This window comes from Oncorhynchus mykiss, chromosome 13 (assembly GCF_013265735.2).
Source record: "Oncorhynchus mykiss isolate Arlee chromosome 13, USDA_OmykA_1.1, whole genome shotgun sequence".
Classification (NCBI taxonomy): Eukaryota; Metazoa; Chordata; class Actinopteri; order Salmoniformes; family Salmonidae; genus Oncorhynchus; species Oncorhynchus mykiss.
In genome coordinates this window covers 15351876-15420927 of record NC_048577.1, presented here as the reverse complement: position 1 = coordinate 15420927, position 69052 = coordinate 15351876, and the positions used below count along the sequence as shown (strand labels likewise).

General features: G+C 42.6%; 9 protein-coding genes across 10 annotated transcripts; 5 read left to right on the top strand and 4 right to left on the bottom strand.

Moving 5' to 3' along the window:
• Nucleotides 1-718: 718 nt before the first annotated feature.
• LOC110485747 (calcium homeostasis modulator protein 1) lies at nucleotides 719-3860 on the bottom strand. Of its 2 annotated transcripts, XM_036940403.1 has the most exons (3): nucleotides 2997-3860; nucleotides 1911-2506; nucleotides 719-1705 (listed from the first exon to the last, which is right to left on the bottom strand). In XM_036940403.1, exons 2-3 carry the CDS (start codon nucleotides 2460-2462, stop codon nucleotides 1178-1180), a joined length of 1080 nt encoding a protein of 359 aa, XP_036796298.1. In that variant the 5' UTR covers nucleotides 2463-2506; nucleotides 2997-3860; the 3' UTR covers nucleotides 719-1177. The 2 variants fall into 2 exon arrangements, with proteins under 2 accessions (XP_036796298.1, XP_021412579.1); XM_021556904.2 differs by lacking the exon at nucleotides 2997-3860 and having other exon boundaries at nucleotides 1911-2716.
• Nucleotides 3861-10271: 6411 nt separating this feature from the next.
• Nucleotides 10272-14258, top strand: LOC118938219 (inositol 1,4,5-trisphosphate receptor-interacting protein-like). Its single transcript, XM_036940402.1, has 2 exons — nucleotides 10272-10479; nucleotides 10896-14258. The coding sequence occupies exon 2, from the start codon at nucleotides 10910-10912 to the stop codon at nucleotides 13262-13264; it is 2355 nt and encodes a 784-aa protein (XP_036796297.1). The 5' UTR covers nucleotides 10272-10479; nucleotides 10896-10909; the 3' UTR covers nucleotides 13265-14258.
• Nucleotides 14259-14331: 73 nt separating this feature from the next.
• Nucleotides 14332-18177, bottom strand: LOC110485746 (zona pellucida sperm-binding protein 3). Its single transcript, XM_021556902.2, has 9 exons — nucleotides 17555-18177; nucleotides 17261-17373; nucleotides 17012-17112; nucleotides 16762-16930; nucleotides 15144-15255; nucleotides 14944-15032; nucleotides 14786-14865; nucleotides 14489-14593; nucleotides 14332-14396 (listed from the first exon to the last, which is right to left on the bottom strand). The coding sequence occupies exons 1-9, from the start codon at nucleotides 18098-18100 to the stop codon at nucleotides 14377-14379; spliced, it is 1335 nt and encodes a 444-aa protein (XP_021412577.2). The 5' UTR covers nucleotides 18101-18177; the 3' UTR covers nucleotides 14332-14376.
• Nucleotides 18178-21652: 3475 nt separating this feature from the next.
• Nucleotides 21653-25627, top strand: LOC110485745 (inositol 1,4,5-trisphosphate receptor-interacting protein). Its single transcript, XM_021556901.2, has 2 exons — nucleotides 21653-21845; nucleotides 22262-25627. The coding sequence occupies exon 2, from the start codon at nucleotides 22276-22278 to the stop codon at nucleotides 24631-24633; it is 2358 nt and encodes a 785-aa protein (XP_021412576.2). The 5' UTR covers nucleotides 21653-21845; nucleotides 22262-22275; the 3' UTR covers nucleotides 24634-25627.
• A 73-nt stretch (nucleotides 25628-25700) lies between these two features.
• On the bottom strand, nucleotides 25701-29546 carry LOC118938218 (zona pellucida sperm-binding protein 3-like). The gene is made up of 9 exons (XM_036940401.1): nucleotides 28924-29546; nucleotides 28630-28742; nucleotides 28381-28481; nucleotides 28131-28299; nucleotides 26513-26624; nucleotides 26313-26401; nucleotides 26155-26234; nucleotides 25858-25962; nucleotides 25701-25765 (listed from the first exon to the last, which is right to left on the bottom strand). Exons 1-9 carry the CDS (start codon nucleotides 29467-29469, stop codon nucleotides 25746-25748), a joined length of 1335 nt encoding a protein of 444 aa, XP_036796296.1. The 5' UTR covers nucleotides 29470-29546; the 3' UTR covers nucleotides 25701-25745.
• A 7468-nt stretch (nucleotides 29547-37014) lies between these two features.
• LOC110485744 (ras-related protein Rab-40C) lies at nucleotides 37015-44782 on the top strand. The gene is made up of 6 exons (XM_021556900.2): nucleotides 37015-37727; nucleotides 37916-37976; nucleotides 38068-38128; nucleotides 38261-38338; nucleotides 39918-40140; nucleotides 42021-44782. Exons 1-6 carry the CDS (start codon nucleotides 37574-37576, stop codon nucleotides 42326-42328), a joined length of 885 nt encoding a protein of 294 aa, XP_021412575.2. The 5' UTR covers nucleotides 37015-37573; the 3' UTR covers nucleotides 42329-44782.
• Nucleotides 44783-47386: 2604 nt separating this feature from the next.
• Nucleotides 47387-50538, top strand: LOC110485741 (WAP, Kazal, immunoglobulin, Kunitz and NTR domain-containing protein-like). The gene is made up of 2 exons (XM_021556898.2): nucleotides 47387-48334; nucleotides 48552-50538. Exons 1-2 carry the CDS (start codon nucleotides 48026-48028, stop codon nucleotides 50097-50099), a joined length of 1857 nt encoding a protein of 618 aa, XP_021412573.2. The 5' UTR covers nucleotides 47387-48025; the 3' UTR covers nucleotides 50100-50538.
• On the bottom strand, nucleotides 50537-52981 carry LOC110485742 (methyltransferase-like 26). The gene is made up of 6 exons (XM_021556899.2): nucleotides 52611-52981; nucleotides 52195-52357; nucleotides 51982-52041; nucleotides 51529-51596; nucleotides 51354-51432; nucleotides 50537-51120 (listed from the first exon to the last, which is right to left on the bottom strand). Exons 1-6 carry the CDS (start codon nucleotides 52802-52804, stop codon nucleotides 51064-51066), a joined length of 621 nt encoding a protein of 206 aa, XP_021412574.1. The 5' UTR covers nucleotides 52805-52981; the 3' UTR covers nucleotides 50537-51063.
• Nucleotides 52982-63162: 10181 nt separating this feature from the next.
• Nucleotides 63163-66262, top strand: LOC118938534. The gene is made up of 4 exons (XM_036942603.1): nucleotides 63163-63178; nucleotides 64126-64420; nucleotides 65150-65603; nucleotides 65741-66262. The coding sequence occupies exons 1-4, from the start codon at nucleotides 63163-63165 to the stop codon at nucleotides 65807-65809; spliced, it is 834 nt and encodes a 277-aa protein (XP_036798498.1). The 3' UTR covers nucleotides 65810-66262.
• Nucleotides 66263-69052: the final 2790 nt, after the last annotated feature.

The following is a 69052-nucleotide window of genomic DNA, read 5'->3' as shown; positions in this document are numbered from 1 at the left end:
CTTTGCTGCAGGAGGAACTGGTGCACTTCACAAAATAGATGGCATCATGAGGAGGAAAATTAATTGGATATCTTGAAGCAACATCTCAAGACATCAGTCAGGAAGTTAAAGCTTGGTCGCAAATGGGTCTTCCAAATGGACATTGACACCAAGCATACTTCCAAAGTTCTGGCAAAATGGCTTAAGGACAACATAGTCAAGGTATTGGAGTGGCCCTCACAAAGCCCTGACCTCAATCAAGAACTGAAAAAGTGTGTGCGAGCAAGGAGGCCTACAAACCTGACTCAGTTACACCAGCTCTGTCAGAAGGAATGGGCCAAAAGTCACCCAACTTAGTGTGGGAAGCTCCTGGAAGGCTACCCAAAACATTTGACCAAAGTTAAACAATTTCAAGGCAATTCAACCAAATACTATTTGAGTGTATGTAAACTTCTGACCCACTAGGAATGTGATAAAATAAATAAAATCTGAAATAAATCATTCTCTCTACTATTATTCTGACATTTCACATTCTTAAAGTAAAGTGGTGATCCTAACTGACCTACGACAGGGAATTTTTACTGGTATTAAATGTCAGGAATTGTGAGAAACTGAGTTGAAATGTATCTGGCTACGGTGTATGTAAACTTCTGACTTCAACTGTATTTCCTGGTAGGAAAACAAAATAAAATATTACAAACACGTTTTAGGGGGGGGGGGGGGGGGGGGGGGGGTTATGAATTTAGGCTTCCACAGTAGCGTTAGGCTAAAGGAAACATTTCATCGAGATTCTACAAGGAGCCATTTGATGTTTGGTTTAATTGATAAAGAATTTTCAAAAGTCTACACATAGCAGTAATAACAAGAAGCAGACTGTACATCCTCATGACATATCTGACACATTATGTACAACAACTCAAGTAAGGTTCCCCCCTTTGGGTACTCTAACAAAAAATACAGTTAACCACTCTGAAACCAAGGAGCAACAAAAGTGCCAATTTGGGAGTGTTTGATGTTGGATGCCAGGAATCATTTCCAACTAAGCCCTCCATCAAAATAAGATCACACCACAAAAAGGACTTCAATTCTATCTTTAAACCACAGTCTAAATCTTAAAGGACAATCAGTCTTATCAGTCTAAATAGTCAATCAAAAATATCCATGCCACAGTGAATGGTGCTTTTTCCTCTTGAAATGTTCAAACTTTGCTGTAGTATACCGCCCATTCCCTCTTAGGCAAATCGGGAGCGTGATGGTTAGTATATCCATTTGGCCCTCCGCTGACTCCATGGACGTCTCCATTTGGTATGAGCCCTTCATGGGATTCTCCATCCGGCTGTTCCTTCCTCAGTGCCAGAGGCGGCTTACACGTGTGCCAATTCCACAGAACTTTATTCATATCGTCCTGGTCGCGGATCCCGAGAAGCTTGTCCTCGTCGCTCTTCTTCTTGTCATCATCATCATCGTCGCTATCGTCTTTGCTTGACCGGTGCTTGTGGAAGCTGCGCATGTCGCCGCTGATGCTCTCAAAGTACTGCTGGATGCAGACCTTGGCGAAGGTCTTGGCGTGCTCCTTGCACGTCTCGTCGAAGAGCTTGCGTTCGATGTCGACGTAGTGAGACCAGTATTTGGTCTTGAGGAAGGCAGCTTGGGTGAAGCAGGGTCGGATGGCTCGTATCATGAAGGCTGCTAAGGTCATCAGCAGCAGGAATACCCAGCCAAACGCCTACAGGGAAACACATGATGATAATACGTAAACAAAGACCTTGCTTTACCACTACAACTAACTTACTTTGAACCAATGGCCCGGGTTTACACTTAGGTTGGGACAACTGATGTACAATGGATTGAACACAACAGTTATTTTGAAAGAGATTGTCTGCACCTAAATGTGAACTAGGTGAATATGGAAACTACCAACGACAACTTACCTGGGATATACACTTGATATATCTCGATGCCGCTTCTCTCGATATCACCTCGGGCTGATCGAAGATATTCTTGCATGGAATCTTCGCTAACATTTTAACAATCTCCACTTCCGTCATTCCCTCAATGAGGGTCGAATTCCCAAACTGACGAATGTCCAAGTTGACGCTGAACGCACACAGGAAGCTCTTCCCGTCCATAAGAGTCACAGATATCCACACCATGGGCGCGATCAAGGACCGCTGCGTGATCGAAACGAACATGTAACGAAGGATCGTCGGATCCTTCACCCTCTTCCCCGTCGGTCTTTTCCATTCCTCAGCTAACATCGAAACATTGTTATTCAACACGAACCCTAGTAGGAAGAACCATATAGGTGGGATAACCAGCAGTCCAATCCCGTAGGCGTAGTTGTACTCCGGGATACAAGGGCAGCTAAACTCGAAGGCTGAGTAGAGCTGGGCGCTAGCTAGGGCCATGATACCACAGATGCCATTCATGAAGGACTCCTGGTTGGATTGGAGGAACTGGAACATCATACGGAACTTATCCATCTCGAATGGTCTGCTGGTGGCGCCTTTTTTAAATGTACTGAGATCTGTAGAAAAAAAGATGGATCCAGTTGTTTGAAATCAATTTGATAGTGGTGCCTCTGAAGTATTCAAATCGGTGGGAAAACACAGAGGCAGATGTTAGAATTCAACAACAACAACAAAACATGTGACGGGGCCCAAAATGTGAAAGGCACTCAGTCATTTGATGTTGGAGAAATCGTGTAGCCCTGTGTCTGTGTAAATTTGCAACTCATAAAATGTAGACAAAGAAGTACATGAAGATGTTGTTTACAAGTAGTACTGACTAAACAATTGAATCAATCTCACACTGCTTTATAATGAAACATCAATGGTTTGAGCGTCTGAAGAGCTCACAAATCATTGAAGAATGACTTATTTATTGAACAACTGGTAAATCAATGTTCAGTTTCATTCCAGCAAGTCATAAATGGTTTGAGTGTCTGAAAAAGAGACTTAACAAAATAGACCGTCAGAAATCAATCATCTAAGTAACTGAAAAAAAGGCCTACTTACGTCACAATCGGCTTTTCTCCTCTCTCAAGTATGCAGGTGGTGAAATAATCTCAAATGATGATAAGGCAACAAATGGACGATCACAAATATGTCTTCAACTTCCCTTGAAACACTCCAGCGTTGCCAAACCTCTTGGTATACTAACTCTCCTCTTTCTAGTAGGCAGTCTTTGATTAAATCAAGTTCCAAGTTCAATGAGCTCAAATGATGATAAGGCTGAAAATGTATGGCAAATAGTTCTCCAGGTACTTTTGGAATATTGTTGATTCTGATGCTCACTCAACCCTTCAAGAACAGTCTATGGGGATGTGGAATGGTAGAAAGCAAAGGCAAGGTCACGTCATCTGCCATCAGCTAGGCCCCTCCCTGTGAAGGCACCTAAACTCCTTTCTCTGTTGTACTGATGTAACAGGTTTCCCATCTCCCCCTCTCCATTGTCCCAAGAGCAAACATGTTACAGGCCCTAAAAAACAATTGGGCTACGGGTACTGCTTTGCAGACGTTAGTCTGACATTAGACAGTAATGACTCATGACTTTCAAGAAGAGGTGAGAACCACCTCAAACTAGAGCAACTAATATTTATTGTATTGTTATTCTACTATATGTCGGTCTGTGAAATGCATTTTTTTGGTCTACCTTTATATGCGTATATTCATATAAAGAAGAGGTTTGATACGTCTACTTGCAGTTGTCTGGACAAGATGAGGTGGTTTTCTGTCTCTAACCAGAGTGACACAGCTGAAATTCCCACAGCTGAGATGCAAAAATAGTTTCAGCCCATTCAAATGATCTGGGTTATTCTCTCTGAAATATTTGTTCACAGATTAATGAGTCACTGTTTCCACTTGGGAATCACAGTGATGTGACTGGTATCTCTGTATTTAACAATATTATTTATACACCAAATCCATTACTTTATAATTAATTATACCAGTACACATACTGCTGTCATCTTATATACATACCCTTAGTCACGTGACTTTTATTTTACAAAGTCAGTTAAGAACAAATTATTATTTTCTAGGAACAGAACAGCCTTGTTCAGGGGCAGAACGACAGATTTGTACCTTGTCAGCTTGGGGATTTGAACTTGCACCTTTTCGGTCACTAGTCCACCACTCTAACCACTAGGCTACCCTGCCACCTCGTAAACCATATTACACAAGGTTTAGGCATCCTCTGTCCTGCCTTCCTGTGTTGAGTCTTACCTATACAATAGTAATGGGCTTTACGTGGCATCCAACTGCACCTAGGAGAATGAGGCACAGCCGGACAAACCAGTCAAAGCTAGCTAATACCAGTTCATACCCCACACGACCATATAAAAGCAAGTCATTTTCCATACATTGTTAGCTTTTGTTTGAACAGCATTGTTAATGTGAGGGTATGATCAAAAACATGGAATATTCTAGTATTCTACTCATGACATCACATAATGATATATTACTATTATCTGGTGTTGTCCTGCTATCCAGTAGTGTAAAGTACTTAAGTAAAATTACTTGAAAGTACTACTTAAGTAGTTTTTTGGGGTATCTGTACTGTACTATTTATATTTTTGCCAATTTTTACTTTACTACATACTTTACTACAAATAATGTACTTTTTACACCATACATTTTCCCTGACACCCAAAAGTACTCATAACATTTTGAAAGGAAAAACGGTCCAATTCGCACACATATCAAGAGAACAGAGGTCATCTATACTGCCTTTGATCTGGCTCTCTAAACACAAATGCTTCATTTGTAAATTATGTCTGAGCGTCCCCCTGGATATCCACCAATAAAAATAAAAATGGTGCTGTCTGGTTAGCTTAATAATATAAGACATTTGAAATGGTTTATACTTTTACTTTTGATAAAGTACATTTACTTTTGATACTTATGTATATTTAAAACCAAATACTTACTACTCGAGTAGTATTTTACTGGGTGACTTCACTTTTACTTGAGTCATTTTCTATTAAAGTATCTTTACTTCTACTCAAGTATGACATTTGAGTACTTTTCCCACCACTGCCAGTAGCTTTAGATGTATATCAGTAGTAGAATCTTTCTGTACAGAAGGCAAAGGAATTTACTCAAACGAAGTTCAGTTTACTCTGAATTTACTCTGATAGACACAGAAGGATGTAGCAGACTGTGTCTTCTCCCTGGCTTTTTAAATGATGGTTGTAATAAAATACAAATTAAAAGATACAATGATAACAGCGAATAACAATAAAAAGGACAATAGGCTAAACATGGTAACAATAACATGCTACAACCATTACGTCTCACTCAGAATAGCTACTGTGACGATAAGGCAGGAAGAACATTCGGTTTTAGAATACTGTAGTGCAGATGGTATAGCCACGTGTTCTACTGTGCACATTCTGTATGCACGAATGTGCATTGATAATTGAGCGTGTCATGTTGACGTTAGCCAGTTGTCTGGTTTTTCCACAGCTAGGTTTGCTCGCATGCGCATCGCACAGACGTCGATCTGTGCCCGAGCAAGAGCGCCTAGACATAAACTGGTGATAACACAGGCGAAGGACAAATCTACTGAATGCCAGTATCGTCATGTGAATTCCCATCATCATACCTGTATCATCTGCAGTGCCTAACTTGGGCAGGAGCTCACTGGAGTACCGGCACCTCACATGTTCTACTGCTTGAGCTCCTGTTCCTATCGTTTCCTACCTGAGATACGTCTTTAGTTGGCTCTGCTTCCTCATGTACATGAAGCTCAAGGTCAAAAGTACATACAAAGTGAAAGTTCTGTGAGGCAGTAGAGAAATACGTTTAGCAGAACCTACACCACTCCAGGTTTAAACAAACACATGGGGAGCTATGCCTAACACACATTCAGGTTCTTAAAGTTTGGGTTGAGTGGATAAATAAAGTCAAAGTGTTGTATTATTTTCTCCTTCACCGTTAGTCAAAACCTCAGACTATCTTTTAAGCCAGGTCAAAGAGTACACAGGGTAACACAGTGAAATATACAAACAAAAACAGGTTTTGGTGCAGGGTCAAGGGGATCACTACCTAAACTAATTCAATTTCAAATCAAGATGCATCAAATATATTCTCTAACAACTGAGTCAGTCAAACACTAAAATGCCACAAGGCAATTTCCACTTAACAGCACCTTTCCCCTATGCAGCCATACCTTAAAAAAAAGAGACACTATTTAAAGAAACAATCAACCACTGAAATTAAATCAAACTATATTTGTCTCATGCGCCGAATACAACAGGTGTAGTAGACCTTACAGTGAAATGCATACTTACAAGCCCTTAACCAACAATGCAGTTAAGAAAAATACCTAAAGAAATAAGAAATAAAGTAACAAATAATTAAAGAACAGCAGTAAAATGACAATAGCGAGGCTATAGACAGGGGGTACCGGTACAGTCAATGTGCTGGGGCACATTGAGGTAATATATACACACACGTGGGTTAAAGTGACTTATGCATAGATAATAACAGAAAGTAGCAGCAGCGTAAAAGGGGGGGGGGGGGGGGGGGGGCAATGCAAGTAGTCTGGGTAGCCATTTGATTAGATGTTCAGTAGTCTTATGTCTTGGGGGTAGAAGCTGTTCAGAAGCCTCTTGGAACTAGATTTGGCGCTCCGGTACCGCTTGCCGTGCGTAGGCAGAGAGAACAGTCTATGACTAGGGTGGCTGGTGTCTTTGACAATTTTTAGGGCCTTCCTCTGACACCGCCTGGTATAGAGGTCCTGGATGGCAGGAAGCTTGGCCCCAGTGATGGAACTGGACCATTCTAGTTTGTTGTTGATGTGGACACCAAGGAACTTGAAGCTCTCAACCTGCTTCACACAGCCCCGTCGATGAGAATGGGGGCGTGCTCGGTCCTCCTTTTCCTGTAGTCCACAATCATCTCCTTAGTCTTGATCATGTTGAGTGAGAGGTTGTTGTCCTGGCACCACACGACCAGGTCTCTGACCTCCTCCCTATATGCTGTCTCGTCGTTGCTGGTGATCAGACCTAACTTAATGATGGTGTTGGAGTCATGCCTGGTCATGCAGTCAGGAGTGAACAGGGGGTACAGGAGGGGACTGAGCACCCACCCCTGAGGGGCCCCAGTGTTAAGGATCAGCATGGCGGAATAATTGTTACCTACCCTTACCACCTGGGGGTGGCCGTCAGAAAGTCAAAGGGAAGTGTTTAGACCCAGGGTCCTTAGCTTAGTGATGAGCATTGAGGGTACTATGGTTTTGAACACTGAGCTGTAGGCAATGAATAGCATTCTCACATAGGTGTTCCTTTGGTCCATGTGTGAAAGGGCAGTGTGGAGTGCAATAAAGACTGCATCATCTGTGGATCTGTCAGGGTGGTATGAAAATTGGAGTGGGTCTGAGGTTTCTGAGATGATGGTGTTGATGTGAGCCATGACCAGCCTTTCAAAGTACTCCATGGCTACAGACGTGAGTGCTACGGGTCAGTAGTCATTCAGGCAGGTTACCTTAGTGTTCTTGGGCACAGGGACGATGGTGGTCTTCTTGAAACATGTTGGTATTACAGACTCAGACAGGGAGAGGTTGAAAATGTCAGTGAAGACACTTGCCAGTTGATCAGCGCATGCTCGGAGTACACGTCCTGGTAATCCGTCTGGCCCTGCGGCTTTGTGAATGTTGCCCTGTTTAAAGGTCTTACTCACATCGGCTGCGGAGAGTGTGATCACACAGTTGTTCGGAAAATATGGTGCTCTCATGCCTTGAAGTGAGCATAGAAGTATTTTAGCTCGTCTGGTAGGCAGGTGTCACTGGGCAGCTCTCAGCTGTGCTTCCCTTTGTAGTCTGTGATAGTTTGCAAGCCCTGCCACATCCGATGAGCGTCAGAGCCGGTGTAGTATGGTTCGATCTTAGTCCTGTGTTGACGCTTTGCCTGTTTGATGGTTCGTCGGAGGACATAGCAGGATTTCTTATACATTTCCAGATTTCCAGAGTCCCGCTCCTTGAAAGTGGCAGCTCTACTCTTTAGCTCAGTGTGGCTGTTGACTGTAATACCTAAACCAGAAGCGACATATGTTTGTACGGTCACTGTGGGGATGACGTCATCGAGGCACTTATTGATGAAGCTAGTGACTGATGTGGTGTACTCCTCAATGCCATAGGGAGAATCCCGGAACATATTCCAGTCTGTACTAGCAAAACAGTCCTGTAGCTTAGCATCTGCTTCATCTGACCACTTTCTTGTTGACAGAGTCACTGGTGCTTCCTGCTTTAATTTAGAATTATGGTCAGATTTGCCAAATGGGGGGCGAGGGAGAGCTTTGTACGTTTCTCTGTGTGTGGAGTAAAGGTGGTCTAGAGTTATTTTCCCGCTGGTTGCACATTTAACATGTTGATAGAAATTAGGTAAATCAAATGTAAGTTTTCCTGCATTAAAGTCCCCAGCCACTAGGAGTGCCACTTCTGGGTGAGTGGTTTCCTGTTTGGTCTTAGTGCCAGCATCGGTCTGTAGTGGTATTTTGACAGCTATGAAAAATGCAGATGAAAACTCTCTAGGTAGATAGTGTGGTCTACAGCTTATCATGAAATACTCTTCTATTCATGTCGTAGTTCAGCCACGACTCGGTGAAACATAAGATATCACAGTTATTAATGTCCAGTTGGTAGGATGTACGTGCTTTTAGCTCGTCCAATTTATTTTCCAGTAATACGGACGGCAAGGGCAGATTAGCCACTCGTCGGCGGATCCTCACAAGGCACCCCTAACTCTTTTCGCAATATCTTTGCCGCCTCTTCCTCGTGCGAATGATGGGGACGAGGGCCTGTTTGCGTGTCTGGAGTAAATCTTTCTCGTCCGACTCATTAAAGAGAAATTCTTCACCCAGTTCAAGGTGAGTAATCGCTGTTCTGATTTCCAGAAGTTATTTTCGGTCATAAGAGACGGTAGCAGCAACATTATGTACAAAATAAGTTATAAAAAATGCGAGAAAAAAAAAATAGCATGGTTGGTTAAGAGCCAATGAAACGGCAGCCATCCTCTCAATTCAATTAGCAATGTAGAAGCATTCATAATAATCAATTCAATTAGCAAGGTAGAAGCATTCATATTAATCCATTGAGGCTCATTATCACACCTGTGACAAGTTGAACCATTCTACCTTACAGTGAATGCCAAGTCAAAGTCTTCAGATTGTACTGTCAAAAAATTTTAAAATTAGATTACACAGGATTTTTTTCCTACCAATGTACACAATCTACTCCACAATCTATTTCCAAAGTGACATTTTGGGAGGGAGTACTGCATTTAAAAGCAAACTCATTATTTATTGTGATATCTCCCCTTTTGTGCATATTCAAATACTTTGCCGTCAACGGATAATATATGTATATAAAAATGATGTTGACACTAGCATATAAAAGCATGCTGATGTCATTGACATTGAGATAACGAGTCAGATCTGCCTCTGTGTGCCATTATATTTTCCATTTTTGTGTTGGCAGCATCATGTTATGTGTATGCTTGCCACCGGCAGGGGCTGGGGAGTTTGTCAGGATCAAAAGAAATATGAAAGGAGCAAAACCCAGGTAAAAAGTTAGAGGAATACACATCTCAGTCTTCTGAAAACCCTGGGATAGAGTTGTATCATTCAGTGGGGAAATTACACAATGTTCTATGCAAAAGACACGCCAGATTAGCTTTCCAAGAGGTGTTGAGTGTTCCAGCCTCAGTCCTGACTTACATTTCAGAGACAAGGTATGAATATTGCTGTCCATGAATGAATTACAACTAAATTTACTGAGCTGGAGCAATTTTGACAATGGATAAATGTTGCCCTAAGACAGCTTTTCCCAAACTCGGTCCCGGGGACCCCAAGGGGTGCACGTTTTGGGTTTTGTCTTAGCATTACACAGCTGATTCAAATAATCAACTTATCATCAAGCTTTGATTATTTGAAGCAGCTGTGTAGCGCTAGTGCAAAAACCCAAACGTGTACCCCTAGTTTGGGAAACACTGCCCTAGGAGTTGTTTAAAGTTGGTAGAATCTTATTCAAAACAATTCACAGCTGTAATGGCTGCCAAAAGTGCTTGGGGTGTTTAAAATATATATATAAATATATATATAATTATTTGGAAAATGTTCTGTAATTCAATTTTAAAATGTGGAGTAGGTTGTGTAGATTGCAAAATGTGAATCCTTCACAAGCGACTGTATGTACAGTACCTCTATATTTGTCCCCGCTGTGTTGTGTCTGATGACCCTGATTCTTATCTGAACAGTACAGGAAGTGTGCGCTATCCGGTTTGCTCTGTGTATTGCAGAGGAAAGTGTCGCACAGCCACAGCACATGGGCAGGGTACTCACTCAGGAAATAAGTCAACCTACAACTGCATCTAAAATAGGAAGAGATAGCAGTGTTGCTGTGCAAGGATCTCTTTTTCGTTTCCTCCTCTACGGTACGTCCATAACGACCATTGCCGGGTACAACTAAATGTACAACTAGACTACTTATTCCAGTCAGGTAAGTGTTATTATTGCAACTTTTATTTTGATTGAGAAATAATGCTGTTTTGTGTGCATACTGAAGGAATTGACCAAAAGTTAGATGCTTTCGAGCCAACAAGGAAGTCCCCATCTCGGTCTCTCATCCACTCCCTGTTCTTTATGCTTAGCATTGTCGTTTCTCAACTGATATGATACATCGTTATGGATTTCTGCTAAATCGGAATTTCACAGAACCTACCTGCACCTTTGATTTCATTGCACACACTGATGCACCCATCGAAGGTTTGGTATAATTTATCGTACTGTGTTTTAAAATCTCATATTGGACTTCACATGCGTTTTGAATGAGAAGGATGGGAAAATAGATATATATCAACATGGATATCATAGAATAGAAACCACATTTTTCAAATGTCTTATTCTACTCCACAGAGACAACGTTAAGGATGCAAGATACCATTCTTCGGGTGTTTGTGCTGGCAGTTAGTCTACTGTATCCCATCCCCAGAGAGGACAGAACAGGACAGGTTCAGGAGCAGGATGATCACATAATGGGCATGCAGGAGCGTGAAGATTGGCTGCTGAGGGAGAGGGCAAAGCTAGAACAGGAAGTGTCACCACTGGTAACCCAAGAGGAAGGGCCCATCGACCAAAAACCCTTACAACTTGAAGTACAACAGGCCGATCAAATTGACCAGAACCATTATCAAAAGGGCTTGGAAGAGACTCTCATCGAACAGAAACATTCTCAAGAGAACAAAGAGAAAGATGAAGAGAAAGAGGGATCTCACATTGACCATAAGCTTTCACAAGTACACCAAGATGTACCTAAGACAGAGCAAAACCAATCACCAGAGGACAAGGAACAGTCTACCGTTGACCTCAGCCTATCATTAACCCTTTCACAAGGAAACGACCAAGAGCAGCATGCTTCGGACACAGAGGCATTTCACAATGACAAGAAGCTGTACCACTTGGACAAGGACATGGCGAATGTCAATCAACAGTGGCCACAAGAGGTCCAGACTGGTAGTTGCAATAGTGACCAACAGACATCACCAGAGCGTCAGGAAGAGTCTCAGGTCGACCAGCAGCAATCTAAAACAGACCAGGAAGCAGAACAGGAGGTGTCACCTATCTTCAGTACATCATCAGAGGGGAACCAGCAAGAGCATCTCACAGACCAGCCGTCTAACACACATCAGGAAGTTAAAGTACCACCCAGCCTCAGAAAGTCAGACGACCAGCAACATCTCACAGAACAATATAACACAAACCAGGAAGAGACACCGATTCTCAGCGAAGCATCAAAGGATGACCAGCAGCAGGAGCATGTCACTAATATCATAGACTCGGAGAGCGACTACACCTGGTACCTATGGAACGCATACTCCCTCATCTCTTTTGTTCATTTCTCCATTAAATTCTTCAGAAGACGTTCACAGAAGAAGCCCCATCCAGGAGAGATCATTCAGGAGGATATGGAAGACATCTCTGTCGTGAAAAACCTCTCGGCTGACGTTCCTCTACCGGACCGTGACACACTCAACCGTTTTTACGACAAATGTGTCAAAGTCTCACCCAATGAGAGCTGGAGGGTGACTGAGTTTGTGGAGGGTTTTGCTAATGACCTATTAGAAGCCATGAGGAGCATGACTGATGTGGAGGTTGGCATGGTGATTGAAGACTTTGTGGTGGAGAGCAGGATCAGTTCCCTTGTGTGTGACATCATAGTCCCCATTGCCCCGTTAGAGCCATACAGTTTCCAGTTTCAACTCTGGTGTAACCAGGCTATTGATGATATGCCACCTGAAATGGAGGGCTGTGGTAGAGTCAAAATGGTGGATGGTGGTGTGAACCAAAATGGCTGCCCATGTCACACAGCTGCCATAGGAGATGATGATATGCTATGCCTGCTGTGTTGTGGCAATGAGAAAGTCAAAGTGGTGAAAGTCACTGATGTATTGGATAATGCCCTTTGCTCAAAACACACCCCTTACCTGGCCAAAACCCAGGTTACCAAATGGTTCCAGACCACGATTAGAAAAGCTTGGGGACAGATATCCCACAAATACGAATTTGAGCTGACATTTCGCAATATGGACGCCCCAGGAGCTCTGATGGTTCGATTCAGATCAGGGAAGGTGATAGCCTTCGATATGGCTCCCGTGGTGAAACTCAAAGACACTGAAGCTTATTTCACCATTTCTCCTTCCACCCCAACTACGAACAAATCCTTGGACACATACTGGAGCCTCTCGTTGACCACTTACGAGGACCACTTCCTGAAGTATCTGACCAATCACCTGCCTGAAAACTCCTGCCACATTCACTGCCTTGGAATTGTAGCGTTCCTTCACAAAAAGCAAACGGGCCTCACAGGCAGAAGTATCCTGACAGATCATCACTTCAAAACAGTGTTAATTCACTTGCTTTTGAGTAAAGAGCCTTCTGACTGGTACCCTGAACACTTGGCTAGCAGGTTACGTGATGCATTGAGCTTCCTAGAAAATAGCCTTCAGGGCAGGAAGTTGCTTCACAGCTTTATTGGAAAGCCTCTGGTTCCAAGTGAGATTGGACTCCCTGCTGTATTTAGTGATGCAGAGCCTGTAAACCTCTTCCGCCCTCTTGGGGTACAAAATGGCAGCTACACCAAGACTGTAAAGCACTTGCAAGAGATGCTCAGGAACTCTTCCATGCTGATACAGGAGTATTTGCCAAAGCCAAAGGAATGCAATGGTCTGGACAAAACTTCAACTGGCAGAGTGTTGAACAATTTAAGGTCTATACTGGACAATTAACTGTAAAGATGCCAAATCTAAAATGACATGAGGAAACAGTGATTTCATGTTATTGAAATGCAACTGAAAAGTTCCACCCCACCACCAAGACCCAAATAAATGCTTATTTGAAGTTACCCGAAATACTTTAGAATTTTTCCAACGTGGGCCAAAACTACATTTAAGTGATTTCCTATAGCCCAATTGAAAAAGTAAAAATATTTCCAAATACCAAACAGACCTGGGGTCAACTGCGTGGTAGTATATACACTGAACACAATAGTTAGATCATAGATCAGTAAATTGAAATACATTAGGCCCCAAGCTACATATTTCACAGGACTGGGCAGGAGCACAGCCATGGTGGGCATTCCCACACCCACCAACTTGGGAGCTAGGCAGAGCCAGGCCAAGCCAGTAGCAATGAGTTTCCCCCCCACAAGAGGGCTTCATTACACAGAAGTACGCCATTTATCAGCTGTCTGAGTGGCTGGTCTCCAATGACCCTACAGATGAAGAAGCTGGATGTTAAGGTCCCGGGCTGGTATAGTTACTCATGGTCTGCAGTTGTGAGGCCAGTTAGACAATGCCCAGTGTTCTAAAATGTGCGGTAGTTTATGGTAGTGAAATTAACAAAATTCTGGCAAACGCTCTGGACACAATTTAAACATTGTGGTCGTGTGACAACTGCATATTTATGAGTGTTTTTTTGTTCCCATCACAAGGTCCACCTGTGTGATGATCATGCCATTTAATCAGCTTCTTGATTTGCCACACCTGCCAGGGTGATGGAGTACCTTAGCAAAGGAGAAATGCTCAAACATGGATTTCAACAAATGTGAACACTTGAACTAAGCTTTATACGTATGGAACATTCCTGGGTTCTTTCATTTCAGCTCATGAAATTAAGTTCACATGTTGGATTTATATATTTGGGGATTTTAAAAATTATATACCAATAATTTCCAAATGCATTCCAATATTCAACTACTTCAAAATAAATCATCACCAAATATGTCTGAAAGTAATATTTGAACCCAGTTCTGCCTGGACCTCTGCAGCCATTTTGAATGAACTCAATACACATGATAGTTTAAAAAGTTTATTTTATCAAAAGCATTGTCCACTGCTCATCAAACCCTCCCAACAGCACCTGAAACCATGAGGGAAAAACACTATTACTTTCAGAAATGTTCTTATATTAACATGAAACATTCTTAAGAATTAAGCAGAGGGACTGAGTACCTTCAGTAGCCCCGTCGTTGAAGGTTTCCATGCTCCACGTTTTATTTTTAGCATGTTCGTCATGGGCCATCGTCATAAAATGACTGGTCACAGTTTGTGCGTGAGCTATGAGAGCATTATCAGATCAGTATTGCATTTCCAGATTACGGTCAAACAAACCAGAAAGTAAAATAACAGTGGTATGAATGCCCGGGTTAAGTCCTCAAAAATGGCTTCCCATTCCCTAATGTGCTCAGATGAAAGGGTTGGTGACAATGAGACAAGACATTACTGGTCATGAACCAGGCCTATGCTCACCGGAGGGTCGTAGAGAAGGAGAAGGACAAGAACCGACACAGCATGAGCAAACCGCAGCTTCACCATACAGTTCCACCCACCTAGGACAATCACAGCAAATATTAGTTAACCCTCATAGCAAGGAGTCCCTCAGAACTCAATCAATCAGGTGAACCTACTTTTTAGTCTTTGTGTCATAGTTGCAGGACTTGGAACTTGGAGTTGGAGTGACATTTCCCGTACTTATTTCACAGTGCAAGTGGAGTTTCTGGAAGAAAATAAAAGTATGTTCTCTTTAAGGTGCATTACTGTAGGACTATAGTATTAAAGAAGCAAACCATCATGATTAGTTGTTTGGAGATTCACACATGAGTCAGACCTGATTGTCCAGGCCCTGGAAGATGAAAGCTCCAACAGTGAACCTCAAAGCATTGTTGGTTGTGTGTGACAGGAACTTTGACTGGACAGTATTCTTGCCATCCACCATGCATCTAGTGAAGAGAAGATTATGCACTTAAATCTAATCCCTCCAATGTGGGACAAGGTTCACCCGCTGGTTCTTATTCTCACCTTGTAAACCAGGGACTGAGTTACAAAAGACACTAGGGCTGTGTTACACAGGCAGACAGTTCTGAGTTCTCTTGGTTGAGGTTTAACAGCCGTTGGCATCCAATATATTGCGTTACCACCCCCAACCGAATTATAGGTCCAGTACACTGATACAAAATGGGAACCAAAAACACTGATTACACAATTTTAACCTCATCTGAGCCTTCCCCAGGACAATGGGCTGAGAGGACAGGACACTACCATGCTACACGTGTCCCCGCCACCTTACTGAAGCACATGCAACTCAATGGCCTATCCCTCTGTGCTGTCGGACATCCCATTCACAGGAATCCTCAGATTTGCTCACCCTTGACCCATTCTCTACTTCACTCCCTCAGCATTCGACACCGCTCTGACTAGCCACCGAACACTTGAGCCCCAGCAACATGTGCACCCTACAGTTGACCACTTTATCCAACAAAACTACACTTATCTCCCTTGCCCTTCTGCACACTTCCACATCTTGGAATCTCCCTCCTACACACTGACAGGACCATAAATGTTGCAGCTGAAACAGCAGTGGATTTGCCACAAAAGCGCCAACAGGATAAGTGATACATCCTAACATGATCTTGTCAGGTAAAGACTGACAACTCAAAAGGACTGAGTGACACCGTGTCGCCCCCGGGTCTGCATCGCACCAAACTTCACAGGAATCGTCAACTTCCATTGCGCCACCTCTACACTAACCCAGAATTGACTCCCTTCAATGGTGCGCAAAGACAGACTATACTAGTTGTCGCACAGAGCGCCTGCTTCCTCTGATCTAAAGAAACACAATCACAAGTCCACTTGACCTACTCAAAAGCACACCCTCTTTCCCACCCATGGATCAGCCAAAAGACCTGGTTCCATCCTCTTAAAAAAATCTGTTCTACTGGACCAAAATGCATCTTTATCATAACCATGCCCTCAACACAAGGCTCATGCTCCTCACAAACCTTTACCCCTTCAATTTCACCTCCATAACTCGAACTGGCATCTGGCCCACTTTCAACTTGACAGTCTTCCTCAACATATCCCTTTCCCTGTTATTGCTAGAGTCTAATTCAAAACCATCCTCTGCCACCATTTGTCTTTAAAACCTTTCCTTCCAATCCTCTTCCCTTAACCAATTACCCGACTCCTGAAAATCCTACATTTTCCCAAGCTGAAATGTCTTCAGGCTTTGGGAGACATGCTAAGCTCTGTACTCCCACTGCAAACTTCAATTTCACCAATCAGATAAGTTCTGAAAAAGACATGTGATTGGTCTTTCAACCAAATTAGTGGACAAAATAGAGTTAGACTGCCTGTGTAAACTGCCCAGCTGTGGAATCTAGCCAATTAACAAGAAATTAACCACCAGGAACAAGATAAATTGTAGTTCTATTACAAAGAGGTTTTACCCATAGTTGTCGACCACAGTGTATTTGAGAGTGGAGTTGGGGCTAGCAGTCACGTAACAGTTGTTAATATACACCCGCCGATGCAAAGAAATAGTGGGAACTTTGGCCTCAAAGTACATTGGTTGTCCAATGATATAGGTTTTATTTCCAGCGAGCTTGTTCCATGATTCTGAAGAGAAAGAATAGAGTTAAAGTTTAACAATACTGCAAGTGTATTCTGATTTGGGTGACATCTGTCAAGTCAACTCACCATCATAAGATGTGAGGGTGACGCCAACCTTTGATTTAAGGACCTTGAAGACTTTCCCCAACAAACGAGGATGAAAGCCAAACTTGTAAGAGTGGTGGATCCTGTAGAAAAATGGCCGTTAGTGCAGTCAGACACTCAATAATATCCAGACTAGCATACTACCTAGTATGGAGCCATGTATAGGATATGCTAGTGTGGACATTGGAACGTAGCCACCAAATGTGAAATCATGATGAAGTGGTGGTTCACCGATTGTAGCGGCATTCGATGTGAACCGAGAATGGCAACTCCCTCACAATACCGCCTATGGCCTCTGGCTCGTACTTCAGCACGTTGGAGTAGGAAATATAATCAGCGGTACACTGGAATAGGAGGGGAAAAAAACAAACTCTAAAAACCACCAATACATTTAAACATACTCGATCACTACAGCCATGGAAATACAATCCCTTCAGACAGTCGCAATTTGACTGGATCACTCAGGGCATACATTTGATGTCTGAGTGACAGGGGATTGTATTTCTGATGGCATCGGTAGCCAACCTTTCTATGGAAGCTACAGCTTTTGATGTTGTAGAGCATGTAGTAGTGTTCCGCGGTGGATTTGTTGACTTTGCATTTGTGGAGTTTGAGGTACTTGCAGGCGTCGGGGTTGGTGAAGGCATCCTTTCTGATTCTCACATAAATCCTGTCGAGGTGGCACAGGACCTCAACCTTCTTAGAGTGAGCTGGAGGAGTGGTGGGAGGAGAGGCGGTGGGCAGCAGGATGTGCTTGACTGAGGGGGGCAGCGGCCTGAACTTCCCTTCAGGCTTGAAGACATTCGCTTGGTCCTCAGAAGCACGAATAGGGATGTATACTGGTAGCTTCAGATAGTCTGGCTTACGAGAATGCTCCAACATGGGACTGGCCACGATTTGGGAACGAGATCTGACCTTGGGTTCAGAGTCGTCATCAAACCTCAATCGCTCTGTCTCATCCCACAGAACTTCAGAGTCATTCCCATCATCAACAGCTAAAGGGAAGCCCTTACCTGACAAACAATACACAGAGGAGTAACTCAGGAGCAAAAGCACCAATTTCACCACCATCTTGCCCTTCACCACCAAATCTCTCTCTCAACTAATCCAGAACAGTGGCAAGGTGCATGAGAGAACCACCATTTGCTTGTGTGTTTTATATACTAGCTACAGCACCCAAGTAATTGCAACACCTGGTGCTGACTTTAATCAGTAGCAGAATCAACCAATTAGCAGTCACCAGAGCCCAGTTTTTCAAAAGTTGTATGATCATAGTTTCATTTTAAAGCAGCCATAAATCGCCTTGTGACGGGGAATGGACGTTTATTATGTTCAACAGGGAGGGGCAGTTGAAAGTAAGATTCACAATAAAAGGTTTTATTGTTGAAACCTTTCTAGCCTGTCTATCTATGGGTGACAGGGTTGACATCATGTTTGACCCACTGACGTTTCCACCACAAAATGGGCCAAAAGAGTAGAACCAGCCCACCTGCTTTTATACTATAGTTTGACTATAAGTTGTTAAATGTTTCTTATGAAATAAATATTTTAAAATAAATTGTTTCACTACGTTGAAACGAGAGCTCAGTTCAGAGTTGACCTTAAAATGAGGGACAGATGCATATTAAATCACATTAAATGAATAATAATCTTCAGAAATTAATTTGTCAAAGCAACAAAATAACAAAGCAACAAAATTACTAGGGCTTTCCAATGACGGTGGACTCTTGGAGAAATGTTGGTATTAAGTGGGAACCAACTGAAGCTAGGACAGCAGAGTCCCTACACATCTTCCGAAAACATCTGAAACCCTACCTCCTCAAACAATATCTTAAAATCTTTCATACAAGTCAGAGGGTGCACAGTCACATGTCAAAATTTGGAATTTTGGCACTTTAGCAAGTCATTATCCATATAAAAAAATCTGCTTATTAAATTATCCATGTGGTCTATATTAAAGGGCACTTCAATTAATAGAACAGGCTTTTAAAATTCAATATTGGTGCACAATTTTCACCCTACTTAAAATATCAAACGGAAGCAAATGGCACTCATTTCGTGGAATGACCCAAATGCTGGAAGAAGTAAATCGTCAACCTTGGCTTTATACCTGTACAGACCATAAACTCCAGGTGGCAGTGTGCACCCTTTCAGTTTGTTTACCAACTCAAAGAAGTAGTAGAAGAAGAAAATGGGCTACTTCAAAATGGAGATGAGATGGCCTCAATGGTGCCACAATGTTGCGTCACAGAGAGAACAAGGAGCCAGATGTTTCACCATAAAATCTTAAGCATCTGGTTGGAATTTCCGCTTGGTGGGGAGAGGAGGCCAAGTGGCCGGCAGTGGGAGCGAGATGGAACTGGGCCGACATTTGGCTGATTTTCTCATCGAAGAAAAGCCCGATCTCAATACAGTTTTCTGTTCCCAAAACTATGATCTGTTATGAACAGAGTACACTACGTTTTGTAGATGTGACCCTTTGCCAAAGTTTTAAAAAATTACATTGTTTACATCGAATTTAGTTATCTCACACTTCACAGAGAAGGCACTCTCTTCTTCTTTGTCTTCTTCTTCCGTGGGGTTTAATGGCGGTTGTCATCCAATATGTTTCATTACCGCCCCCAACTGGACTCTAGTAGAAGAAAAAATATATATAGAAATAGTGGCATGAGGTATAAATGCACAGTGAATAACAATAACGAGTAAAAATAACATGACTATATACAGGGAGTACCAGTACCTAATCGATGTGCAGGGGTACGAGGTAACTGAGGTAGCTATGTACAGTTGAAGTCAGAAGTTTACACATACCTTAGCCAAATACATTTAAACTCAGTTTCTCACAATTCCTGACATTTAATCCCTGTAAAAATGCCATGTTTTAGGTCAGTCAGGAACACCACTTAATTTTAAGAATGTGAAATGTCAGAATAATAGCGGAGAGAATGATTCATTTCAGATTTTATTTCTTTCATCACATTCCCAGTGGGTCAGAAGTTTACATACACTCAGTTAAAATTTGGTAGTATTGCCTTTAAATTGTTTAACTTCGGTCAAACGTTTCAGGTAGCCTTCCAGGAGCTTCCCACAATAAGTTGGGTGAATTCTGGAACATACCTCCTGACAGAGCTGGTGTAGAGCTGGTGTAACTGAGTCATTAAAGAGAAATTCTTCACCCAGTTCAAGGTGAGTAATCGCTGTTCTGATTTCCAGAAGTTATTTTCGGTCATAAGAGACGGTAGCAGCAACATTATGTACAAAATAAGTTATAAAAAATGCGAGAAAAAAAAAATAGCATGGTTGGTTAAGAGCCAATGAAACGGCAGCCATCCTCTCAATTCAATTAGCAATGTAGAAGCATTCATAATAATCAATTCAATTAGCAAGGTGGAAGCATTCATATTAATCCATTGAGGCTCATTATCACACCTGTGACAAGTTGAACCATTCTACCTTACAGTGAATGCCAAGTCAAAGTCTTCAGATTGTACTGTCAATTTTTTTTTAAATTAGATTACACAGGATTTTTTTCCTACCAATGTACACAATCTACTCCACAATCTATTTCCAAAGTGACATTTTGGGAGGGAGTACTGCATTTAAAAGCAAACTCATTATTTATTGTGATATCTCCCCTTTTGTGCATATTCAAATACTTTGCCGTCAACGGATAATATATGTATATAAAAATGATGTTGACACTAGCATATAAAAGCATGCTGATGTCATTGACATTGAGATAACGAGTCAGATCTGCCTCTGTGTGCCATTATATTTTCCATTTTTGTGTTGGCAGCATCATGTTATGTGTATGCTTGCCACCGGCAGGGGCTGGGGAGTTTGTCAGGATCAAAAGAAATATGAAAGGAGCAAAACCCAGGTAAAAAGTTAGAGGAATACACATCTCAGTCTTCTGAAAACCCTGGGATAGAGTTGTATCATTCAGTGGGGAAATTACACAATGTTCTATGCAAAAGACATGCCAGATTAGCTTTCCAAGAGGTGTTGAGTGTTCCAGCCTCAGTCCTGACTTACATTTCAGAGACAAGGTATGAATATTGCTGTCCATGAATGAATTACAACTAAATTTACTGAGCTGGAGCAATTTTGACAATGGATAAATGTTGCCCTAAGACAGCTTTTCCCAAACTCGGTCCCGGGGACCCCAAGGGGTGCACGTTTTGGGTTTTTTCTTAGCATTACACAGCTGATTCAAATAATCAACTTATCATCAAGCTTTGATTATTTGAAGCAGCTGTGTAGCGCTAGTGCAAAAACCCAAACGTGTACCCCTAGTTTGGGAAACACTGCCCTAGGAGTTGTTTAAAGTTGGTAGAATCTTCTTCAAAACAATTCACAGCTGTAATGGCTGCCAAAAGTGCTTGGGGTGTTTAAAAAATATATATAAATATATATATAACTATTTGGAAAATGTTCTGTAATTCAATTTGAAAATGTGGAGTAGGTTGTGTAGATTGCAAAATGTGAATCCTTCACAAGCGACTGTATGTACAGTACCTCTATATTTGTCCCCGCTGTGTTGTGTCTGATGACCCTGATTCTTATCTGAACAGTACAGGAAGTGTGCGCTATCCGGTTTGCTCTGTGTATTGCAGAGGAAAGTGTCGCACAGCCACAGCACATGGGCAGGGTACTCACTCAGGAAATAAGTCAACCTACAACTGCATCTAAAATAGGAAGAGATAGCAGTGTTGCTGTGCAAGGATCTCTTTTTCGTTTCCTCCTCTACGGTACGTCCATAACGACAATTGCCGGGTACAACTAAATGTACAACTAGACTACTTATTCCAGTCAGGTAAGTGTTATTATTGCAACTTTTATTTTGATTGAGAAATAATGCTGTTTTGTGTGCATACTGAAGGAATTGACCAAAAGTTAGATGCTTTCGAGCCAACAAGGAAGTCCCCATCTCGGTCTCTCATCCACTCACTGTTCTTTATGCTTAGCATTGTAGTTTCTCAACTGATATGATACATCGTTATGGATTTCTGCTAAATCGGAATTTCACAGAACCTACCTGCACCTTTGATTTCATTGCACACACTGATGCACCCATCGAAGGTTTGGTATAATTTATCGTACTGTGTGTTAAAATCTCATATTGGACTTCACATGCGTTTTGAATGAGAAGGATGGAAAAATAGATATATATCAACATGGATATCATAGAATAGAAACCACATTTTTCAAATGTCTTATTCTACTCCACAGAGACAACGTTAAGGATGCAAGATACCATTCTTCGGGTGTTTGTGCTGGCAGTTAGTCTACTGTATCCCATCCCCAGAGAGGACAGAACAGGACAGGTTCAGGAGCAGGATGATCACATAATGGGCATGCAGGAGCGTGAAGATTGGCTGCTGAGGGAGAGGGCAAAGCTAGAACAGGAAGTGTCACCACTGGTAACCCAAGAGGAAGGGCCCATCGACCAAAAACCCTTACAACTTGAAGTACAACAGGCCGATCAAATTGACCAGAACCATTATCAAAAGGGCTTGGAAGAGACTCTCATCGAACAGAAACATTCTCAAGAGAACAAAGAGAAAGATGAAGAGAAAGAGGAGGGATCTCACATTGACCATAAGCTTTCACAAGTACACCAAGATGTACTTAAGACAGAGCAAAACCAATCACCAGAGGACAAGAAACAGTCTACCGTTGGCCTCAACCTATCATTAACCCTTTCACAAGGACACGACCAAGAGCAGCATGCTTCGGACACAGAGGCATTTCACAATGACAAGAAGCTGTACCACTTGGACAAGGACATGGCGAATGTCAATCAACAGTGGCCACAAGAGGTCCAGACTGGTAGTTGCAATAGTGACCAACAGACATCACGAGAGCGTCAGGAAGAGTCTCAGGTCGACCAGCAGCAATCTAAAACAGACCAGGAAGCAGAACAGGAGGTGTCACCTATCTTCAGTACATCATCAGAGGGGAACCAGCAAGAGCATCTCACAGACCAGCCGTCTAACACACATCAGGAAGTAAAAGTACCACCCAGCCTCAGAAAGTCAGACGACCAGCAACATCTCACAGAACAATATAACACAAACCAGGAAGAGACACCGATTCTCAGCGAAGCATCAAAGGATGACCAGCAGCAGGAGCATGTCACTAATATCATAGACTCGGAGAGCGACTACACCTGGTACCTATGGAACGCATACTCCCTCATCTCTTTTGTTCATTTCTCCATTAAATTCTTCAGAAGACGTTCACAGAAGAAGCCCCATCCAGGAGAGATCATTCAGGAGGATATGGAAGACATCTCTGTCGTGAAAAACCTCTCGGCTGACGTTCCTCTACCGGACCGTGATACACTCAACCGTTTTTACGACAAATGTGTCAAAGTCTCACCCAATGAGAGCTGGAGGGTGACTGAGTTTGTGGAGGGTTTTGCTAATGACCTATTAGAAGCCATGAGGAGCATGAGTGATGTGGAGGTTGGCATGGTGATTGAAGACTTTGTGGTGGAGAGCAGGATCAGTTCCCTTGTGTGTGACATCATAGTCCCCATTGCCCCGTTAGAGCCATACAGTTTCCAGTTTCAACTCTGGTGTAACCAGGCTATTGATGATATGCCACCTGAAATGGAGGGCTGTGGTAGAGTCAAAATGGTGGATGGTGGTGTGAACCAAAATGGCTGCCCATGTCACACAGCTGCCATAGGAGATGATGATATGCTATGCCTGCTGTGTTGTGGCAATGAGAAAGTCAAAGTGGTGAAAGTCACTGATGTATTGGATAATGCTCTTTGCTCAAAACACACCCCTTACCTGGCCAAAACCCAGGTTACCAAATGGTTCCAGACCACGATTAGAAAAGCTTGGGGACAGATATCCCACAAATACGAATTTGAGCTGACATTTCGCAATATGGACGCCCCAGGAGCTCTGATGGTTCGATTCAGATCAGGGAAGGTGATAGCCTTCGATATGGCTCCCGTGGTGAAACTCAAAGACACTGAAGCTTATTTCACCATTTCTCCTTCCACCCCAACTACGAACAAATCCTTGGACACATACTGGAGCCTCTCGTTGACCACTTACGAGGACCACTTCCTTAAGTATCTGACCAATCACCTGCCTGAAAACTCCTGCCACATTCACTGCCTTGGAATTGTAGCGTTCCTTCACAAAAAGCAAACGGGCCTCACAGGCAGAAGTATCCTGACAGATCATCACTTCAAAACAGTGTTAATTCACTTGCTTTTGAGTAAAGAGCCTTCTGACTGGTACCCTGAACACTTGGCTAGCAGGTTACGTGATGCATTGAGCTTCCTAGAAAATAGCCTTCAGGGCAGGAAGTTGCTTCACAGCTTTATTGGAAAGCCTCTGGTTCCAAGTGAGATTGGACTCCCTGCTGTATTTAGTGATGCAGAGCCTGTAAACCTCTTCCGCCCTCTTGGGGTACAAAATGGCAGCTACACCAAGACTGTAAAGCACTTGCAAGAGATGCTCAGGAACTCTTCCATGCTGATACAGGAGTATTTGCCAAAGCCAAAGGAATGCAATGGTCTGGACAAAACTTCAACTGGCAGAGTGTTGAACAATTTAAGGTCTATACTGGACAATTAACTGTAAAGATGCCAAATCTAAAATGACATGAGGAAACAGTGATTTCATGTTATTGAAATGCAACTGAAAAGTTCCACCCCACCACCAAGACCCAAATAAATGCTTATTTGAAGTTACCCGAAATACTTTAGAATTTTTCCAACGTGGGCCAAAACTACATTTAAGTGATTTCCTATAGCCCAATTGAAAAAGTAAAAATATTTCCAAATACCAAACAGACCTGGGGTCAACTGCGTGGTAGTATATACACTGAACACAATAGTTAGATCATAGATCAGTAAATTGAAATACATTAGGCCCCAAGCTACATATTTCACAGGACTGGGCAGGAGCACAGCCATGGTGGGCATTCCCACACCCACCAACTTGGGAGCTAGGCAGAGCCAGGCCAAGCCAGTAGCAATGAGTTTCCCCCCCACAAGAGGGCTTCATTACACAGAAGTACGCCATTTATCAGCTGTCTGAGTGGCTGGTCTCCAATGACCCTACAGATGAAGAAGCTGGATGTTAAGGTCCCGGGCTGGTATAGTTACTCATGGTCTGCAGTTGTGAGGCCAGTTAGACAATGCCCAGTGTTCTAAAATGTGTGGTAGTTTATGGTAGTGAAATTAACAAAATTCTGGCAAACGCTCTGGACACAATTTAAACATTGTGGTCGTGTGACAACTGCATATTTATGAGTGTTTTTTTGTTCCCATCACAAGGTCCACCTGTGTGATGATCATGCCATTTAATCAGCTTCTTGATTTGCCACACCTGCCAGGGTGATGGAGTACCTTAGCAAAGGAGAAATGCTCAAACATGGATTTCAACAAATGTGAACACTTGAACTAAGCTTTATACGTATGGAACATTCCTGGGTTCTTTCATTTCAGCTCATGAAATTAAGTTCACATGTTGGATTTATATATTTGGGGATTTTAAAAATTATATACCAATAATTTCCAAATGCATTCCAATATTCAACTACTTCAAAATAAATCATCACCAAATATGTCTGAAAGTAATATTTGAACCCAGTTCTGCCTGGACCTCTGCAGCCATTTTGAATGAACTCAATACACATGATAGTTTAAAAAGTTTATTTTATCAAAAGCATTGTCCACTGCTCATCAAACCCTCCCAACAGCACCTGAAACCATGAGGGAAAAACACTATTACTTTCAGAAATGTTCTTATATTAACATGAAACATTCTTAAGAATTAAGCAGAGGGACTGAGTACCTTCAGTAGCCCCGTCGTTGAAGGTTTCCATGCTCCACGTTTTATTTTTAGCATGTTCGTCATGGGCCATCGTCATAAAATGACTGGTCACAGTTTGTGCGTGAGCTATGAGAGCATTATCAGATCAGTATTGCATTTCCAGATTACGGTCAAACAAACCAGAAAGTAAAATAACAGTGGTATGAATGCCCGGGTTAAGTCCTCAAAAATGGCTTCCCATTCCCTAATGTGCTCAGATGAAAGGGTTGGTGACAATGAGACAAGACATTACTGGTCATGAACCAGGCCTATGCTCACCGGAGGGTCGTAGAGAAGGAGAAGGACAAGAACCGACACAGCATGAGCAAACCGCAGCTTCACCATACAGTTCCACCCACCTAGGACAATCACAGCAAATATTAGTTAACCCTCATAGCAAGGAGTCCCTCAGAACTCAATCAATCAGGTGAACCTACTTTTTAGTCTTTGTGTCATAGTTGCAGGACTTGGAACTTGGAGTTGGAGTGACATTTCCCGTACTTATTTCACAGTGCAAGTGGAGTTTCTGGAAGAAAATAAAAGTATGTTCTCTTTAAGGTGCATTACTGTAGGACTATAGTATTAAAGAAGCAAACCATCATGATTAGTTGTTTGGAGATTCACACATGAGTCAGACCTGATTGTCCAGGCCCTGGAAGATGAAAGCTCCAACAGTGAACCTCAAAGCATTGTTGGTTGTGTGTGACAGGAACTTTGACTGGACAGTATTCTTGCCATCCACCATGCATCTAGTGAAGAGAAGATTATGCACTTAAATCTAATCCCTCCAATGTGGGACAAGGTTCACCCGCTGGTTCTTATTCTCACCTTGTAAACCAGGGACTGAGTTACAAAAGACACTAGGGCTGTGTTACACAGGCAGACAGTTCTGAGTTCTCTTGGTTGAGGTTTAACAGCCGTTGGCATCCAATATATTGCGTTACCACCCCCAACCGAATTATAGGTCCAGTACACTGATACAAAATGGGAACCAAAAACACTGATTACACAATTTTAACCTCATCTGAGCCTTCCCCAGGACAATGGGCTGAGAGGACAGGACACTACCATGCTACACGTGTCCCCGCCACCTTACTGAAGCACATGCAACTCAATGGCCTATCCCTCTGTGCTGTCGGACATCCCATTCACAGGAATCCTCAGATTTGCTCACCCTTGACCCATTCTCTACTTCACTCCCTCAGCATTCGACACCGCTCTGACTAGCCACCGAACACTTGAGCCCCAGCAACATGTGCACCCTACAGTTGACCACTTTATCCAACAAAACTACACTTATCTCCCTTGCCCTTCTGCACACTTCCACATCTTGGAATCTCCCTCCTACACACTGACAGGACCATAAATGTTGCAGCTGAAACAGCAGTGGATTTGCCACAAAAGCGCCAACAGGATAAGTGATACATCCTAACATGATCTTGTCAGGTAAAGACTGACAACTCAAAAGGACTGAGTGACACCGTGTCGCCCCCGGGTCTGCATCGCACCAAACTTCACAGGAATCGTCAACTTCCATTGCGCCACCTCTACACTAACCCAGAATTGACTCCCTTCAATGGTGCGCAAAGACAGACTATACTAGTTGTCGCACAGAGCGCCTGCTTCCTCTGATCTAAAGAAACACAATCACAAGTCCACTTGACCTACTCAAAAGCACACCCTCTTTCCCACCCATGGATCAGCCAAAAGACCTGGTTCCATCCTCTTAAAAAAATCTGTTCTACTGGACCAAAATGCATCTTTATCATAACCATGCCCTCAACACAAGGCTCATGCTCCTCACAAACCTTTACCCCTTCAATTTCACCTCCATAACTCGAACTGGCATCTGGCCCACTTTCAACTTGACAGTCTTCCTCAACATATCCCTTTCCCTGTTATTGCTAGAGTCTAATTCAAAACCATCCTCTGCCACCATTTGTCTTTAAAACCTTTCCTTCCAATCCTCTTCCCTTAACCAATTACCCGACTCCTGAAAATCCTACATTTTCCCAAGCTGAAATGTCTTCAGGCTTTGGGAGACATGCTAAGCTCTGTACTCCCACTGCAAACTTCAATTTCACCAATCAGATAAGTTCTGAAAAAGACATGTGATTGGTCTTTCAACCAAATTAGTGGACAAAATAGAGTTAGACTGCCTGTGTAAACTGCCCAGCTGTGGAATCTAGCCAATTAACAATAAATTAACCACCAGGAACAAGATAAATTGTAGTTCTATTACAAAGAGGTTTTACCCATAGTTGTCGACCACAGTGTATTTGAGAGTGGAGTTGGGGCTAGCAGTCACGTAACAGTTGTTAATATACACCCGCCGATGCAAAGAAATAGTGGGAACTTTGGCCTCAAAGTACATTGGTTGTCCAATGATATAGGTTTTATTTCCAGCGAGCTTGTTCCATGATTCTGAAGAGAAAGAATAGAGTTAAAGTTTAACAATACTGCAAGTGTATTCTGATTTGGGTGACATCTGTCAAGTCAACTCACCATCATAAGATGTGAGGGTGACGCCAACCTTTGATTTAAGGACCTTGAAGACTTTCCCCAACAAACGAGGATGAAAGCCAAACTTGTAAGAGTGGTGGATCCTGTAGAAAAATGGCCGTTAGTGCAGTCAGACACTCAATAATATCCAGACTAGCATACTACCTAGTATGGAGCCATGTATAGGATATGCTAGTGTGGACATTGGAACGTAGCCACCAAATGTGAAATCATGATGAAGTGGTGGTTCACCGATTGTAGCGGCATTCGATGTGAACCGAGAATGGCAACTCCCTCACAATACCGCCTATGGCCTCTGGCTCGTACTTCAGCACGTTGGAGTAGGAAATATAATCAGCGGTACACTGGAATAGGAGGGGAAAAAAACAAACTCTAAAAACCACCAATACATTTAAACATACTCGATCACTACAGCCATGGAAATACAATCCCTTCAGACAGTCGCAATTTGACTGGATCACTCAGGGCATACATTTGATGTCTGAGTGACAGGGGATTGTATTTCTGATGGCATCGGTAGCCAACCTTTCTATGGAAGCTACAGCTTTTGATGTTGTAGAGCATGTAGTAGTGTTCCGCGGTGGATTTGTTGACTTTGCATTTGTGGAGTTTGAGGTACTTGCAGGCGTCGGGGTTGGTGAAGGCATCCTTTCTGATTCTCACATAAATCCTGTCGAGGTGGCACAGGACCTCAACCTTCTTAGAGTGAGCTGGAGGAGTGGTGGGAGGAGAGGCGGTGGGCAGCAGGATGTGCTTGACTGAGGGGGGCAGCGGCCTGAACTTCCCTTCAGGCTTGAAGACATTCGCTTGGTCCTCAGAAGCACGAATAGGGATGTATACTGGTAGCTTCAGATAGTCTGGCTTACGAGAATGCTCCAACATGGGACTGGCCACGATTTGGGAACGAGATCTGACCTTGGGTTCAGAGTCGTCATCAAACCTCAATCGCTCTGTCTCATCCCACAGAACTTCAGAGTCATTCCCATCATCAACAGCTAAAGGGAAGCCCTTACCTGACAAACAATACACAGAGGAGTAACTCAGGAGCAAAAGCACCAATTTCACCACCATCTTGCCCTTCACCACCAAATCTCTCTCTCAACTAATCCAGAACAGTGGCAAGGTGCATGAGAGAACCACCATTTGCTTGTGTGTTTTATATACTAGCTACAGCACCCAAGTAATTGCAACACCTGGTGCTGACTTTAATCAGTAGCAGAATCAACCAATTAGCAGTCACCAGAGCCCAGTTTTTCAAAAGTTGTATGATCATAGTTTCATTTTAAAGCAGCCATAAATCGCCTTGTGACGGGGAATGGACGTTTATTATGTTCAACAGGGAGGGGCAGTTGAAAGTAAGATTCACAATAAAAGGTTTTATTGTTGAAACCTTTCTAGCCTGTCTATCTATGGGTGACAGGGTTGACATCATGTTTGACCCACTGACGTTTCCACCACAAAATGGGCCAAAAGAGTAGAACCAGCCCACCTGCTTTTATACTATAGTTTGACTATAAGTTGTTAAATGTTTCTTATGAAATAAATATTTTAAAATAAATTGTTTCACTACGTTGAAACGAGAGCTCAGTTCAGAGTTGACCTTAAAATGAGGGACAGATGCATATTAAATCACATTAAATGAATAATAATCTTCAGAAATTAATTTGTCAAAGCAACAAAATAACAAAGCAACAAAATTACTAGGGCTTTCCAATGACGGTGGACTCTTGGAGAAATGTTGGTATTAAGTGGGAACCAACTGAAGCTAGGACAGCAGAGTCCCTACACATCTTCCGAAAACATCTGAAACCCTACCTCCTCAAACGATATCTTAAAATCTTTCATACAAGTCAGAGGGTGCACAGTCACATGTCAAAATTAGGAATTTTGGCACTTTAGCAAGTCATTATCCATATAAAAAATCTGCTTATTAAATTATCCATGTGGTCTATATTAAAGGGCACTTCAATTAATAGAACAGGCTTTTAAAATTCAATATTGGTGCACAATTTTCACCCTACTTAAAATATCAAACGGAAGCAAATGGCACTCATTTCGTGGAATGACCCAACTGCTGGAAGAAGTAAATCGTCAACCTTGGCTTTATACCTGTACAGACCATAAACTCCAGGTGGCAGTGTGCACCCTTTCAGTTTGTTTACCAACTCAAAGAAGTAGTAGAAGAAGAAAATGGGCTACTTCAAAATGGAGATGAGATGGCCTCAATGGTGCCACAATGTTGCGTCACAGAGAGAACAAGGAGCCAGATGTTTCACCATAAAATCTTAAGCATCTGGTTGGAATTTCCGCTTGGTGGGGAGAGGAGGCCAAGTGGCCGGCAGTGGGAGCGAGATGGAACTGGGCCGACATTTGGCTGATTTTCTCATCGAAGAAAAGCCCGATCTCAATACAGTTTTCTGTTCCCAAAACTATGATCTGTTATGAACAGAGTACACTACGTTTTGTAGATGTGACCCTTTGCCAAAGTTTTAAAAAATTACATTGTTTACATCGAATTTAGTTATCGCACACTTCACAGAGAAGGCACTCTCTTCCTCTTCTTTGTCTTCTTCGGTGGGGTTTAATGGCGGTTGTCATCCAATATGTTGCATTACCGCCCCCAACTGGACTCCAGTAGAAGAAAAAAAAAATATAGAAATAGTGGCATGAGGTATAAATGCACAGTGAATAACAATAACGAGTAAAAATAACATGACTATATACAGGGAGTACCAGTACCTAATCGATGTGCAGGGGTACGAGGTAACTGAGGTAGCTATGTACAGTTGAAGTCAGAAGTTTACAAATACCTTAGCCAAATACATTTAAACTCAGTTTCTCACAATTCCTAACATTTAATCCTTGTAAAAATGCCATGTTTTAGGTCAGTCAGGAACACCACTTGATTTTAAGAATGTGAAATATACCTGATTTGTATTGCAATGGTGATCAATGGCACGGCTAAAGTGGAGGGAAAGTCCAGGAGGATGGACATTATTGTGGATGCTGGGACTAAAACATTTCTCAGGGAGACCCGGCCGGATTAATGGAGGGGTTTACTGGGACTGAATTACCAACATTTAACATTTTTCACATTTTAGTCATTTAGCAGATGCTCTTTTCCAGAGCGACTTACAGTTAGTGCATTCATCTTAACATACACAAGAAAAAGTATGTGAACTCTTTGGAATTACCTGGATTTCTGCATAAATTGATCATCAAATTTGAAGTGATCTTAATCACTTCTCTAAGTCACAACAATAGACAAACATAGTTTGCAAACACAGTTTGCTTAAACTAATAACAGATATCTATATTGAATACATAATTTAAACATTCACAGTGTAGGTTGGAAAAAGTATGTGAACCCCCTTAGGCTAATGGCTTCTTTAAAAGCTATTTCGAGTCAGGAGTCAGCTAACCTGGAGTCCAATCAATGAGACGAGATTGGAGATGTTGGTTAGAGCTGCCTTAACCTAGAAAAAAACACTCATAAAATGTGAGTTTTCTATTCACAAGAAGCATGGCCTGATGTGACTTGCATAAATCTGGAAAGGGTTAGCCTTGATGTTCATCAGTCCACTGTAAGACAAATCGTCTATAAATGGAGAATGTTCAGCACTGTTGCTACTCTCCCTAGGAGTGGCCGTCCTGCAAAGATGACTACAAGAGCACAGTGCAGAATGCTCAATGAGGTTAAGAAGAATCCTAGAGTGTCCGCTAAAGACTTACAGAAATCTCTGGAACATACTAATATCAGTCTAAACCTTTGCACATACGCTGCTGCTATCTAGTGGCCAAAATCTAAATAGCAACTTAACTGGAATAATACATTATGGCCTTTCTTTTGCATTTCAAAAATGACGGTACACAAAAAAATACAAAAGAATGGTTGGTTTTTTCTTTGTATTATCTTTTACCAGATCTATTGCGTTGTATTCACCTACATTCCTTTCACATTTCCACAAACTTCAAAGTGTTTCCTTTCAAATGGTATCAAGAATATGCATATCCTTGCTTCAGGACCTGAGCTACAGGCAGTTAGATTTGGGTATGATATTTTAGGTGAAAATTTAAAAAAAGGGGTGGATCCTTTTAAGATACTGTTTGAAGAGGTAGGGTTTCAGATGTTTTCAGGAGATGGGTAGGGACTCTGCTGTCCTAGCTTCAGTTGGTTCCACTATTCGGGGGTCAGGAAAAAAAAAGAGCTTGGACTGGTCTGAGCGTATACAGTGTATTCAGAAAGTATTCAGACCCCTTCACTTTTTCCACGTTTTGTGACGTTACAGCCTTATTCTAAAATGGATTAAGTTCTATTTTTTTCCTCATCAATCTACACACAATACCCCATAATAACAATTTTTGCTAATTTATGAAAATGTTTAAAACTGAAATATCAGTAGTTTACAGTAGTATTCAGACCCTTTATTCAGTACTTTGTTGAAGCACCTTTGGCAGTGATTACAGCCTCAAATTTTCTTGGGTATGACGTTACAAGCTTGGCACACCTATATTTGGGGAGTTTCTCCCATTCTTCTCTGCAGATCCTCTCAAACTCTGTCAGGTTGGATGGGGAGCGTTGCTGCACAGCTATTTTCAGGTCTCTCCAGAGAGTTTTGATGGGGTTCAAGTCCGGGCTCTGGCTGGGCCACTCAAGGACATTCAGAGACTTGTCCTGAAGCCACTCCTGTATTGTCTTGGCTGTGTGCTTAGGGACATTGTCCTGTTGGAAGCTAAACTTTTGCCCCAGTCTGAGGTCGTGAGCGCTCTGGAGCAGGTTTTCATCAAGGTTCTCTGTATTTTGCTTCATTCATCTTTCCCTCTATCCTGACTAGTCTCCCAGTCCTTGCCAATGAAAAACATCCCCACAGCATGATGCTGCCACCACCGTGCTTCACCATAAGGATGGTCCAGATGTGACGCTTGGCACTCATGCCAAATAGTTAAATCTTGATTTCATCTGACCAGAGAATCTTGTTTCTCGTGGTCAGAGTCTTTAGGTGCCTTTTGGCAAACTCCAAGCGGGTTTTGTGCCTTTTACTGAGGAGTGGCTTCCGTCTGGCTACTCTACCATAAAGGCCTGATTGGTGGAGTGCTGCAGAGATGATTGTCCTTCTGGAAGGTTCTCCCATCTCCACAGAGGAACTCTGGAGCTATGTCCTTCCCCAGATCTGTGCCTAGACACGATCCTGTCTCTGAGCTCTATGGACAACTCCTTCGACCTCATGGCTTGGTTTTTGCTATGACATGCACATCAACTATGGGACCTTATATCGACAGGTGTGTGCCTTTCCAAATCATGTCCAATCAATTGAGTTTACCACAGGTGGACTCCAATCAAGTTGTAGAAACATCTCAAGAATGATCCATGGAAACAGGATGCACCTGAGCTCAATTTCGAGTCTCACAGCAAAGGGTCTGAATACTTATGTAAATAAGGTATTTCTGTTTTTTGTTTTTTTATAAATTGGCAAAAATGGCAAAAAAAAAACAGTTTTTGCTTTGTCATTATGGGGTATTGTCTGTAAATTGTTGAGGGGGGAAAATAATTTGATCAATTTTAGAATAAGACTGTAACGTAACAAAATGTGGAAAAACTCAAGGGGTCTGAAAACTTTCAGAATGCACTGTATACGGCTTGTTGCATCGGGCTATAGACATATAATCCATAGAAGGGTTATGGAACCTCTTACCCTGGCAACTTGACTATTCATCTCATGGGTACACTAGCAATGGCTGCCAGTCCTGTCTTGAATGGGAACTGCCATCTGTGGATTATATTTCTATGGTTGGGTATAGCTGGTTGCCTTTTGCAAATTTAGAAATATAAAAAAACGTACAATTTGGAAAGCAAATGCCTACTTTTGACAAGAGAAGACTAACCTGTCTGTAGAACCAATAGTAAAAAATGTTTCTCAACAACTCCCGTTATTTTGCAAACAGCAGCACTGTTTTTCAAAGTAGGTGACCTCATCTTGAGACAGGCTATTCCCAAGACTCGTGTATCGGCCATCACCGTGAGTAGTAGCATATGGCTTCGTCTTCATTATTAGGTGAGTCAGTGTGCCATTGGAAATGTTATTTAGTAGCCTGCTGTAGCCTATAATGTTCCCCATGTGTGAAAATCCTAAAAACACCTCAGCTCAACTGTAGCCTACGCCACAACGCAAATGTTGTTATAGTTTTATTATAAAGGGGATATTTCTTCAACAGTAATTGTACTGCGCATCGAATTGCATCTTGGTGCATGGATTTATATACAGTACGAGAAGAAGAAGAAGAAGAAGTCTTGGCCAAAGCATCCATGGAATTGTTACATGAATTTGAAAGTGCGGCAAGTGAAGTGTGTGACAATGAGTGGAACATGGTGAAATCAAAGAATGGAAACAAAACGAGCTATTCAAATAAACTTGTATCTGTCACATACACATATTTAGCAGTTGTTATTGTGGGTGTAGCGAAATGATTGTGTTCCTAGCTCCAACAGTGCAGTAATATCTTACAATACAAGTACACGACAATAAACACAAATCTAAAAAGTTAAAGAATGGAATTAAGAAATATTTAAATATTAGGACTACCAATAAATATATGATGGGATGTATAAATATTATGGACAGTATATGAATAGAATATGTAGTATACCTGGGATAGAATAGTATATGTACAGCAATAGTTGAATAGGATAGAAAAGCAGGGTGATTTTGTTTATATTTTAAAAAATGTTGATAATTTGTATGATTTTTTTCACCCCACTTTGTTTCCTTTTAGGGATCCTTATTATCCACCCGCACAGTAGGTAGCTTTATGCAAATCAAATTGTTGCGAACGCCATTATACCAGAGAAGAAGAAGAAAAAAAAGAAGAAGAAGAAGAAGAAGAAAACCGGCAAACTGGATGTAAGGATATATAAGTATCCTGTAGGAACTTTTGTGCCGAATACATTACGTTGTTACAGGTGTCAAGCATATGGGCATGTGGCAGCAGTGTGTAGGAGGGAGGTTCCTAGGTGTGAGAAGTGACCAGAAGGGCATGAGACAAAGGAATGTGTAGCATTGGAGAAAGTAGTGGTACACTTGAAGTAGGAAGTTTACATACACTTAGGTTGGAGTAATTAAAACTTGTTTTTCAACCACTCCACAAATTTCTTGTTAACAAACTATAATTTTGGAAAGTCGGTTAGGACATCTACTTTGTGCATGACATAAGTCTTTTTTCCAACAATTGTTTACCAACAATTGTTTACAGTTATTTCAAAACTCACTGTATCACAATTCCAGTGGGTCAGAGGTTTACATACACTAAATTGACTGTGCCTTGGAAAATTCCAGAAAATGATGTCATGGCTTTAGAAGCTTCTGATTGGCAAATTGACATAATTTGAGTCAATAGGAGGTGTACCTGTGGATGAATTTCAAGGCCTACCTTCAAAACCAACTTATTGTGGGAAGCTCCTGGAAGGCTACCTGAAACATTTGACCCAAATTAAACAATTTAAAGGCAATGCTACCAAATTCTAATTTAGTGTATGTAAACTTCTGACCCACTGGGAATGTGATGAAATAAATAAACACTGAAATAAATCATTCTCTCAACTTATTCTGACATTTCACATTCTTAAAATAAAGTGGTGTTCCTAACTGACCTATAGCATTTTTACAAGGATTAAATGTCAGCAATTGTGAGAAACTGAGTTTAAATGTATTTGGCTAAGTTGTATGTAAACTTCCGACTTCAAATGTATGTGTTAATTGTAGTGGTGCCCATGGGGCTGGGGATCAGAAATGTCTTGTGCGAGGCAGGTTGAGGTTTCCAGGGTTAGAGTAATGCAGAAGTTGTCATATGCTGAGCTGGTGAAGAAAGTAGAGGAAGATGGGTCAAGAGGGAGGGATGCTGAGAGGAGTGCTGAGAGTAGTAGATCTGTACCAGTACAGTGGGATAGGCCAAAAAGTGATATATGTTTTAGTAAGATTGGATCTTTATCATTTATAGCAATGGTTATCAACTGTTCTGCAGGGATGGAACGTAAGTCGCAGAAAAATTTGGTTGTTGTGGCAGCTACAGAGAAGTATTTGGGTGTGCGAGACTTGACATCTGAAGAGTTACAGGGTGTGTTAAGTGGTGGTGTCCCATCCTTTCAGGTTGTTGGCCTGAGGTAGGACTAAATATATTTAAATAGTGGAGTAGGGTGGTGTCATGGCTAGGGCCATTCCCCCCAGAAATGTCTTGGAACGTACAGGTGCCTTGGTGGAAGAGTGGGGTAACATCTCACAGCAAGACCTGGCAAATCTGGTGCAGTCCATGAGGAGGAGATGCGCTGCAGTACTTAATGTAGCTGGTGGCCACATCAGATACTGACTGTTACTTTTGATTTTTACCCTCCCTTTGTTCAAGGACACATTATTCCATTAATGTCAGTCACATGTATGTGGAATTTGTTCGGTTTATGTCTCAGTTGTTGAATATTGTTATGTTCATACAAATATTTATTAAGTTTGCTGAAAATAAACGCAGTTGACAGTGAGAGGACGCTTTTTTTTTGCTGGAGTTGAACTCAGGTGGCGGTAATGCAACATATTTTGGATGCCAACCGCTATTAAACTTCATCAAAGAAGAAGAGGCACCGGCAAACCGGATGTTGATGCTGGCAAAAGCAAAATCTTGGGTGATGTTATTTGCATTGCTTAGCTGCTGACACGCACACGAAGGCAACTAATTGTTATTTATGGACTCTTAAATAAAGTACAATTTTCGTTTTGAATTAACATTTCAAAAACAATGTTTTACCTTGTAGAGGGCATTTGGTTTTGGAGGCAGAATGGCCCAGATTAATTAATGTTTTCGTAACCATGTTTAGGTAGCTAACGTTAGCACGGGGTATTTTTATTTCACATAAGTTACTAACGTTAGATAGCTAACTGACGTTAGCTAGGTAATGGATTTTCAAAGAAAACATGATGGAATTGGAGATAATTCGTTCTCAACGCTCATTGTATATTTTGTAGCTAGTTGTGTGCGACACTGCTAGCTAGTAACCTTCATTTCTCTGTGGCTAACAGTATCTTTAGCTAGTAAACAACGTCGTTCGCACCTAAGTGTTCGACAAGGCATTCCACACACAACTTATCCCACCCGCAGTCGAGAATCTCCAAAACTCGGTCTTAACTTGATACCAATGCGTGGGATGATGGCTACACAGGGCAGTCCTGTCAAGAGTTACGACTACCTCCTGAAATTCTTGCTGGTTGGAGACAGTGATGTGGGGAAAGGAGAGATCCTAGACAGTCTGCAGGACGGATCAGCAGAGTCTCCCTATCCCTACAGCAGTGGTGAGTGTATGTAACTAGTTAGAATACATCAAGTGTATACATTATATGAAGTATAAACATACTAGTCAGTGTTTATTTTTACTCTGGAATCAAACTGGCCATTTGCCATTGTACTCTCAAATCAATCCCATGTAGTTTGAGGTTAAGGTTGGGCTGGCTGTCTGCTATAATCATGTTTGTTTTCTCAGGGATTGACTACAAGACTACCACAATCCTGTTGGATGGGAGAAGAGTCAAGTTAGAGTTGTGGTACATGTAGAAAATACTTGTCTAATACTTGTAGAAAACTCATTGACAGAAAGCTAAATGGAATCTAACAGGGTCATTCTTTGTTCAACAGGGATACGTCTGGACAGGGACGATTCTGCACAATCTTCCGGTCATATTCACGTGGGGCACAGGTGGGTTAGACCCCTTAATTCCAAATGCTTCAGGTTCTAGGCTATATCATCTGTGTGTTCAGGGACAAGTGGGCTGTTTACTGATTAAAGATGTATTGCTTGTTCATGTCCCCCCACTCCCCCAACCCACAGGGAATCCTGCTAGTTTATGATATCACAAATGGCTGGTCGTTTGATGGCATTGACCGCTGGATCCGGGAGATCGATGAGGTAAGCTAGTTTGCTGACTCATCATTTAACACTGCATGTCTGACGATGTGACTCAAGTCTTCATTCTAAACAGCATATCTGCCTCATCATGCTGCAGTAACAGCTCAAATGAAATCCACCATACCGGTTTGTAGATGGTAGAATCACTAGCCATGTAGAGCTATTGCCAGGCAGGCAGGCTGTAGTCTGAGGATCTGCTGTTGTTATCAAGAGACTCCCCTCAGGCAAACAGTTTAGGTCAGTCACGACCAAAACCTCCCACAACCTGAATAGCTTTTCCCTCTGTGCTGTGTCCTTCACCAACTGGCCACTGGTAAACCTTTTATCTTCCCGCTCATAGACTTTACACTCTGCACTATTGTGGCAGCAGGTAGCCTAGTGGTTAGAGCGTTAGGCCAGTAACTGAAAGGTTGCCAGATCGAACCCCCGAGCTGACAAGGTAAAAATCTGTCGTACTGCTCCTGAACAAGGCAGTTAACCCACTGTTCCAAGGCCGTCATTGTAAATAATAATTTGTTCTTAACTGACTTGCCTAGTTAAATAAAGGATAAATACAAACAAACAAAATCTGCAAGGTTGCAAACTCATCACTTTTTGGAGATATTTGCCATTTTCACTTCAAAATAGGTTGTCCACGTGAATCGTGTATATCCGGAGAGGCCGAAAATATCTTCTCCCTGTGTGATCAGTAAATGATGGTGCGTTTCTCATTTAGAAACGAATGACTGAGCACAGAATGCTTCCCTACAAATAAAATATTAAACAGAGTTAAGAGTGTGACGTCATATCAGAATGAGTACTTCACCATATGTCACGTGCGACAGCTGTGAGCAGCAAGCCACATCCCCTAACCAGCCATTAGCTCCTCTCCATCTTCTTCATCAGTTTATAAATGTTATTAAGCCGTGATGGCGAGCTGGGGTGTGCAGACAGTGATGAAGTTTGTTGTTACATTTGTTTAGTTATTGGAGCGGCATGGTTTAATTTCTCCAGTAAGAACAAGCAGGGCCAGTCTGACTAGGCTTCTCTGTCACGCAGCCTCTTGAGTGCCACTGCCAGAGAGGAAAAACAGAGCGAAGTGACAGTCATGCTTGCGCCTTTACAACACTGAAAGCCACTCAAAAGTTATGCCCCATGTTACCGGAGCTACCTTCTCCCCTCTCTCCTGTGAATTGGTGCACATTTTTATATCATATTTTCAACCATTGTAGCCGGCCATTTTAAACTACTTGCGGCCGCAAGTTTTTGGTTTGATAACAAACAACCTTGTTTAGCCATGCTACCTGGCTGGCTAGCTAGCATCATGGTACCTTGTCTGTGCACACATTTGGATGGCACTGGAAAAAGGATAGATGCTTCAAAGGTAGCATGCATATGCCTGATAAATGTATTTACAGAATAAAGGTGATTTATGCTCTTCCTGTTTCCTTTCCTGCTTTGAGAAGGCCGGTGTGTTTCCTGTTCGAACAGGGTTTGTGTGTGATTTGATTCAAGGAATCGTAAACAAGATGGGAGTTGTTAACAAAACAACCCCTTCTCTCAATATCATCCCCCTATTGCTTTCTCTCCTTTCCCCCAGCATGCCCCGGGGGTGCCCCGCATCCTAGTAGGCAACCGGCTCCACCTGGCCTATAAGAGGCAGGTGCCCACGGAGCAGGCCCGCGCCTACGCCGAGAAGAACGGCATGACCTTCTTTGAGGTCAGCCCTCTGTGCAACTTCAACGTCATCGAGTCGTTCACGGAGCTGTCGCGCATCGTGCTGATGAGGCACGGCATGGAGAAGTTCTGGAGACCAAACCGAGGTGAGGAGTACAGGGAAGACTAAAGTTACAGCCATTGTAGGGTATTGGGTTGGTAAGTCTTAGGGTGTATTAAAAAAATGGGAAAGGTCAAAGGTTATTGTTGGTGTGAGGAAACTTGGGCTTATTTGTTATTTTATGTTGCTACCCTTCAATTCTTTGATTTGATTGATATATGGAATATATCTAAACTCAGCAAAAAAAGAAACGTCCCTGTCTTTCAAAGATAATTTGTAAAAATCCAAATAACTTCACAGATATTCATTGTAAAGGGTTTAAACACTATTTCCCATGTTTGTTCAATGAACCATAAACAATTAATGAACATGCACCTGTGGAATGGTCATTAAGACACTAACAGCTTACAGACGGTATGCAATTAAGGTCACAGTTATGAAAACGTAGGACACTAAAGAGGCCTTTCTACTGACTCTGAAAAACACCAAAAGTAAGATGCCCAGGGTCCCTGCTCATCTGCGTGAACGTGCCTTAGGCATGCTGCAAATGTAGGCATGAGGACTACAGATGTGGCCAGGGCAATAAATTGCAATGTCCGTACTGTGAGACTCCTAAGACAGCGCTACAGGGAGACAGGATGGACAGCTGATCGTCCTCGCAGTGGCAGACCACATGTAACAACACCTGAACGGGATCGGTACATCTGTACATCACACCTGCGGGACAGGTACAGGATGGCAACAACTGCCCGAGGTACACCAGGAACACACAATCCCTCCATCAGGGCTCAGACTGTCCGTAGTAGCGTGAGAGAGGTAGGACTGAGGGCTTGAAGGCCTGTTGTAAGGCAGTTCCTCACCAGACATCACCGGCAACAACGTCGCTTATGGACACAAACCCATCGTCACTGGCAGGACTGGCAAAAAGTGCTCTTCACTGATGAATTACGGTTTTGTCTCACCAGGGGTGATGGTCAGATTCGCTTTTAGTCGAAGGAATGAGCGTTACACTGAAACCTGTACTCTGGAGTGGGATCGATTTGGAGGTGGAGGGTCCGTCATGGACTGGGGCGGTGTGTCACAGCATCATCGGACTGAGCTTGTTGTCATTGCAGGCAATCTCAACGCTGTGCGTTACAGGGAAGACATCCTCCTCCCTCATGTCGTACCCTTCCTGCAGGCTCATCCTGAAATTACCCTCCAGCATGACAATGTCACCAGCCATACTGCTCGTTCTGTGCGTGAATCCTTGCAAGACAGGAATGTCAGTGTTCTGCCATTGCCAGCGAAAAGCCCGGATCTCAATCCCATTGAGCACGTCTGTGACCTGTTGGATCAGAGGGTGAGGGCTAGGGCCATTCCCCCCCAGAAATGTCAGGGAACTTGCAGGTGCCTTGGTGGAAGAGTTGGGTAACATCTCATAGCAAGAACGGGCAAATCTGGTGCAGTCCATGAGGAGGAGATGCACTGCAGTACTTAATGCAGCTGGTGGCCACACCAGATACTGACTGTTACTTTTGATTTTGACCCCCCCTTTGTTCAGGGACACATTATTCCATTTCTGTTAGTCACATATCTGTGGAACTTGTTCAGTTTGCGTGTCAGCTGTTGAATCTTGTTATGTTCATACAAATATTTACACATGTTAACTTTGCTGAAAATAAACGCAGTTGACAGTGAGAGGACGTTTCTTTTTTTGCTGAGTTTATTTGGAATAATGAAAGGGGGTTGTCTCTTGCTTGCTGGGTTCTCATTTGATGGGTCAAAGCGCACTGGGCTCTCCTCGTCATTGACGCAACAGCAGCTGTCCCACCTGCAAAATAAACCAGCAACACAACTAGATTGTTGTCATGTCCTATGCTATACAGTTATAGAATGTAATACAACTTGACTATGTCCTTCCCTGTCCATCCCCCTCCCCACCAGTGTTCAGCCTCCAGGACCTGTGTTGCCGCTCCATCGTCTCATGCACCCCCGTCCACCTCATTGACAAGCTGCCTCTCCCCATGGCCATCAAGTCCCACCTCAAGTCCTTCTCCATGGCCAACGGAATGAATGCTGTCATGATGCATGGACGCTCCTACTCCGTGGCCACCAATGCGGCGGGCGGCGGCGTGAGCGGCAACAACAGCAGCAGCAGCAAGGGAAACAGTCTCAAACGCTCCAAGTCCTTTAAACCGCCTCCGAGCCCCCCCAAGACTAGTAGCAGCAAAAGTAACTGTAACATCACCTAGTGAGGGGCAAAGGAGGAACTTCTGAGGCCTCCCATTGGGCTTAATGCTATCGCTGTATGGGGCGCTCAGGGTTCCCAATTTGGAGATGCATAAATGCACAACAGGAACTGTAAGAGCTGTGAGGGAGTCCAATATGGCTTTCACTCTTTCATAGCCCCCCATCGCCATCTTGTGGGTCGCTGTTAAAACCCATAGCTACCACCCACTGTGACCAGTAGAGCTCGCTAGCTTGTAGTCCTAAAACCCGGAAGTGAGTTACCTCTGGTTCGTTCAGCCTTTCCTATGGGGAAGGAATGGGGTTTTGGGATAACCTCTGACCTTATTTTCAGTGTTTAACACAGGCTTAGGAGATCTTATACAGTACACTTTGTTCTATGAGATAATATCAGTCAGTTAACATGACCTTTATTCATGTGCTTTTTTTATTACATAAATGCTTCAAAATTCACAAAGTGACATTAGCTGATGAAGATTAACTCCTAGAACAAAACAAACAAGATCTCCTAACCCTGTGTTTACCACAGACCTTATTTTCAGTGTTTATCTAAAAACGACAGTCATTTTCCCCATAGGCTTTGTTCATCGAACCGTGGCGGAGTTAGTGCCTACAAAAAGACACGACTATTTCTCCATACAGCCTCTTGGACTTCAAGCTGTGACTTCATCACTCACCTTACTGTCAACACTACAAGAGAGTATGAGGACTCTGAACAGATTCACTGGGTATATTTAAGTCAGGACTTATTGTACATACGTGGTAATAGGTCAGCTTGTTTTCCAGCGGATTTTTTTTGCACTGACCTCTTACGTGATTTGTCTTTAATGTTTTGGGAGTTTGTGTGGGATTGTGTTATTATGCCTGTCCGTTGACTTTGTCCCTCTCCAATACTTATAGCCTATGTCTGGGTTGTGTTCATTAGGGCATGCGATGGAAAACGTTTTGCAGCGGAAACCGAAAATTTGAGTTTTTTTTTTTTCTTGAACAAGCTCATGTTGTCCTTTCTTGTTTGTCTTTTTTATTTTTATTTGCTGCTTACTGAACATGACCCTGGTTTGATATGGCTCAGAAACACATTGAGTGATTATTATTTTCAAATCTCACACAGATTTGCCAACAAATGTAAAATATTGAAACTGCAGCTAATTTTTAACATTTTATTATTAGCTCTCTGCACTCTGGCAAAGTATTTGTGTGTCTGTTTTAATGATTTTATTAGGAAGGTTAGTTAAGAACAAAGTCTTATTTTCAATGACAGCCTAGGAACAGTGGGTTAACTGCCTTGTTCAGGGGTCGAACGACAGATTTGACCTTGACAGCTCGGGGATTCGATCTTGCAACCTTTCGGTTACTAGTCCAACGCTCTAACCACGCGGCTACCTGCCGATCATCCATCTGTTGGTCTTCTTCTGTGTGTTGCTCTGTCTGTTGACTTGGGTCCTTGTCCTGTTTGGCACCAGAATGTATAACACCAGTCTGGTCTGTGCTCATATGATTGATTTAAAAGCAAATGGGGTCAAGCTGTTATAGCAAAGAGTCATTGTAGATTACACTGGTTTCATTTCAGAATACCGTAAAGGGTGCAATATCAAACTGCTCTCCCTCACTTTGCAGTTTAAAGGTATACTCAGCAATATGACGTAGATGCAGAAAGTAAACCGCATGGGGGGGGGAACTTCCATAACAACTAAGCGTGAGGCTCTACTTCTATGCTGTTATTGTCCCGTGGCTACCAGGCTGTGAACAGTGTGAAGTGAAGTGTGAGAGTGAAGTCTTGCATCATGATCATCTCCATGTCTGCCGTGCTGCTCGTGGCAATGTCATTTAGCTGAGTCTACCTTTTAATGCTGATCAGAGAGCCAATGGTGTGTTGATCCAAGTCTGTTTGCTCATTCATGGCCCTTTGCCCTGAGTGACCCTATGAGTAACCAATAGGTGCCTGGCTTTTTACCGGTATCATGATTTATCTTGAAGTATCAGTAGGATTTTTGGGGGAATGCCGCAAAGGGCTAAAATATCTTTCATCTGAATCACTTTGATAAGTGGTTATGTTAACTTGTGACTTACTAACTTTGGACTCCAGTAAACTTTAAATGTATCCAGATAAAGCAAATTCCATACAGCCTTAATAAAAAAAAGTTCATATTCACAATTTTATTTATACCCATTTGTTTGTAAATAATATTCTGTTTTTTGTTGTCTTATATTTTTGTAAAGGACAAAATTCTTAGAATGTATTTACACAGACATTCCCTATGCTCACTGCAAGAGAGGAAAACCAATGCATGACATTTCTGTTTCTACACCATTTTATTAAATAAAAGGTCAAGGAAAATAATCATTATTCAGGGTATTATAAGCACTACCTGTATGTGGTATAAGCTGCTGAGTTGATTGTAAGGATGATGAACGGTTTTGCAAATAAATGTGGCTGCATAGTTGCCATGGAAATTAAACTGGTGTACCTTTTTTATTCAAAATGATTTATTACTGAATAACTGTATTGTATACTTTTGATTAGTTGATTAAGTTGTGTATATTTAGTACTTACCCTACTCTTCCTGGGAACCAAACAGGAAACAAACACAAAACACAACAAATAATATACACTGCTCAAAAAAATAAAGGGAACACTAAAATAACACGTCCTAGTTCTGAATGAATGAAATATTCTTATTAAATACTTTTCTTTACATAGTTGAATGTGCTGACAACAAAATCACACATTATCAAATGTATCACCCCATGGAGGTCTGGATTTGAAGTCACACTCAAATGCTCAATTGGATTCAGGTCTGGGGAACGGGCGGGCCAGTCCATAGCATCAATGCCTTCCTCTTGCAGGAACTGCTGACACACTCCAGCCACATGAGGTCTAGCATTGTCTTGCATTAGGAGGAACCCAGGGCCAACCACACCAGAATATGGTCTCATAAGGGGTCTGAGGATCTCATCTCGGTACCTAATGGCAGTCAGGCTACCTCTGGCGAGCACATGGAGGGCTGTGCGGCCCCCCAAAGAAAAGCCACTCCACACCATGACTGACCCACCGCCAAACCGGTCATGCTGGAGGATGTTGCAGGCAGCAGAACGTTCTCCACGGCGTCTCCAGACTGTCACGTCTGTCCCGTGCTCAGTGTGAACCTGCTTTCATCTGTGAATAGCACAGGGCGCCAGTGGCGAATTTGCCAATCTTGGTGTTCTCTGGCAAATGCCAAACGTCCTGCACGGTGTTGGGCTGTAAGCACAACCCCGACCTGTGGACGTCGGGCCCTCATACCACCCTCATGGAGTCTGTTTCTGACCGTTTGAGCAGACACATGCACATTTGTGGCCTGCTGGAGGTCATTTTGCAGGGCTCTGGCAGTGCTCCTCCTGCTCCTCCTTGCGCAAAGGTGTAGGTAGCGGTCCTGCTGCTAGGTTGTTGCCCTCCAGGGCCTCCTCCACGTCTCCTGATGTACTGGCCTGTCTCCTGGTAGCGCCTCCATGCTCTGGACACTACGCTGACAGACACAGCAAACCTTCTTGCCACAGCTCGCATTGATGTCCCATCCTGGATAAGCTGCACTACCTGAGCCACTTGTGTGGGTTGTAGACTCCGTCTCATGCTACCACTAGAGTGAAAGCACCGCCAGCATTCAAAAGTGACCAAAACATCAGCCAGGAAGCATAGGAACTGAGAAGTGGTCTGTGGTCACCACCTGCAGAACTACTCCTTTACTGAGGGTGACTTGCTAAATGCATATAATTTCCACCTGTTGTCTATTCCATTTGCACAACAGCATGTGAAATGTATTGTCAATCAGTGTTGCTTCCTAAGTGGACAGTTTGATTTGTGATTGACTTGGAGTTACATTGTGTTGTTTAAGTGTTCTGTTTATTTTTTTGAGCAGTGTACATAATACGATGTCACCTGTTTCTGCCTCATGCTTCAGTAAACAGGAGATGGCTCCTGCCCTATGAGCCGTTCTGGCTCCTGCCCCATAAGCCGTTCTGGCGCCTGCCCTATGAGCCGTTCTGGCTCGCACCAACATAATACCTACATACCTACATAATACTGTGCAAATTACAATACAAAATATATTAAAAAATGTCTCTCTTCACAGTCCCCGTTGTGCCATAATGTGATATTTTATCTGGTTTTATTGCTAGCTTGAGTTTTGGGGTGATATTATTGGCTATTCAAAGCTTTGGCAATGTCAGTGCGCGAGCGGTGGGAATTTTTTGTTTGTCTTTGTCCTCTCCGACCCCTTGGCTGTCGGTATCAAGCTCAAGTGAAGTAAAACGGTGGGGGGTCTGAATTGATTAGTCGCCCCGGGGTTATTGGCTCCGCAGCCCCTAGCTCGCGGCCTCTCCGCAGCGGCTCTGAATGCCGGCGGTCAAAAGTCACGCGAAGGTTGAAGGGTCACGTTCAATGAAAGCGAAGGGAGTTTGCTTCTCATAGCCCTTTGAGCCGTGTGGAGACAAAGATGAGTCACACACCATTGAAAATGTGTCGCTTTACGTCTTGCCACCTGACCGTGGCATCTCTGAGCTTTGTGTGAATGATGGGTGTAAACTGACCGACGCGTCTAGACTTCGACTTGAACACAACCAAACGTAAACAACATGTTTCTATGCATGCGCTATCAGTGTCAAGTTGCGCATATTTCTTGCCAGTTCTGCTGTGCGCGCCTCCTCAAAATGTGATTCTTTCTCATTCAAATAGCCTATCTAGTCTTATTAATCCCACATTTAAAAAGTTGTCTATGTTCATGACATATTCAATATTTAATATCAACATTTTACACGTTCTAGATAAACTAGAATTACACCATAGTCTACTCATTGCGTAAAAGTCGATTGCGTAAAAAACGGAATTAGACACTTATGTCAACTTATTTATCAGTGTGCATTTATTTTATTTGTTTTATTTCACCTTTATTTAACCAGATAGGCCAGTTGAGAACAAGTTCTCATTTACAACTGCGACCTGGCCAAGATAAAGCCAGTGCATGGGTTCACTAGCAAACAAGAAGTACCTCCTGTTAGGAAACTTCTCAATCAATGCCCATTTATATGAGCATTATGAGCAACACTTCTAGAGTTTTTGTCTGGACGCATGAAACATTGATGGATTTCTCACCGGAATGTTTGGCCCAGTGCGTACTGTTGTTGGGACAGCTTGACAACACCGCCCTATCAAGATTCCTTTGATGTCTTTACAATGTTTGTCCAGTTGCTTAGCGCATGGTGCTGCTTCATAAAAGTTTCAGACACTGGACAACCATGGGGGCGGTCAGAGGCGCTGCCCTTCCTACCTCTAGTCACACCAAAACCGATATTGCGACTCTCTCTCTCTATCTCTTTGTGTAGTGAGTTGACTCCGCACGCATTGGAAGTCAGCGTAGATATAGCCAGATTTTTTTGTTGTTGCAGTTTTCTGTTTTAGTCTAACGGTTTTGCGATTTTTATCACAGATGTTATTTTTGTCCTCTTATTCGAGGCTACTTGTTGAATCAATGTACAGCGCAGAGGGAGATCTTTTTGTTGGACAATGGTTTATTCATCTGAAATTTGAGAACCGTTTCTCTTGCGTGGCGAGCGACAAATTGGCACTTGTACCCAGATTGGTTACGCACAAACTGGATGGCTGCATTTGAACAAAATGGACGTATTTTCCTGAGGGGCTGCACGGAAGTTATGGAACTTGTTGATGGATGACTTTCATGAAAGTTCCTTTTAAAATGAATATATCTTCCCTCAGCTGTCGAGGGGTTGGGGGTGGAAAGAACGTGGACACAAACCAGCCAAAAGCACTTATATGCCCAAAAGGACTCTTATCAGGACGCGCTGGTTGGTCCTCTCTTGTGTTTTTGGTTTGCCTCTGCGTCTTCCCACAACAGACGTGGAGTGCAAGTCTAGCTGGTTCCAAAGTGGAACATCCAGGAGTTTGTCCCAACAAGCTGAATGCTAACCTTTGGGTTGATGCACAAAGCACCTGCGAACGGGAATGTGAAGTTGACGAGGTGAGGCATTTATATGTATTCAATATTTAATTTCACAATCCATTGTCTGTCATTTGTTTATGACGAACTTAAACAGTTGTAAGGAAATGTGTTATACTGTGTGACTACACATCCATTACATTTTATTTTTCTTTTATTAGGCCTACCACTTGGTGTTTGTTGTTTTTAAATATACTATGTATTTTTACCTCAGTAAATGCCTGTTGTTATTCTCCAGGACTGTGCTGGCTTTGAGAAATGCTGCACCAATGTGTGTGGACTCTTCAGCTGTGTGGCCGCCCGTTTCTCTGATGGCACCCCTGCTCAGCCGGATGGCCAGGGCGGAGGAGAGAAGGGCCCCGGGGGCCAGGGCTCCATCGCCACCTGCCAGGGCTTCATCTGCAGCCAACAGGGGGCCACCTGCGACATCTGGGAGGACCAGCCCATCTGCAAGTGCCAGGACCACTGCGAGAAGGATCCCAGCTTCACCTGTGCCTCCGACGGACTCACCTACTTCAACAAGTGTTACATGGATGCTGAGGCGTGTACACAGGGTGTGACACTAACTGTGGTGACCTGCCGGTTTCATCTATCTGGGCCTCAAACAAGTCCACTCCCCCAGGACACAACAGCCAATCCGACGCTGACGTCCTTCCTGGAAGACCCCATTCCCCCAACGCTCTTCTCCAACCCCAGCCACCAGTCGGTCTACATAGGCGGCACGGTGAGTTTCCACTGCGATGTAATGGGTGTCCCGCGGCCCGTCGTGACCTGGGAGAAGCAGAGCGAGCGCCACGAGAGCCTGGTAATGCGGCCCGACCGGATGTACGGCAACGTGGTCATCACCAACATTGGCCAGCTAGTCGTCTACAACGCCCAGGTGTGGGACACAGGCATCTACACTTGCGTCGCCCGAAATGCAGCTGGTGTCCTCCGTGCCGACTACCCTCTCTCTGTCATCCGTCGGACCGAGGACGACATCTTCTCAGAGGACCCCGAGATGGCGGGAATGCCCATGGGGCCCCCGTTTTCGCCCACCGACTGCCTGGCGGAGCTGGACCGGCGGGAGTGCTCTGCCGAGCGCTACGTTGACTGGTACTACGACGCCGAGCAAGGTACCTGCCTGGCCTTCTCCAACGGGGGCTGCGATGACAGCCGCAACCGCTTCGAAACCTACGAAGAGTGCCAGGCATCCTGCCAGAGGGAGGGGATGGGGATCTGTTCCTTACCTGCGGTCCAGGGCCCCTGCAAGAGCTGGGAGGCCCACTGGGCCTGGAACTCCCTCTTGAAACAATGCCAGGCCTTTGCTTATGGCGGTTGCCAGGGCAACAGCAATCGCTTTCGATCCAAGAAGGAGTGCGAGGCAAACTGTCCGCAGTCCAAACGACGAGTCTGCAAAACATGCCGGGTCAAAGGTAAAATCGTCCCGAGCCTGTGTCGGAGCGATTTTGCCATTGTCGGTCGATTGACGGAACTGATCGAGGACCTCGATTCTGGGATCGCCCGGTTCAGTCTAGAGAAGATCCTCCGCGACGAGAAGATGGGCTTGGCATTCTTTAACACCCGCCACCTGGAGGTGACCCTGGCTAAGATGGACTGGAGCTGCCCCTGCCCCAACATCACCATGGAGGAGGGCCCCCTATTGGTCATGGGGGATGTACAGGACGGCATGGCCGTGATACATCCCGACAGCTACGTCAGACCCATCTCCGATAAGAGGCTGAAGAGGATTCATGAAGTCTTGGAGAAGAGGACCTGTGAGATGCTGCAGAGGTTCCGGGACTAGGGGCTCTATTCGATTCGTATCTCGGAAGTTCAGCGTTGCAGTGCGATTTAAAGGCAATTATCCCGCATTAGAGGAGACTGCATTCACGGTAAACACTGCAAATGTCGGCTCAATAGGAAATTACCTTCACATTTCTATCACGCAATCTAATGCTTCAGCAAGACAGATTGAATAGAGCCCTAGAACTGATCACCCCAACTTGGGCTGTCATAGCAAGGCTAATATACAATGGCATAGCCCTACAATGACATTTTCTGAAATGGAACGCACCCTACAGGTTGTGAGTAACTCTTCGGTGGAGTTTGTGCCATGATGTCCTGTATCAAATTACAGTGCATTTCTTTCTGACACTGTTTTCATTGTCCAGAAAAATCAAGCACTGACTTTTCAAACAATGCCAATGTTGTACATAACACAATCACATTGAGATGTGTAAATACCATTATTCAAATAGGTTTATTCAAATGTAATGTTTCATGTGTAAGATAACTTGTATTCAGTGTAACGTGCCATACTGTTTTCTAGTGATAATTCTATGCTGAAGTGGTGTAATGTTTCTCCTTTTTTTGAAATCCCATAACTTCAATGCATACTTCTTAAAGGTAAATTAATACTCCAAGTTGATTGAAAAAAATGTTATACTTTTTTCCTACACTTTTCTGATGTGGGTGTCATGCAAAAGCACCTTCCTACAACAATCCTATTCATTTTAATCAATAAAAGCGAGCGCCATACATTTTGAAGTTACCAAACAAATCACCTATGAGGAAATGACTTGTGTAGATCGGAGTTGGAAGGTGAGGGAATTATTGGATTTGGCATTGATTCAAATAAGGTATCAGTTCAGGTTCATTTTCAACCAAGTGTTAAATATCCATTACTGGTAATGTTATACCCTGTACAGACAGGAGCGCGATGGTGCATTTGTGATGTTGGAATGGAACCCCAGAGAGGGCAGTGGACTTCACACCAGACTCTCCTTCCGGAACAGAAGGCACTTGTTGTTAGCTGGCATGTCAACCTAACGTTACAATGACAAGAGAAAGTGGTTATAAGCTGACATCACAAAATATTTCACACATTTTGAAGTAAGAAATGGGTCATGGATGTTTCAATGTGGCATCTTTTGCTATTAGAATACATTTGGTCTGACAGTTAATTTAACATGTTTGTGTTACTTACGCAGATCATTGGGTTTCATTCACATCGTTATGAAATTCCTAAATGACTGATATTTGGAGTATCGCTTCTTACCATTTTCTCCAGGAACAAGCCACTCCTCTCTGCCACAGACCTGAGCAGGGTGACGTCCCTTAGGCCCCACTCTGGATTTCTATAAGACATCAACAGTTTGAGTTATTTGCTTCGATAATGTGTGGTCAAATAGCAGATATATTCAGATTCCGGCATTATTGTAGTTCTCACTTACCTCGACCTTAGACTGAGGTCAAAGTCGATGTTGCTTTGTGGAGTGATTTGTCCATTTAACGCATAGGGCTAGAGAGACGACATTAGAAGACGTAAGACAAGTTCATGAGGGCAATTTTTCACAGTGAGTTCGAAATTGGACTCCCTAAAAACACACCACTTCGATACAAGTGGCTTTTAGTAGCAGTTTAGGAGAGCATTTTCCCCAATCCTTTCCCTAACCTTAACCTAATTCTCCTCACTTGCTACGTACATGTTTGAAACCTGCTGCGTAAGTTCTGCTAACCTGCAACGAAAAGGTATATCAAAGTTGCATATTTTTAGGGAGTCCCAGTTCTAAATATGGGAAATACACAAATATCGCTTCCAACATCCTTTCTTCTACATGCTTATTTACTGCCAACATCAGGTTGAGGATATAGTCAACACTGCTTGTAACACCATTATAATATACCCCGTATGTCAGCAGTACTCCTTGTGGTTTCAGGATGGTTCCCGCTCCTTTGAACAAACCCTGTGGGTAAAAACATAACATCACACGATAATGAGTAGTGTAATAATGACTAGTTTGCAATAAAAGTATCATGTATCATCGGTTAGTGGACCATTAACTGTGTATTTGTAAGAGCATCTGTATAGACAATATGTAGGCCAAGACAGTATTCACCTCAGTGCAGGCCATTGGGGAGATATGGATCATGTTGATGTTGAGTACCAGGTCCAAGGACTCGGGCTGGATCCCACCCCAGTTTTCACAGGGTAGAGAGGCGTCAAGGTGGATGGCAGGCTTCACGTTCGGCAGGTTGTGATGCGCTCTGTATGCGTCTATACTGGTGGCGGGGACAAAATAGATAATTCTCATTGTAAGCATCAACAACAAATAATAGCTGCTGATATAGGCCTAAAGAAAGAGTTAGGCCTACTATTATTATCAACATGAATTCCTAGTAACCTATTTTGAATAACAGGCAGCTTTGGATTTTGGGAAAAACAACTCAGATCTGGACTCACTGAACCGTTATGCCTAACGTTACCACATTATGTATTAATTTGCAAGCTAAAAAAAAACCTCTTTAAACTCACCTGGCTAAAGATTGTCGGTCAAATTCTGACGGCTGCCAGGTAATATTTCGTAATCCCTGTGCGAAGTGGGTGACATGTTGCCCCGTACCAGACGATATCTCCAGTGCATTCAACGGTTTCGCCGTATCCACACTCTCACGGAGCACCGCAAGGATGGGTTCCTTATTTCTCTCGGCGGCAGGTGCATTGAGCATTTGGGCAACTCCTGGATACACTCTCCGCGCTAAAAGATGCAATTGTTTCCACCACTCCAGTTGAACTAGTTGGCTGTGCAAGTTAGTCACAACAGAGCTCTGAACAATATCGCCTCAGGACTATAACAATAGTAATCGACTTCCGCGATGTGTCGCGTGATTAACACGTCACCCGGCCTAGTGTAATAACTGCAACGTTATAATGTGCATTTTTCCTGAGATTGCAGTTCCTTAGGATGGAGTAGCAGGGTGATTCTTCAACTACAGGGCACTTCTATGTCCTCTTGGTACATTTTGTGAATTTTATTTAAAAAAATATACATATATATATATATATATATTGTTGTTCTTTAAGTATTATATTAAATTCACACTACAATCACTCCAGATTTTTTTAACACCTCTCTGTCAAGTATTTTAGCTTCTTTTCATATGCAATTTATCCCTCAATTTCACTGTTTTGCCCTTGTCCCTGACGCAGATTTTTGTGCTTCTACTATGTTTTGCTATTAAAAATCATTAATAATTACACATTATAAGGTTATCTACTCGAGAGAGAGAATATATATCAATATTTATTGTGAGTATGCCTTTATATTGTTTTTTTTTACACAAAAAATGTCCACCACTGGGGGCAAATTCCTCATTTAATAATGTTTTTTCAAGATAATGTTAATTTAGTTACCATGGAAACGTATTGGGCCACTGAAGCACATGACTGCAGCAGACAATTGTTCCTGATGTGATGTCCAGAAGTTGAAGAAAAATCTAGGTAAATATTGCTTGTGTAGAGAATGTTATTTATTGTCAGCCATTTCCAAACAAGCTATAATTGATTTAATTCGTGGTAGAATTTAGATGTTTTTTGTATATTTGATGTATTTAGTGTTAGCTATATGTTAGCTGTAATACTAGCCAAAGCATGCTGAGCAGCCTGTCATTTTTCTCCAATAACTGTAGAAGCTCATTTCCATCACAGTCATTTCGATCACAAACTTAACTGTGGTGGAAATGACTAAAGTCCATTATGTTATTAATTGTATTTTTATTTTATTTTTTACTTTAGGCTTATTTAATAATGTTATAAATTAGTTTATTCTAGACAAGCCTCCAAGGTGTGCACAAGTTGAGAACTTAAGTAGTTAGCCATTAAAATAATAGATGTATTAATTGTTTTTAGAAGATGCCACATAAAACAGCACAGAGGACACAGACATAGAAACAAAATAAAAAATGATCCTATATGATACCAGTAACATCTGCAAAAAGACAGGGAGAGATACTGGAAGAAAAAAGAGAAGGGAGAAGTGAAATCTCTCTCTGAGCTTACAAAGTGACAACAAAGAAGTAAGAGATGGCAATGAAAATGCAACCAATGGAATAGAAGACAGACTTTAAAGAGAACAGTTGCAATGGGAGACCAACCTATCAGCCAACACACCACCTCAGTCACCAGATGACTTGCAGCCAGAACATGAGGCCAACATACCTGCTCTTGCCTTATCTGCCCCTGATGCATGCCCTGATACCCCTTCCTCATTGTCCTCAACAGGAATGAGAAGTCGAATAATTGCTGCAAGGAAAAAGGTTGGAAAAGGTTGCTCAGAAACATACAAAGATCTTTGCATGGCAAATGTCAAACTTGATAAAGCTTCAAGGAAAGCTGAGAAATACCAAACAAGGTATGATCAACTGATGAAGAAAATGGAGAGACAAGATTCCCCAAAGACAAAGACTAAACAGCTAATGGCGGGAACTCCGAAGAACTTGAGAAGGATTTTATTGTTTCAAAATGCCATCATTGCAGAGTTAAAGCCAAAGTATAAAAAAAACGTGCAGTGCCAAGGACAAACAAGTGGCTTCAAAAATGCTCAGAGGCAACATCCTGAGAAAGTATGGCCTGGCCAAAGCCTCAAACAGACAATTTTGATTTTCAGCAAAAGCAATGAAGGCAAATGAAAACAGGCCAACAAGTCTTTAATACTCCAAGAAAAAGTAGTGGAACAGAATTAGCACTGCCACAGAAGAGAAAACCACTCGATTCTATCAACGGGATGACAACAGCAGAGCAACAACAGGGGGAAAAGGACACACTAACGAGGAACAAGAAAAAAAAAGCAGATGCGCTTCTTTTCAGACATTTAAGAGGGAATATTCAGAGATTAAAATGTCCTACTATGAATTCTGCAAAATATGTCATCTTTTGGGTTGTCAAGCCAACAGTCCAAGATGGGGACACATGCCTCTGCAAAACCCCACGCCAACCTCCAGTTCATGTCAGACAAACTACAGCATCACAAAGGGATCAGCTGCAGCAACAATGAGAAAGTTATTGAGTCTTTGTGCTGTGAGAACCTGAAGAAAGAGTGCATGTACACAGAGTGCTCCCTTTGTCAAGCCAAAGAGCATAAAACATCTGACTTTGATGTTGTTGAGCAGACAATGGTGGCTTGGTTGGGAAAACAAAGCTGAAGAGAGAGAAGAACAACAACAACAATTAGGGAAACATGGAGAAGTTCACAGTGCATTTGACAGTAAAAGAAAGGGAGTGTGGCACTGCAGATTCTACTGGAGGACTTCTTCAAAGGATTGAAAGAGAAGTTGGGGAAACAGGTGTACAACATTCCACACCAATACTCCAAACTGAGAGAATTAAAAGAGAATCTGCGGAAAGAGGAGATCATCGTGCAGATTGACTTGGCAGAGAACTACCTGTGTAAATACACCAGTGAAATCCAGGCAGTTGATGATTCTCACAATCAGGTGACCCTCCACACCTGTGTTGGATATACTACAAATGATACAGTTCCCCTTTGCTCACTATTTTATCAGGTGTTGAATTCGAGGGGATGCCCATTTTAGGAATCCCTGTAGGAATTCCTATCCTATTTCATGAATAATCATTTGATATTTCATGTGTAGGCGTCTACGGCAAAGTAAGTCTACCATCTCATTTAAATTACTGCACCGTTGGCGCTAGGAGCACAAGCATTTCGCTACACCCACAGTAACATCTGCTAAATATGTGTATGTGAACAATAAAATTGGATTTGATTTAAATGTGGGTTATGAAATAGTGAGATGGTGATTATTGTACTTGCCTTTGAGTCATGGTATTGAAATTAAGACTTGAAAACTTCAAAAGCACCTATAAGTAGAAGAACAGTTATTGCATTAAGACAATAGGAAATCATTCTGATGTTTGCTTCTCTTTTAAACAATGTTGGTACTACGTTGGTAATGGTTAGTTCTACGTTGGTAATGGTTGGTATTACGTTGGTATTGACATTCACAACTCCCTGTTTCTATTGCAGAACTCAATACAGGACCGTATACATGCAACTACAAACTGCTTGTCATCAGCACTGAGTGATTTCCACAGTCTTCATGTCCTCCATTTTGGCTCTGTACATTGTCCATGTGTCCCGGTGCCGTGCCGTTAGTGGACCCCTGCCTCAGGGGCGGGAAACTGAACGCTCCAGTTCTGGGTTCAGACAGAGGAAAGTCTGGTTCTTATCGTTATTATTGCTGTTGTTACTAGTAGTGGTGGTGACTACCGACTCGCTAAAGATAGTGTCTGAGAAGACAGAGTCTAGATTGAACGGGGTGCCACCGAAGAGGGATTCCTGGCAGGTGGATTTGGGTCGATCGGTGGCTACCTCTGGGTCTCCTGGGGTTTGCTCGGTGGTGGTGGTTGATTATCAGTGTCTGGTTCTTCTGTATTGTTCTGCTTGTTCTGCTGGCTTATTGCGGTGATCTCCTTTGAGACATGACTGAGTCATGGTATTGAAATTGAAACCTGAAACCTGAAATGTTGTGCTGGCTACATCATGTAGATGCTCTGTTACATCATCAGCAGTGAGTGGACAACTCGGGGGAAACGACTGGCTCCACACTGCAGCCTCTCTGATGTTCATATATATCACAGTACAATGTTACCTGAACAAATACTCTACTACACATGTGTGTGGAGCCTCAGTCATATACCATTGAATTGGCAGAAAGGATTGAGCCTTCGTCAAAAATAATAGTATTTTCTGATTGTTCTTGGTGAATGTCAGTTTTGTTTGATAAATAACAGACAATAGGACTCAAGCATATATCAAATTGTCCTTCTGTTTGTCTAACCATCATATAATGCCTATAGCCAGAACCGTGTATTGTAATAGAAGACTGCCTGTACAGTTCTTTAAATTCTCTATTCGTAGCATCCTTTTCTGAGAGCTCTATTTCACTCAATAGTCGAATATGGTGAATTTTTTAAAAATGTTTTCTGAATGCTTTGTACACATGTGCAAGTGTGTGTACAAGGCACTGAACTGGAGAGATAGGGCAAAATGACTATAGGCGCGGGTACGCCTACACTGCCCAGGTGAGGAAAAGTGCAGGGCTGAGGACACTCATTTCTGTGACAGTGCGCACGTCCTGCGCTTTTACGCACGGTCTCTTTGCAGTAATGCATAAACGTTGTTATGGTGGTATGACACTAGATTACTCTATATTTTATAATCAATTAAAAATAAGAAATTAAACTTGTTTACATTTTGTTTATGGCTATAGCTTGTGGTAAAGCGAATTAGAATTCCATTCTGATTCGAAACAATGTGCAATGACGTGTTCCATCTCTATGCGACCGAGAGGGTCACAATGCCGACGCTTCACATGGAACTCCAGAACCCAAGAGATATGTCCAGAACTCTCAATAAATCGTCAGTTCTTGATCGACAAACAACGAGAGAGACAGCATTATTATGGCAAGCTTTTCATGCATCTTCCCTGAAGACAGACGTTGTTCCATTAAGGACAACGAAGTCAATTCAGGTATGAACAATAACATACATTTCCGTCTGTAAATACAAATATTAATTGAAGGTGTAATTCCTACTGGAAAGGAAATAAAAAACAACATAGAAGATACGGCTTTAGGGGTTTGTTGTTAGTTACCAAACAATGTAACCATGCGAAATGAAGTTTTCCAGCTGACAATGGTTTTATTTTGGCCGATGAAAATGCTTTATGTCCCAATTATCTCTCTCTCTTCCACCCAAAATGTGCACTTGTTCACCTCCCTTTACTGATTTGAAAGGAAATGACTGGTATATTAAATATGGCTAAAACTCTACCTAGCCCCTACTAGCTGAATGTTTTTAGATTTGTGGGAAGTGGTGAATGAGTGCACACTTCAGCAGAAATGAGATGTTATTGGGATGCATGAAGAATATGAAGAATGCAATGAAGAATATCCCTTAATTGTAATGCTGAAATCAGTTTAGTTAACCCTGTGTTGGTGTTTCTGTCAGGGTGGATGTCAACGGTGACCCAACTCAACGCCCTTGGTGGTCCAGAGTCAGAGAGTCGGAAAATTGTTCAGAGCTTTGCAGAGGTACTTGGTGACAAGTACCACTACGAGAATGCCATCGACAGCTCTCTGCTCTGGACTGTTGGGTACACCCCCTACATTCCCCCAGCTCTGAAAGGAAGAAGCTTCCCTTCTGTCGAGAGCTTCTTCCTGGATGAGTGGGAGCCACTGACACTCCTGCAGACTTCTCAGGTTCTGTCCACCAGTGTTTCCATCGAGGAAGACAACCGGATCCAGTCTGCTGCAGGCCTAGTGTCTCAGCTTCTGTCTACCAGTGTTTCCATCGTGGAGAATGACCTGATCCAGTCTGCTGCAGGCCTAGTGTCTCAGGTTCTGTCCACCAGTGTTTCCATCGTGGAGAATGACCTGATCCAGTCTGCTGCAGTCCTAGTGTCTCAGGTTCTGTCCACCAGTGTTGCCATCGTGGAGAATGACCTGATTCAGTCTGCTGCAGGCCTAGTGTCTCAGGTTCTGTCCACCAGTGTTTCCATCGTGGAGAATGACCTGATCCAGTCTGCTGCAGTCCTAGTGTCTCAGGTTCTGTCCACCAGTGTTTCCATCGAGGAAGACAACCTGATCCAGTCTGCTGCAGGCCTAGTGTCTCAGGTTCTGTCCACCAGTGTTACCATCATGGAGAATGACCTGATCCAGTCTGCTGCAGTCCTAGTGTCTCAGGTTCTGTCCACCAGTGTTGCCATCGTGGAGAATGACCTGATCCAGTCTGCTGCAGGCCTAGTGTCTCAGGTTATGTCCACCAGTGTTTCCATCGTGGAGAAAGACCTGATCCAGTCTGCTGCAGTCCTAGTGTCTCAGGTTCTGTCCACCAGTGTTGCCATCGTGGAGAATGACCTGATCCAGTCTGCTGCAGGCCTAGTGTCTCAGGTTCTGTCCACCAGTGTTACCATCGTGGAGAATGACCTGATCCAGTCTGCTGCAGGCCTAGTGTCTCAGGTTCTGTCCACCAGTGTTTCCATCGAGGAAGACAACCTGATCCAGTCTGCTGCAGGCCTAGTGTCTCAGGTTCTGTCCACCAGTGTTACCATCGTGGAGAATGACCTGATCCAGTCTGCTGCAGGCCTAGTGTCTCAGGTTCTGTCCAGCAGTGACGCTAGAGTGAAGGATCGTGATGATTCCACACTGAGAGACTCCAACCAACCTGAGGTCCATGTGGCTGATGTCTCAACCAAGAGAAGTAGACTAGTCATCACTATTTCTATGTTTTCAACCGAGAGTTGCAATGCTTCGGTCCATGAGGTTGATGCTATTGCTACCAGCCTGGAGCACTCTGCTGAGAAAATGTCTACCTCTACCGCTGATGGCCACATTGTTTCATCCACTGCTGTAGCCAATCAGAAGGAAACAAGGGGCGGATTCGTCTCATCTCTACGGAGACTGTTCACAAGAAAGAACAGGATGCCTGTCAGTAATACTTATATACTTATATAATCTTTTGTACTGTAATATGTTATCATTTATTAACTATTGTTATACTAATATCCAGTGTTAATGGTTGTCTTTAAAATATTTTTCTCTGTTGTCTACTTGTCTGTTTTCAGGCTAAAGTGGCTTCCAAGAAGGAGCACATTCACTTGGTTGACCGCCTCAATGCTGAAGTCACCCACTGAGGGCACTCACTCACTGCTGAAGGCATCCAGAATGATGCTTCTGTTTCTCCTCAACGCCACCTACACCCCTGCCCCTCTCCCCCACACCAAACCCTACCAGGGTTGGGGTGAATTCCAGATATATTCAGTCAATTCAGCAAGTCAACTAAAATTCCAATTCCAATTGTTTCTCATAGGAGGCAATGAGGTAAATTTGAATTGCTATTGGAATTTCAGTTTACTTACTGAATTGACTGAATTGAAAATGAATTGACCCCAACCCTGATCCCTAAGCCCCCACCCCATCCATTTCTATCTTCAGTAAACTTTGTAGAATTTTATTTGAATGTGTTTTGGATCTTCATTAAAACCCACAATACATCTCTAATGAGGGTCACTCATGTTACACATCTAGATTTATCATCAAATATCGTAGAATTCAACAACAAATGCAGTGGTTTAGCAGTTCAACTTCAGTACTTGTCAATGAGTAACTGCACTGTGACCTTCAGAAACATGTAACATTGTGGAAAAACTGAAAACTTTTGCTGACATTTGGTTACAATGTAACTACACTGAACAAAAATATTAGCGCAACATGTAAAGTATTGGTCCCATGTTTCATGAGCTGAAATAAAATCCCAGAAGTGTTCCATATGTACAAAAAGGTTATTTCTCTCAAATGTTGTGTTTACATCCCTGTTAGTGAGCATTTCTCCTTGGCCAAGATAATCCATCCACCTGCCAGGTGTGGCATATCAAGAAGCTGATTAAACTGCATGATCATTACACAGGTGCATCTTGTACTGGGGAAAAGAAGAGGCCACTTTAAAATGAGCAGTTTTGTCACACAACACAATGCCACAGATGTCAGAAGTTTTGAGGGAGCGTGCAATTGGCATGCTGACTGCGGAAATGTTCACCAGAGCCATTACTAGAGAAGTCAATGTTAATTTCTTTACCATAAACTTTCCAATGTCGTTTTAGCGAATTTGGCAGACCACACCAGGGTCTGAGGAGTATTTCTGTCTGTAATAAAGCCCGTTTGTAGGGAAAAACTCATTCTGATTAGCTGGGCCTAGCTCCCCAGTGGGTGGGTCTGGCTGCCAGGTGGGTGGGCCTATGCCATCCAAGGCCCTCCCATGGCAGCACCCCTGCCCAGGACCTAATTAATTTATTTCAATTGTTTGATTTCCTTATGTGAACTGCACCTCAGTCAAATCTTTCAAATTGTTGCATGTTGCGTTTATATTTTTGTCTGCACATTTTCTTGAGAATGACATGCGTTCTCACTCATTACTTCTAGAATCAGAAATGAAAACCGACTCAACGTAATATATTAAAGGAATGAAAAGGGCTTTATTCAACGGTGGCTCCTGAAGTCCCTGCACACATTTACATTTACAAGGTTCCATCTTCACTGAGGACAATCTCAGTATCGGATTTTAGCAGAGACAATGAAGCAGAGACAATGAAAAGCAAACAAATTAACAAACTGAACAAACCAAACAAAAACTCAGTCCCCACATGATATGTGACATGACACATGACCCGAAGAACCATATTGGTGCGTTTTTCCTAATCAGATGATTACTGATTGTGTTTGTTATTATAAGTTCACTGTAATGTCCAACGTTCTGAACTAACATGGTAATGTAATGTACATGTTGTCTACTAGTCTGTATGTGATATCAACACTCTGGACAGAGAGCTATGGTTTTTCGGTAGAAGGATTTATGTGTATAACTAGATCTACTGTATGGGACAACAAAAAGTACATATGAATAGGGAGTTGAAGCATTTGTAGAGTGACACGGCCTATTAACACAAATTAAAACACAAATATCAACACAGACTTATATAAATACTAATAAAAACATAATACTGAAAACTTTTGTCAAACAACAAAGGAAGATTGTCAATGTGCTTTTTTGAAAACAACAACTTATTCCCTAAAAGTACATTCTATTTATATCTTCATTTGGACTAAATATAAAAAATCTGTACATTAGAGAAACAAGTGTAGTATGTGAATGTGTCTTTGTATGTTTTCAGTTCATCTTATCATTATATACAGTCTATAATCTCAGCCCAGAAACAGAGATCTTATAATACTGTATAACACAGAGTTATAATGACTTGTGAAAAGTGCCTAAAACCAAAACATCACTACTTCAAAAGCACCTATAAGAAGAAGAACAGTTATTGCATCAACACAATAGGAAATAATTATGTTTGCATCTCTTTTAAACAATGTTGGTACTACATTGGTAATGATTAGTTCTACGTTGGTAATGGTTGGTACTATGTTGGTACTGACATCCACAACTCCCTGTTTCTATTGCAGAACTCAATACAGGACCGTATACATGCAACTACAAACTGCTTGTCATCAGCAATCAGCACGGAGTGATTTCCACAGTATTACTCTCACAGTCTTCTTGTCCTCCATTTTGGCTCTGTACATTGTCCATGCGTCCCAGTGCCGTGCCGTTAGTGGACTCCTGACTCAGGGCCGGGAAACGGACGTTACGCTCCAGTTCTGGGTTCAGACAGAGGAAAGTCTGGTTCTTATCGTTATTATTGCTGTTGTTACTAGTAGTGGTGGTGACTACCGACTCGCTAAAGATAGTGTCTGAGAAGACAGAGTCTAGGTTGAACAAGGTGCCACCGAAGAGGGATTCCTGGCAGGTGGATTTGGGCCGATCGGTGGCTACCTCTGGGTCTCCTGGGGTTTGCTTGGTGGTGGTGGTTGATTTTCAGTGTCTGGTTCTTCTGTATTGTTCTGCTTGTTCTGCTGGCTTATTGCGGTGATCTCCTTTGAGACATGACTGAGTCATGGTATTGAAATTGAAACCTGAAACCTGAAATGTTGTGCTGGCTACATCATGTAGATGCTCTGTTACATCATCAGCAGTGAGTGGACAACTCGGGAAAAATGACTGGCTCCATACTGCAGCCTCTCTAATGTTCATATATATCACAGTACAATGTTACCTGAACAAAAACTCTACTACACATGTGTGTGGAGCCTCAGTCATGTACCATTGAATTGGCAGAAAGTATTGAGCCTTCGTCAAAAATAATAGTGTTTTCTGATTGTTCTTGGTGAATGTCAGTTTTGTTTGATAAATAACAGACAATAGGACTCAAGCGTATATCAAATTGTCCTTCTGTTTGTCTAACCATCATATAATGCCTATAGCCAGAACCGTGTATTGTAATAGAAGACTGCCTGTACAGTTCTTTAAATTCTCTATTCGTAGCATCCTTTTCTGAGAGCTCTATTTCACTCAATAGTCGAATATGGTGATTTTTTTTTTATTGTTTTCTGAATGCTTTGTACACATGTGCAAGTGTGTGTACAAGGCACTGAACTGGAGAGATAGGGCAAAATGACTATAGGCGCGGGTACGCCTACACTGCCCAGGTGAGAAAAAGTGCAGGGCTGAGGACACTCATTTCTGTGACAGTGCGCACGTCCTGCGCTTTTACGCACGGTCTCTTTGCAGTAATGCATAAACGTTGTTATGGTGTTATGACACTAGATTACTCTATATTTTATAATCAATTAAAAATAAGAAATTAAACTTGTTTACATTTTGTTTATGGCTATAGCTTGTGGTAAAGCGAATTAGAATTCCATTCTGATTCGAAACAATGTGCAATGACGTGTTCCATCTCTATGCGACCGAGAGGGTCACAATGCCGACGCTTCACATGGAACTCCAGAACCCAAGAGATATGTCCAGAACTCTCAATAAATCGTCAGTTCTTGATCGACAAACAACGAGAGAGACAGCATTATTATGGCAAGCTTTTCATTCATCTTCCCTGAAGACAGACGTTGTTCCATTAAGGACAACGAAGTCAATTCAGGTATGAACAATAACATACATTTCCGTCTGTAAATACAAATATTAATTGAAGGTGTAATTCCTACTGGAAAGGAAATAAAAAACAACATAGAAGATACGGCTTTAGGGGTTTGTTGTTAGTTACCAAACAATGTAACCATGCGAAATGAAGTTTTCCAGCTGACAATGGTTTTATTTTGGCCAATGAAAATGCTTTATGTCCCAATTATCTCTCTCTCTTCCACCCAAAATGTGCACTTGTTCCCCTCCCTTTACTGATTTGAAAGGAAATGACTGGTATATTAAATATGGCTAAAACTCTACCTAGCCCCTACTAGCCGAATGTTTTTAGATTTGTGGGAAGTGGTGAATGAGTGCACACTTCAGCAGAAATGAGATGTTATTGGGATGCATGAAGAATATGAAGAATGCAATGAAGAATATCCCTTAATTGTAATGCTGAAATCAGTTTAGTTAACCCTGTGTTGGTGTTTCTGTCAGGGTGGATGTCAACGGTGACCCAACTCAACGCCCTTGGTGGTCCAGAGTCAGAGAGTCGGAAAATTGTTCAGAGCTTTGCAGAGGTACTTGGTGACAAGTACCACTACGAGAATGCCATCGACAGCTCTCTGCTCTGGACTGTTGGGTACACCCCCTACATTCCCCCAGCTCTGAAAGGAAGAAGCTTCCCTTCTGTCGAGAGCTTCTTCCTGGATGAGTGGGAGCCACTGACACTCCTGCAGACTTCTCAGGTTCTGTCCACCAGTGTTTCCATCGAGGAAGACAACCGGATCCAGTCTGCTGCAGGCCTAGTGTCTCAGGTTCTGTCCACCAGTGTTTCCATCGTGGAGAATGACCTGATCCAGTCTGCTGCAGGCCTAGTGTCTCAGGTTCTGTCCACCAGTGTTTCCATCGTGGAGAATGACCTGATCCAGTCTGCTGCAGTCCTAGTGTCTCAGGTTCTGTCCACCAGTGTTGCCATCGTGGAGAATGACCTGATTCAGTCTGCTGCAGGCCTAGTGTCTCAGGTTCTGTCCACCAGTGTTTCCATCGTGGAGAATGACCTGATCCAGTCTGCTGCAGTCCTAGTGTCTCAGGTTCTGTCCACCAGTGTTTCCATCGAGGAAGACAACCTGATCCAGTCTGCTGCAGGCCTAGTGTCTCAGGTTCTGTCCACCAGTGTTACCATCATGGAGAATGACCTGATCCAGTCTGCTGCAGTCCTAGTGTCTCAGGTTCTGTCCACCAGTGTTACCATCATGGAGAATGACCTGATCCAGTCTGCTGCAGGCCTAGTGTCTCAGGTTATGTCCACCAGTGTTTCCATCGTGGAGAAAGACCTGATCCAGTCTGCTGCAGTCCTAGTGTCTCAGGTTCTGTCCACCAGTGTTGCCATCGTGGAGAATGACCTGATCCAGTCTGCTGCAGGCCTAGTGTCTCAGGTTCTGTCCACCAGTGTTACCATCGTGGAGAATGACCTGATCCAGTCTGCTGCAGGCCTAGTGTCTCAGGTTCTGTCCACCAGTGTTTCCATCGAGGAAGACAACCTGATCCAGTCTGCTGCAGGCCTAGTGTCTCAGGTTCTGTCCACCAGTGTTACCATCGTGGAGAATGACCTGATCCAGTCTGCTGCAGGCCTAGTGTCTCAGGTTCTGTCCAGCAGTGACGCTAGAGTGAAGGATCGTGATGATTCCACACTGAGAGACTCCAACCAACCTGAGGTCCATGTGGCTGATGTCTCAACCAAGAGAAGTAGACTAGTCATCACTATTTCTATGTTTTCAACCGAGAGTTGCAATGCTTCGGTCCATGAGGTTGATGCTATTGCTACCAGCCTGGAGCACTCTGCTGAGAAAATGTCTACCTCTACCGCTGATGGCCACATTGTTTCATCCACTGCTGTAGCCAATCAGAAGGAAACAAGGGGCGGATTCGTCTCATCTCTACGGAGACTGTTCACAAGAAAGAACAGGATGCCTGTCAGTAATACTTATATACTTATATAATCTTTTGTACTGTAATATGTTATCATTTATTAACTATTGTTATACTAATATCCAGTGTTAATGGTTGTCTTTAAAATATTTTTCTCTGTTGTCTACTTGTCTGTTTTCAGGCTAAAGTGGCTTCCAAGAAGGAGCACATTCACTTGGTTGACCGCCTCAATGCTGAAGTCACCCACTGAGGGCACTCACTCACTGCTGAAGGCATCCAGAATGATGCTTCTGTTTCTCCTCAACGCCACCTACACCCCTGCCCCTCTCCCCCACACCAAACCCTACCAGGGTTGGGGTGAATTCCAGATATATTCAGTCAATTCAGCAAGTCAACTAAAATTCCAATTCCAATTGTTTCTCATAGGAGGCAATGAGGTAAATTTGAATTGCTATTGGAATTTCAGTTTACTTACTGAATTGACTGAATTGAAAATGAATTGACCCCAACCCTGATCCCTAAGCCCCCACCCCATCCATTTCTATCTTCAGTAAACTTTGTAGAATTTTATTTGAATGTGTTTTGGATCTTCATTAAAACCCACAATACATCTCTAATGAGGGTCACTCATGTTACACATCTAGATTTATCATCAAATATCGTAGAATTCAACAACAAATGCAGTGGTTTAGCAGTTCAACTTCAGTACTTGTCAGTGAGTAACTGCACTGTGACCTTCAGAAACATGTAACATTGTGGAAAAACTGAAAACTTTTGCTGACATTTGGTTACAATGTAACTACACTGAACAAAAATATTAGCGCAACATGTAAAGTATTGGTCCCATGTTTCATGAGCTGAAATAAAATCCCAGAAGTGTTCCATATGTACAAAAAGGTTATTTCTCTGAAATGTTGTGTTTACATCCCTGTTAGTGAGCATTTCTCCTTGGCCAAGATAATCCATCCACCTGCCAGGTGTGGCATATCAAGAAGCTGATTAAACTGCATGATCATTACACAGGTGCATCTTGTACTGGGGAAAAGAAGAGGCCACTTTAAAATGAGCAGTTTTGTCACACAACACAATGCCACAGATGTCAGAAGTTTTGAGGGAGTGTGCAATTGGCATGCTGACTGCGGAAATGTTCACCAGAGCCATTACTAGAGAAGTCAATGTTAATTTCTTTACCATAAACTTTCCAATGTCGTTTTAGCGAATTTGGCAGACCACACCAGGGGCTGAGGAGTATTTCTGTCTGTAATAAAGCCCGTTTGTAGGGAAAAACTCATTCTGATTAGCTGGGCCTAGCTCCCCAGTGGGTGGGTCTGGCTGCCAGGTGGGTGGGCCTATGCCATCCAAGGCCCTCCCATGGCAGCACCCCTGCCCAGGACCTAATTAATTTATTTCAATTGTTTGATTTCCTTATGTGAACTGCACCTCAGTCAAATCTTTCAAATTGTTGCATGTTGCGTTTATATTTTTGTCTGCACATTTTCTTGAGAATGACATGCGTTCTCACTCATTACTTCTAGAATCAGAAATGAAAACCGACTCAACGTAATATATTAAAGGAATGAAAAGGGCTTTATTCAACGGTGGCTCCTGAAGTCCCTGCACACATTTACATTTACAAGGTTCCATCTTCACTGAGGACAATCTCAGTATCGGATTTTAGCAGAGACAATGAAGCAGAGACAATGAAAAGCAAACAAATAAACAAACTGAACAAACCAAACAAAAACTCAGTCCCCACATGATATGTGACATGACACATGACCCGAAGAACCATATTGGTGCGTTTTTCCTAATCAGATGATTACTGATTGTGTTTGTTATTATAAGTTCACTGTAATGTCCAACGTTCTGAACTAACATGGTAATGTAATGTACATGTTGTCTACTAGTCTGTATGTAATATCAACACTCTGGACAGAGAGCTATGGTTTTTCGGTAGAAGGATTTATGTGTATAACTAGATCTACTGTATGGGACAACAAAAAGTACATATGAATAGGGAGTTTAAGCATTTGTAGATTGACACGGCCTATTAACAACAAATTAAAACACAAATATCAACACAGACTTATATAAATACTAATAAAAACATAATACTGAAAACTTTTGTCAAACAACAAAGGAAGATTGTCAATGTGCTTTTTTGAAAACAACAACTTATTCCCTAAAAGTACATTCTATTTACATCTTCATTTGGACTAAATATAAAAAATCTGTACATTAGAGAAACAAGTGTAGTATGTGAATGTGTCTTTGTATGTTTTCAGTTCATCTTATCATTATATACAGTCTATAATCTCAGCCCAGAAACAGAGATCTTATAATACTGTATAACACAGAGTTATAATGACTTGTGAAAAGTGCCTAAAACCAAAACATCACTACTTCAAAAGCACCTATAAGAAGAAGAACAGTTATTGCATCAACACAATAGGAAATAATTATGTTTGCATCTCTTTTAAACAATGTTGGTACTACATTGGTAATGATTAGTTCTACGTTGGTAATGGTTGGTACTATGTTGGTACTGACATCCACAACTCCCTGTTTCTATTGCAGAACTCAATACAGGACCGTATACATGCAACTACAAACTGCTTGTCATCAGCAATCAGCACGGAGTGATTTCCACAGTATTACTCTCACAGTCTTCTTGTCCTCCATTTTGGCTCTGTACATTGTCCATGCGTCCCAGTGCCGTGCCGTTAGTGGACTCCTGACTCAGGGCCGGGAAACGGACGTTACGCTCCAGTTCTGGGTTCAGACAGAGGAAAGTCTGGTTCTTATCGTTATTATTGCTGTTGTTACTAGTAGTGGTGGTGACTACCGACTCGCTAAAGATAGTGTCTGAGAAGACAGAGTCTAGGTTGAACAAGGTGCCACCGAAGAGGGATTCCTGGCAGGTGGATTTGGGCCGATCGGTGGCTACCTCTGGGTCTCCTGGGGTTTGCTTGGTGGTGGTGGTTGATTTTCAGTGTCTGGTTCTTCTGGATTGTTCTGCTTGTTCTGCTGGCTTATTGCAGTGATCTCCTTTGAGACATGACTGAGTCATGGTATTGAAATTGAAACCTGAAACCTGAAATGTTGTGCTGGCTACATCATGTAGATGCTCTGTTACATCATCAGCAGTGAGTGGACAACTCGGGAAAAATGACTGGCTCCATACTGCAGCCTCTCTAATGTTCATATATATCACAGTACAATGTTACCTGAACAAAAACTCTACTACACATGTGTGTGGAGCCTCAGTCATGTACCATTGAATTGGCAGAAAGTATTGAGCCTTCGTCAAAAATAATAGTATTTTCTGATTGTTCTTGGTGAATGTCAGTTTTGTTTGATAAATAACAGACAATAGGACTCAAGCGTATATCAAATTGTCCTTCTGTTTGTCTAACCATCATATAATGCCTATAGCCAGAACCGTGTATTGTAATAGAAGACTGCCTGTACAGTTCTTTAAATTCTCTATTCG

What these genes read in the sequence shown, in the direction of transcription:
- LOC118938534 (XM_036942603.1), top strand. An exon ending in GAGGAAGACAACCGGATCCA is followed by an intron (nt 64,421 to 65,149) that starts GTCTGCTGCAGG and finishes TCTGTCCACCAG; the next exon opens with TGTTTCCATCGAGGAAGACA. An exon ending in CAAGAAAGAACAGGATGCCT is followed by an intron (nt 65,604 to 65,740) that starts GTCAGTAATACT and finishes GTCTGTTTTCAG; the next exon opens with GCTAAAGTGGCTTCCAAGAA.
- LOC110485745 (XM_021556901.2), top strand. Translation starts at nt 22,276, where the DNA reads ATGCAAGATACCATTCTTCGGGTGTTTGTGCTGGCAGTTAGTCTACTG.
- LOC110485742 (XM_021556899.2), bottom strand. Translation starts at nt 52,804, where the DNA reads ATGCTCAATGCACCTGCCGCCGAGAGAAATAAGGAACCCATCCTTGCG. An exon ending in GACCGACAATCTTTAGCCAG is followed by an intron (nt 52,358 to 52,610) that starts GTGAGTTTAAAG and finishes CCCCGCCACCAG; the next exon opens with TATAGACGCATACAGAGCGC. An exon ending in GACCTCAGTCTAAGGTCGAG is followed by an intron (nt 51,433 to 51,528) that starts GTAAGTGAGAAC and finishes GATGTCTTATAG; the next exon opens with AAATCCAGAGTGGGGCCTAA.
- LOC110485744 (XM_021556900.2), top strand. Translation starts at nt 37,574, where the DNA reads ATGCGTGGGATGATGGCTACACAGGGCAGTCCTGTCAAGAGTTACGAC. An exon ending in AGAGTCAAGTTAGAGTTGTG is followed by an intron (nt 37,977 to 38,067) that starts GTACATGTAGAA and finishes TTTGTTCAACAG; the next exon opens with GGATACGTCTGGACAGGGAC. An exon ending in GTTCTGGAGACCAAACCGAG is followed by an intron (nt 40,141 to 42,020) that starts GTGAGGAGTACA and finishes CCTCCCCACCAG; the next exon opens with TGTTCAGCCTCCAGGACCTG.
- LOC118938219 (XM_036940402.1), top strand. Translation starts at nt 10,910, where the DNA reads ATGCAAGATACCATTCTTCGGGTGTTTGTGCTGGCAGTTAGTCTACTG.
- LOC110485746 (XM_021556902.2), bottom strand. Translation starts at nt 18,100, where the DNA reads ATGGTGGTGAAATTGGTGCTTTTGCTCCTGAGTTACTCCTCTGTGTAT. An exon ending in ACTGTGGTCGACAACTATGG is followed by an intron (nt 15,256 to 16,761) that starts GTAAAACCTCTT and finishes TCTCTTCACTAG; the next exon opens with ATGCATGGTGGATGGCAAGA. An exon ending in TCCTTCTCTACGACCCTCCG is followed by an intron (nt 14,594 to 14,785) that starts GTGAGCATAGGC and finishes ATGCTCTCATAG; the next exon opens with CTCACGCACAAACTGTGACC.
- LOC118938218 (XM_036940401.1), bottom strand. Translation starts at nt 29,469, where the DNA reads ATGGTGGTGAAATTGGTGCTTTTGCTCCTGAGTTACTCCTCTGTGTAT. An exon ending in ACTGTGGTCGACAACTATGG is followed by an intron (nt 26,625 to 28,130) that starts GTAAAACCTCTT and finishes TCTCTTCACTAG; the next exon opens with ATGCATGGTGGATGGCAAGA. An exon ending in TATGACACAAAGACTAAAAA is followed by an intron (nt 26,235 to 26,312) that starts GTAGGTTCACCT and finishes TGATTGTCCTAG; the next exon opens with GTGGGTGGAACTGTATGGTG.
- LOC110485741 (XM_021556898.2), top strand. Translation starts at nt 48,026, where the DNA reads ATGACTTTCATGAAAGTTCCTTTTAAAATGAATATATCTTCCCTCAGC. An exon ending in GGGAATGTGAAGTTGACGAG is followed by an intron (nt 48,335 to 48,551) that starts GTGAGGCATTTA and finishes GTTATTCTCCAG; the next exon opens with GACTGTGCTGGCTTTGAGAA.
- LOC110485747 (XM_036940403.1), bottom strand. Translation starts at nt 2,462, where the DNA reads ATGGATAAGTTCCGTATGATGTTCCAGTTCCTCCAATCCAACCAGGAG. An exon ending in ATATCAAGTGTATATCCCAG is followed by an intron (nt 1,706 to 1,910) that starts GTAAGTTGTCGT and finishes GTTTCCCTGTAG; the next exon opens with GCGTTTGGCTGGGTATTCCT.